The sequence below is a fragment of the Cnephaeus nilssonii genome, assembly GCF_951640355.1.
Source record: "Cnephaeus nilssonii genome assembly, chromosome: 10".
NCBI lineage: Eukaryota > Metazoa > Chordata > Mammalia > Chiroptera > Vespertilionidae > Cnephaeus > Cnephaeus nilssonii.
This window is the reverse complement of record NC_137081.1, coordinates 50,952,609-51,024,697: the sequence shown is the minus strand read 5'-3', so window position 1 is coordinate 51,024,697 and position 72,089 is coordinate 50,952,609. Positions and strand designations below refer to the sequence as shown.

Below are 72,089 nucleotides of genomic sequence, written 5' to 3'. Positions count from 1 at the left end.
TGTTGTTATTATCTTGATTGATACTCATATTGTCCCATCTTTGAACAATGCAGGCAAACCTCTTTAAGTTGACTTCCAAGTTCTTTTGATGGTTCTACTTCTTTGTTTTCTATCATCAAATAGTACTCCATTCTTATCTTACACATTTTCGGTCCCACTTCTGCATTAAGCCATATCTCCCAGGAGCCTTGGTTCCGTTCAGTAGGAAGGGTTTTGGAGACCACAGTTTTGGTTTTGCTGTGCTCTGTAGATTATGCACTGGTCATTGCTTCTAGGCCTTTGCAGTGGACAGAGCTAGACAATAAGTTTTTAATTCTTTTATGATAAAATGTTTTTTGAATTGGGTATTTTCAATTCAATTTTAGGATTATAGGAATTTTACAAAATTTTATTGATGTTATATCTACATCCCATGTCCAAAATCCTAATTTTTAAGGACATCATTATAATTACTTATTTTCCTTGAGCCACAATATGCATATAATATCCTTGAAATAACAATGCCTATACCAACACAAATATCATCAATACAGTTATATAAAAGTGCGTGGTTTTTTAAATGTTCTTTTTGTCCTTAAAGTATATCTTTCTTAGGATATACAGCCAAAATAATGTTTTAAAGTCATTTAGAACAGTTCTCTCTCCCTCCCTAGAGATTGAAAATGGGGTTGAAAGTTCAATCTTCTAATTATGCCTTGGCTTCCTTTTTCCTTTTTCTTTCTTTTCTTTTCTTTTTTTCTTTTTCTTTTCTTTTCTTTTTTTTTTTTTTTTTTGTGTGTGTGTGTGTGTTTGCCTTGGCCTTTCTGGTGACTAACTCCGAACTTGAAACTATCTAGGTGCCTCTAGCCACCAGTCATCTGATTAGCACCTCCCCCCCCCAAAAAAAATACTCTTAATCCAAGATTCCAAGGGTCTTAGCTCTTATGTCAGGAATTTCAGTCAAAATCAAATATATTAGAACAAGCAATGATCCTAGCATCCTTATCACTTAAAAAATTCCAAGGATTTTAGGAGCTGTGTCAGGAACTGGAGGCAGAAACCCACTATATATTTCTTATTATGTCATATAATAACATTATCCTCAAAGGAAAATGATTGGAAAACAATTAACCAAAATATTAATAGTGTGGTAATTTTCTTTTTCCTTTTATGCTTTGTTCTTCCATTTTTATTTACAACTAGAGGCCCGGTGCACAAAATTCGTGCATGGGGGGGGGGAATGTCCCTCAGCCCAGCCTGCACCATCTCTAATCTGGGACCCCTCTCACAATCCTGTACTGCTCGCTCCCAACTGCTCGCCTGCCTGCCTTCCTGTTTGCCCCTAACCGCTTCTGCCTGCCAGCCTGATCACACCCTAACCACTCCCCTGCCAGCCTGATTGATGTCTAACTGTTCCCTTGCCAGCCTGCTTGCCCCTAACTGCCCTCCCCTTCAGGCCTAGTCACCCCTAACTGCCCTCCCCTGCAGGCCTGGTCCCTCCCAACTGCCCTTCCCTACAGGCCTGGTCACCCCCAACTTCCCTCCTCTGCTGGCCTAGTCCCCCACCCCAACAGCCCTCCCCTGCAGTCTTGATTGCCCCCAACTGCCCTCCCTTGCAGGCCTGGTCCCTCCCAACTGCCCTCCCCTGCTGGCCATCTTGTGGTGGCCATCTTGTGTCCACATGGGGGCAGGATCTTTGACCACATGGGGGCAGCCATCTTGTGTGTTGGAGTTATGGTCAATTTGCATATTACTCTTTTATTAGATAGGATAGAGGCCTGGTGCACGGGTGGGGGCCAGCTGGTTTGCCCTGAAGGGTGTCCCAGATCAGGGTGGGGGTTCCTTTGGGGCGTTGGGCGGTCTGGGCGAGGGGCCTGTGGTGGTTTGCAGACCAGCCACACCCCCCAGTGACCCAAGCAGAGGCCCTGGTATCTGGGATTTATTTGTCTTCTACAATTGAAACTTTGTAGCCTGGAGCGGAGCCAAGCCTTCTGCTCACTCCGGAGCAGCAGCCATTTCTGTTGGGATTTATTTACCTTCTATAATTGAAACTTTGTAGCATTGAGTGGAGGTCTAGGCCAGCAAGGGCAGGTGGAAAGCTTGGCTTCCTCCATTGCCTGGGAAACCCAAGCCTCCCTCCTGCTCTCTGTGGCCGCAGCCATCTTGGTTGGGTTTATTTGCATATTTGCTCCTGATTGGCTTGTGGGCATGGCTTGTGGGTGTAGCGGAGGTACAGTCAATTTGCATATTACTCTTTTATTAGATAGGAGGTGTACTTTATAATTTTATAATTAAAATACTTTAAAATACATGAGTGAATTGTAGTTAATTCAAAACTAGAAGATAGTTTGTGTAAAATAGTTTATCTTGAGTTGACAGCTTTTATTAAAACTGTTGAAAAATATCAAATATATTTGGCTATATAAAATAAAAACTTCATTAGATAAAATGATCATTAACAAAATTAAAAGGTAAATACCAAATTTATTTATTTGTAAAGGCATGATATTTTTTTGTTAATTCATCAAGAAAAAAGCAAAAACCCTAATGACAGAAAATAAGTAAATGTAATACAGTACATAATCATTCAAATTATCAATAATTTGGATCTACTTACCATTGGAAAAACACTCACAGTAACCTAACATACAATGATTTCTTCATTTTACAGAGGAAGAAAATGAGATCAGAGAGATTAAATCACTTGCTTACATGAATAAGGACCAAGTTGAGATTCATCCTTCTTACTTTGGACTTAGGCCTTGTCACACTAATGATGGGAGAAACCCCAGTGGCCTTCACCTTGATCTGGCTTTTTCTGGCTCACCCTCATAGTTAAGAGTTGTTGAAGTTAGAACAAAGAATATTGGGCTTCTCTGAATACCAGACCCTCACAAAATTTAAAGTCTGTGACTCAGTTATTGCTTGGTTCTCAATAGAGCATACTTCTTTCATTAACCTTTTAATGTTAACAATGGAATTACATGTTCCTCTTTATTAAACTAAAATGCATTTTAAGCTTTAACCTAATTAAAGAGTATGTCTTATGATAGTGGATATTTTGTTAATCAACTACGTATTCAATCTAGAGGCAACATAAAGAATATTTTTGATGCCTTTCATGCATTTATCTATGTTCTCTTGATGCATTTAAAATAAATACTATGTTCAGGCTTTAAACATTTATTGTAGCGACACTCCTCTCCATCCTCCCCCCCCCCATTTGTTTGATAACAGATATGATAAAAAATTTAAAGTAAATTAATTCCCATGGTAAAAAAGTTCTGACTTACTCATTAGGGCTTTTTACATACAGACTAGAAATCAATAGGATGTCTTAAAGGTTCTTTTGCCCTGGCCAGTGTGGTTCAGTTGTTTGGGTGTTGTCCCAAGTACTGAAAGGTTGCTGGTTTGATTCCTGGTCAGGGCACATGCTATTATGCTCTTAGGGAATTTTCTCCAATCAAAGGGGACAATTAAAGAGTTATGGATCTATTTAGCACATTATTAAACAGTTTGCCTGTGTTTCCTGCAAATATATTTCCCTTAAGTAGAAAATCAGGAATGATGACAACAAGGAAGAGAATGAGAACTGGTCTTGCATGCTGGTCAGCAGTGGCAGCAATAAATTCCTGCATACACCCAATGGTAGTGTTAGTCTAAAAATAAAAGTATTCATTTGAGATAACAAAAGAAGAGCTATTTGGGAAGCACTGGTTAAGGCAGAAACCCAAATATGGTTCTGATTAGGAGTGTGAAGGCAAGTGTTTTTTATGAGAAGGGGATGGGGGAGGGGGAATGACACGAATAGAAGGAAGGCATTTCTGTTGGTGTTAAGTCAAGGGAGTAATTTCTATAGGTACAAATAAGCTAAGTTATTCCTCAACTGTACATGACAGAGCTAATCCTAAAGAATGTCTTTAATTTTCAGTCTGGTAGTCAGAATGTCTGCTTTCCTGTTAGCTTTGCAAACAGTTGTTTAGAATACAATGTTGACCTAGTCCAGAGGTTATTTTGTCCAGTTTAAACATTCCAAAGGTTTGAAGAGTAAGATGTGTAAGGCAGTTCCTCTGGAAATGTCTGTTCTGACTCCATTTTGAAGTGCCTCTGTTTATATTATTTTTCACCGTAGAATAAGTGCAGTTGTTAAAGGATCCTTCTAACTCTCTGTGAGCTCCCATCTTTTTGTGTGACCTAGTCCTAGAAATCTGATACTTTGTGGTGCTGCTCCATATCTGCCTATTGTCTCCCCTGTTTAATATTTATTTAGGAAAAATAAAAAGACACGCAAAAATATATAATGAAGGCATTCCATAAGAGCTCTGTATTTTATTTAATCAGAGCACCCACGGCAGTAGGGAAGCTCAGTATTAGGGCAGACCTTAAAGATCACCAAGTTGAATGCTTATACAGCACACGACTTGCTCCTACCACACTGTGGGGATTTGTCTGCCCAACCTTTAAGTTGTTCCAGGCACAGAAGGCTCACTGAGTTCCAGAGTAGCTTATGCCACCATTGGTCATCTCTAATTGTTAGAAAGCTCTTATTTATACTTGGATTGTTCCTCCTATTAATTGTCAGACCCATAGCCTTGCAGAAGAAAAGTTATGGTCTACTGGAGAAGGCTGGGGAGACCTTTTATGAAAGAAGACATTTGAGCAACATATTAAATCCTGCTGGGATTTAGGGAAGTGGAGAGAAGTGGGGAAGGTAGCATTCTTATCCTCTTATTGTGACCCAGCGTTATGGGATGTCTATATTTTAAATACTGAAGAGCAATAAACAATATCAGCTGCCGTGGTAGCATTCCATGGAGGATGTCTGAAAAAATGAGTAAATAGACTTTTCAGATTCCCCTCACTTATAAAGCAGATGATTATCCACCCACTACAGCCGGGCCTGATCTAATCTAATTCTGAAAGACCAGCTTGCGAAGATAATAGGCGTTACAAAGCTTTTGTTTTGAGAATAGAACAGGTGTTGGGGTAAGAACCTACAATGGCTGAAAATATGCAACAGGGACCTGTGAAAGCACAGATCTAAACCATGTGGGTTCACTATGTGGAGAAACCACAGTAGAAGCTGGTCAACCTTCTGTGACCCATTGGGGTAGAACAGCTCCCTGGTACTTTTATGCATGGCGGATGCCTTCTGGGCTTCTCTTTTAATGGAAAGCAGGCACCAGGGATGTAATTCAGAATGTAAATAAGAAGATACATATATGTAAGAAAATGAAAAAAAAATATGCATGTGTTGACAGCTTCCATCTGAATTCTTTTTAGGACCAGAAGGACAAAGTGGGGTAAAGTGGGAGAGGGTCCTCTAAAGGCATGGAGGTGCTGGCACGTCACTGAGGAAGTCAGAGGGAAAAAATTGCTCGCTAATCTGAAGAAGGAGATGGAAAATGAGAGAAGTAAAGGAAACCCTTAGGTGGTGAATTCTGAAGATTGGCTGAAGGCTGTGTTTTGGGATGTGATCCTTTCTTGTAACCACTCTAAATCTTCAAAAGATGCAACAGCAATAGTTACACAATGCATGATGTGAGCGGACTTTTATGGAAACTGATGACGGGATTGTGTTTTGTATCAGTCCATAAAGTTTTAAGATTCAAAGCAAAACAACACTAGTTTTTTATGGTCTAGAGAAACATGAGAAAGTAAGCCAGAAGAATTTGCCAAAATTATGGAATAGGGTCCTGACTGGAATGGGTTTACGATCAGGTTTAACCATATCACCTGGGGGGCAGGGATTCCTCAGCTGGCATTTAGGTTACACATACTGAATCACCTGTTCCAAAGAAATTTTTCACCTGAAGCCCTTATTTTTAATTTCTTATTTTCTTGTTTAAAATGTCTACATTGAAAGGTCAGATTGTCTTCTAGAATAGGGAGCACCTTCTGAGTGTTCCCTGGGCCCTATTTTTCTAAATACTTAAAGTTAATTATCTTGTCTATTCTTACAGCTTTTTAAACAAACGAAAATTTATTTTGAAATGCCTTGAGACATAGAGCACATAAAACCCAAGGTCATATTACTCAACTTCCATTTTGCTTATATCTTGCAGATGGAGAAATAATAGTTAAAAGGTGTCACTCAGAAAAAAACAGTTTTTAGCACTTCACCAAAATGCAAAATTGTATAAGAAAAGTCAGAAGTCACCCAAAGGCTGCCAGTTGGGGATAAAATAATTTTTTCCCTCAGAAGATGCTTCACTATTTTTTTTCTCTCAGAACCTAACGAATTAAAGAATGTTATTATCAGAGGTGACTATAAGAAGCCTGGGCTGGATTCATTGTTTTAATACTGGCCTGTTGTCCTCTGGCCAGGTAAAGCTTAAACATAATGAATACATAGCTGCCATTGTGCCTTGGAAATAAACATTTCCAAAGTCTTTCAAATTTTAAACTGCAAACTGATATGTTGCCTGAGGTGTTATCTTATATTGTTGTCTGCGTGTTCCTAAACCACCTCTTGTTTTTAGTGCTCGATCAAATTACTGAGCTGTCTGCTGAGATTAAGCAAAGTGATAATTACACCTAAACCATAAATACATTTCAGTTTAAAGTTTTGACACTTTGTTTTTTTACAAATAATATTAAATGAAGGGGTTAATGTAAGTTTTCTTGGTGAGGTATACATTTAAGTTAAGTACATCTTAGATAAATTCAAGTGATTTAATGTTTATCAGTCACCTTGAATGAGTAAAATGAGCATACAGTGGCAAAAACAAAACACAACTAAATATGACATAGTCTTAGGTTCAAGGAGCTTACAATTTAAAAAGATAAAGTAAATGTTTATTTAGCAGTCAAAACAAGTAAAGAGATGTGTACTGATTGGTATGTACTTGAAGATCTTTTTAAGAATTTCAAAATATTTCTCTGTAGGTTCTGTGCATAATAAAACAAAAGAAGGAACCCAACTTAGTTATATAAATCAGCTTGTTGGACAAATGCATCACATTAAATTGCTAATGACAATCATTATAGCTAGAATAATCCAATAAAATAATATGTATGCCTTTGATACAATTAACCATTTTATACCATCACTCTTTCTTCAAATACGTAAGTGCTTACTACATTCGAGGCACCATGCCATGGGCTATAAAGAATAAAAAGAGGCTTTAAAACACATTGTCTGGCCCAGCCAGCATGACTCAGTGGTTGAGCATTGACCTATGAACCAGGAAGTCATGGCTCAATTCGCGGTCAGGGCACATGCCTGGGTTGTGGGCTCAATCCCCAGTGTGGGGCATGCAGGAGGCCACCAATCAATGATTCTCTCTCATCACTGATTTCTCTCTCTCTCTCTCTCTCTCTCTCTCTCTCTCTCTCTCTCTCTCTCCCCCCCTCCCTCCCTTCCTCTCTGAAATGAATAAAAATATATTTTAAAAACACACATTGTCTGTCCTCAAGGAACTTTTAATTTGGTTGGGCAAAAAAGGGTACTTCATACAACATAACTATGAGAATGACAGAATTGCAAAGGAGAAAGAACTAAATTGCAGCTAAAGTTGTCAGGCATGGCACAGGGAGAAAGAAGATAAAAGTGTTGATAGAATTTTGAAGGGGCGAAGGGGGAATGGGCATTTCAGATGAGAAAATGGAAAGAATTCAGGGGCAAAAGCTAAAGGGGTACAGAGCAGTTTTGGTATAAAGTAATGCTTTAGCGATGTTAGTTAGAATAAGGGTTCTCCTCCTGCAGTCATGGGAGATAAGGCCAGAAGGACACACTGAGGTCATATTATGAAAGCTTTGAATATAGGCTATAGAGTTTGTACTTTATCCTGTAAGTGCAAGAGTTTCATGGAAAGCTTTGGAGCAAAAAAAAAAAAAAAGTGGTATTATCAAAGCATGCATTTAATAAGATAATTCTTGAAGTGATGCACAAAATCATCTTGAAGGGAGAAGAGCCTGAAGGCAGAATGCTCAGGTAAGAGATCATGGCATTAGTTTAGGTGTGAGGTGGTAAGGACCAGCATTAAGTGGAAGTGAGGAAGGCAGGACAGACTAAATCTGCATGTGCCCTTTAAAAAAATAATAAAATAAAGCATTTAACATGTTGCTATAAATATATAAAATAAAATTTCCAAAGCTAAATTTACTGGTAATCTTTATTGTTGAAAAGCAGAGGTTAGTGGAATGACTATGAAAGTATCCTATAAAAAAACCATGAATTTTTATCTGCATGATGAGTATAACCCAGTTTTACTTCTGTTCCCTGAATAATGTTCCAATTAAGACATTCCGTTGAGAGTTTAGTCTGGTGTATTTTCTTTCTTCTCATATTAAGAGCTGAGAAGCACAGGTAATCTTCCCTGAACGCATGTAGGTTCTGAGCCAAGCTTTCATTTTAACCACTGCAGCTGTGTTGACTTTACATTATAATTTCTACTAGAGGCCCAGTGCACAAAATTCGTGCTGTGTGTGTGGGGGGGGGGGGGGGGCGGGGAGGGGGGTTTCCCTTAGCCTGGCCTGCACCCTCTCCAATCCGGGACCATGTCTGACTGCCGGTTTAGGCCCTGGTTTGCGAGACATCCCTCTTGCAATCCGGGACCACTGGCTTCTAACCACTTGCCTGCCTACCAGCTTGATCACCGTCTAACCGCTCCCCTGCCAGCCTGATGGCCCCCATGCCCTCCCCTGCCAGCCTGATGGCCCCCAACTGCCCTCCCCAGCCAACCTCCTGGCCCCCAACTGCCCTCCCTGGCAGCCTCATGGCCCCCAACTGCCCTCCCCTGCTGGCCTGATTGCCCCTAACCCCCTCTGCCTCGGCCCCCACCACCGTGGCTTTGTCCGGAAGGAAGTCAGACAGTAGGAAGATGTCCGGTCTCCCAGCCTAATTAGCATATTATCCTTTTATTAGTATAGATTTTCTCCTTTGTTAACTCTCTTCTCCTCTTACTCTTCATAAACCTTACCATCTTGGTTCCTCCTTTCCCCTCAGTAAGCATCACCAAATGATTTTTCAAAGAGGCAAAGGATGAATACACTTAATAAGTGCCAATAGCTCTCCCTCCTGCCTCCTGCCTGTTTCTTCCCTGAGCTCCAATATGGCATTTCTTCATCTTGCTTGTATTTTGCCCAGCCTCTAAACAGATGGCCCCAGCTAGCATCTCTCTTATGTCCAACCCCCTACCTTCTTTAATTGCAGCACCGTCACCTATCTGGGAACTTTCTGAAATTTAAATTCTCGGGCCTCACCCCTAGGGTACTTCTCAACCCTAAACCCTAGAGGTGAGGCCAGGCAATGTGTGTTTTCACAAGCCCTCCAGGTGATTTGGGCACGTGAAAGTTTGAGAACCTGCTGCTTTAGCGGATGACTGTACTCTTGTCTTTCTCTCCTAGTCCAGGGATTCTCTAGCTCATGGTGTCTCTCATCCACTCAGTTTGCTCTGTTATCCAGGCAAATCCTTTATATACTTGTTAGAGTAATTATAAATTCTTAAAGGAGCCTGTTTGGTGTAGTTAATTATTACCCCACCACAGTCAGTGAAGCATATATGGTCACTGGCTGGTCCATGCTTGAGCCAATCTTGGCATATTGGCCAATACCAGGTCCTGTCAGGGGCCCACGCTACTAAAAAGGAGACTAGCACTGCAGCAGACAAACCAGAAGGAAGCTTGCTCTGACCAATAAATTAATCTTTACCTGAGTAGCTGTGTGCAGCAGAGGAGTAATCAGAATTTTCTTAGTTGGGTAAACTGGACTTCAGAGTCTTTTAAGAAAGACAAAAAGCAACAATTATTGCTTGACACCATTGGAAACAGTCAGAGGCAAGGCAGTCTACCTGTTCTGATATTTTAAAATGGTTCAAGTTAGGATTGAGATGAAAGATCCCATTATCAGTGACATGGACGGGGACCCAATTTATGTTATACAGATGCAATTCCATCTATAGCCTTAAAGGAAATGTATTGTGTGTTTGCATTAGTGTGTAAAGATACCATTTCCTTGCCTCTTTAAAAACTAAGCATTTTATAAGTTCAAATGTAGTGACAACTTCAAAAATTGGTTTAAAAATCTCAAGTTACTTTGTTAAGAACAAGAATCAGCAGAGAGGGCTTGAGTTTAATTGAAATCTCACTGAGGCAGAAAATAGAGTGGGGGTTTCTTAAAGTTCTGAATGGTGGCAAAATAATGAAACAGACAGATATTCTTACAAAATAGATAGGAGTTTTAAGATTTATTCTATCATACCTTAAAAGTATGATAACTGCATCCAAGGTAGTCTTGTTCTACAGTTGACTCAGAAAAAAAACAAAACAACAACAACAACAAAAACAGAACAAATATTTATTAGGCCTTAATGTAGCACTCAGTTCCTATCAAAAACTTTCGACTTACTAGAAGAGTCAAGGTTAATGTATCTGAAGGCATAACGAAAGTACCAGATAATAGGCAGTTAAGTGCTAAATTACGTTATCCTTGACGTGCTTCTCTTTGTACATTCTTGGAAATCTCATCTCTCATGATCTTATCTAATAACTATGTAGGTCAGTGTTTCTCGGTCTTGAGTAATGTAGAGATAGGCTGCTAAAAAATTTTTTTCTTACATTCCCTCAGTATGGAATGAAAGAATTTTTATTATTTTACCAAAACATGTAGCAATCTAAAAATAGCCACAAACTACTTAACCTTATGATTCTTGAGCAACTGTAAAATCTACAAATTAAATACAGGAAATCTTCACAGCCAATAGAATTTAAATTGTTTAATTGAAGCAAAATCACCATTCTCAGCCTGAGCATGGATCTGCCTGCTAAGGTGCAGCTTGCTTTGCTTTCAATGGGCCTTTCTTACTATGCGAGACACACGATGACTCAGCTCTCACCACTTCTTTATTCAAATGACTGTGAAACTCTCCTTTATGTACTTCCTGTGGAATTTTTTTTTTTGGCCTGTGAATTGTACAAACACACCATGTATGTATGTATTAACTCTGCTTGTGATGCTGTCTCAGTATTTGGCAATAATTAATATAATACTATGAATTGTCAACTTGATTGAAATATAAACAAAAAGGTGAGAAATAAAATCTTGGGCGATACTTGATATAAGGTAGCCACCCAGATGGTCCCAAATTATGTTTTAAAAGATTCTCATAGAATGGTGCCAGGTGGGTACTGGAAATATTGAGGGAACACTCAGTGGTTCTCAACCTTTCTAATGCCGCGACCCTTTAATACAGTTCCTCATGTTGTGGTGACCCCCAACCATAAAATTATTTTCGTTGCTACTTCATAATTGTAATTTTGCTACTGTTATGAATCGTAATGTAAATATCTGTGTTTTCCGATGGTCTTAGGCTCTACAGCAGCAGTTCTCAACCTGTGTCGCGACCCATAGGTTGAGAACCGTAGCAGTGTCGCTGTTGTAGAGTATATGCGTGTACACCTGGAACTAATACAAAATAATATTAAATGTAAATTATAATTGAAAAAAAAATAAAAGATAGTCATAGATATAAAGACATGAAAACCTCATTTCCTGCCTTGGACAGTGTGGCTCAGTTGGTTGGAGCATCGTCCTGTGCACCAAAGGGTCGTCGGTTGGATTCCCTGTCACAGCACATACCCAAGTTGTGGGTTTGATCCCCAGTCAGGGCACATATTGGAGGCAATGGATCGATGTTTCTTTCTCTCTCTCTCGCCCTTCCTCTCTCTCTAATATCAATAAATGCATATCCTCAGGTGAGGATTTAAATTAAAAAAAGAGACAGATGTAAGAAATCCTAATTAAAACTGAGGTCAGCTGTGGTGGACATAGCTGTGCCTCCCAGAGCCCCTACAAGGAAACATGTGGTGCCCCAGCTACCAGCAGACAGCCTCCAGCTTTCAGTTGCTTTAGGGTTTGGTTGGCTGCAAAAAGCTGCCTAGCCCAAGGGCACATCCTTCCCCTGGAGCCCACCTTCAAGGACTGATGCAGGCGGTGGTGCTAAAACCCGGACATTTCTTCTGAACAGGGACAACTCTGATGGGCCAGGTATGCTCCAGACTCCCTATGGACTTGGCTGAGGCTCTGTTGGTCTGCACTGCAGTTCCACTTTGCCCTCCCAATCCTGCTTTCCTCCTCGCTCCCATTAGCTGTGATCCCTAATAAATACCCTGCATGCCAAACCCCATCTCAGTGTCTGCTTCTGGAGAATCCAGGCAACCAAAGCTCCCATGAATGCCTCTGAGGAACTCCCCCACCCACCCCACCCCGCCTCCGGAAGGAGAATTCCTTTTCTGTAGCGCTGATTGTTCTTGCAAGCTTCTTGTCTGAAAGTTCAGCTTCCAGTTGTATATTCCTGCCAGCACTTCGAATTCAACCCAGGCCCAAAACTGATGCAAAATGTGATCTATTGGGCTCCTACCTCAGAACAACTTGTGGGGTTTTTCCCTCCTGTTACATAATTTATTTAATGGCACTACCATCGTATTCTCACAAGATCAAAAGTTGGGAGGTATATTGATTGATTCCTCACATACCTTGCTCCATAAATCCAGTCTATTATTCATACTCTTAACACAGCAAGGACCTTACTCATTTCTCCAGGGATTCATTTCCTTCTAAACAAGGGATGCTGCTGAAATTATAATGAGAGCTTCATTTTGCTTTCCGAGTATTTACTCTCTAACAGTTTCCCTTCTCTTCCCTTGGATTCCATAGACTTTAAAAGACAAAATTTGTGGGCTTTTTTGTTTGTTTGTTTGTTTGTTTTTCATAAAGGACACACATACAAAATTTATACCAACAATCATCCACTTATTTGAAAGAAGAATATGTTGTCTCACATCTACACTAATAAAAGAGGTAGATGCAAATTGACCATACCTTCGTGACGCCCACCAGCCAATCAGGAGTGAGTATGCAAATTAACCCAACAAAGATGGCGGGTTAATTTGCATACACAGATGCCGAGTGGCCGGGGTTGGGATGCTTGCATCATCACCATGGCAATGACGCAGGTGTTCTGCACCGCCCCAGCCGCTCTGAGCCTCTGGGCAGCATGGAAAGGTGGAAAGGTGGCTCCAACTGGAGCGAAGGCTGTGCCGGCAGCCAGGGGAAGGAAGGCCCATTCTTGCACAAATCTTCATGCATCGGGCCTCTAGTCTATATATATAAAAAGCCAGTGTCTGTGACAATCAGGATGACCAAATGACCAGTCACCATGAGGTGGCATTGACTACCTCTCGGTCCCTCGCCCCCCAGCCTGCAAGCGGGTGGGGCGGGACTGGGGACTGCTGAGCAGGCTGAACAGCTGACCTCTTGGTCCCGGCCCCCCAGCCTGCTGGACTGGGGACTGCTGAGCAGGCTGAACAGCTGACCTCTTGGTCCCGGCCCATGGCCTGCAGGCTCCAATGGATCAGCGATGGTGAACGGGGTAATTGGGGTGCGTGGTGGGAGGACCAAGCTGGCTGTCAGGCCGTTGGGATCACCAGCTCATTCTTGGCTGCTCGGGGGCTCAGGCCTGCAAGAAAGCAGGTGCTGGCAACTTCACCTCCATGCGTGAGCACCAGGCTGGCCACTGATGGAACGCACTGCCTGCTCGGGGCCGCTCAGGGCGGGTAGGTCGCAGGTGCGCCCCGCAGCTTCCATCAGTGCCTCAAGCCCCAGCAGCAGCAGCAGCGGTGGCAGCAGTGGCGGTGACAGCAGTGGCGCCCGCATGAGTGGCCCCAAGCGGGCAGTGCACTCCATCAGCGGTCAGCCTGGCACAGGCGCATGGAGATGAAGTCGCCAGTGCCTGCTTTCCCACAGGCCAGAGGCCCCGAGCACCCAGGGATGAGCTGGAGATATAATGGCCTGACAGTCCAGCGGCAGAGGCGGCATTCAGCCTGGGGACTGGCAAATGAGCAGAAGATGGAGGCTAGGCCTAGGGACCCTACCCGCACAATTTTGTGCACTGGGCCTCTAGTATTAAATACAATAATAATGCTTTGAGAGGATGACAGCAAATGTCAAAGGCTTCACTTTCCTTCTGAAATTAAGATTAGTGCAGCAGTCAGTAAAACAAAACATTTATTTTGTCCCAGTTTAAGATAAAATGGGTTTGATTTTTCTTTTTATATTTCATATTGAGCTAAAGAATAAGGAAAGCCAGGTCTTAATAAATGCCAAGGTAATAATTTTATAATACAGACACTAAAACATGTGTGAATGCTATTATGTGGTTAAGAAGTCTATGAAGATGTACATATTTTATAAAGCAGTCAACTCATTGAAAGATACTGATATTTAAATGTGAAAGTTGAGTTGTCAGTTGAAAAGGAGAAACTGAGATGTTTGTGAGAGAGAAATTGTCAGGAAAGCAGTAGAACATTTCCTGGCCGTGCGTGCAGTCCTGCGGATTCGTCACAGCCATGATGAACCCAACAACCATCACCGTAGCACCAATGGGGAGCATGACACAGGACATAATCTTATCGGCATGTGTCCTCGGTTCTTCAGACAGTTTCAGATAACAAGCTGATGGGATGATAAAGATTAGGGGAGCTGCACAAAGCACACCCTGCGTATTGAAAATGAGAAAGGAGATAATGTTATCGGATGGAACATTCCTTGGACAGTTTTTAAAAACATTTACAAAATGCATTTGTCATTGTACATGGCAAAAGTTAGATAGGTTTGGTTAACTCAAACAAAGGAAAGAAAAAAATTCCCAAATAAATTTAGAAATAGGGTTTTTCTTTTCTAGTGGCATATTTACAAATGAGAGTGAAATAAGAGTAAATATATATATATATATATATATATATAGTAGATTAAAATATAATTCAGTAAAATAAAATTATATTGAATAAGATAAAATAAAATTATTAAGACTAGAAAGATAATCAGAAAATAAAAATGATGGTAAAACTGACTTCTGGAAAACTCTTGAAATTTTCCATATTTTCATTATATCATAATACCTTCTACAAATTATTGTATATCTACTATGCCATTTAAATCTAAGAGATCTATTTGTCATTGTGTTTGAGAGGGAACTATTGCGATGCATGTAGGGCATAGCATCTTTCCTTTTTACTTGAGTTTGTATAAAAGTAGGAGCCTATTTGAGAAAGAATAACTATAACCCTAAGGGCACTCAACATGAAATCATATTACTAAATCATCTTTCAAGTAAAATGAAACACATTAATTACACTAGAAAACTGACAGTAGAACCTAAATTGTTACAGAAAACCGGAGAAGAACCAAGCAATACTTAGAGAGATGGAGTTACATTTATTACACGAGGTCCAGAGGAAAATGTCTCTCAAATTCTGGGCCCCAACATGAAGGAATTTTCCCTATTTATATGTTTTTACCGTCTTTGTCTCCCAAACATGGGGTGTTTCCGGCCCCCTTTGCAAGTTCTTAAAGAGCCCCTATGTGCTGGGGCCTTGAGACCTCAACCAAAGGCTTGGCCTGGTGCCAGCACTGATAATTTCATCCGGGGAAGGTTTAATGGCCTCTCTGAAGTGGGAGTAGTCTTATTTTCCTTATTATTTAAGCAAACAAGCATTTACAGAAGCCAAATAGCAGGGTTAAAATTTCAAACAGCAGTTTTTATATAAGATGGATGCTTCAAAATGACTGTGACTCATTCGCCTTCCCCAACACTAGCTTATGGATAAGTTTAACCTGAGGGGAAATGTCAGATTGAAAATTATGAGTAGTGTTTGTCTAGCATACAAATACCAAGAGTTTTTTACTTCAAAGGAAAAGAAACTTTCCCCTGGAGGAGGCCAAATTTACACTAGAGACAGATTAATAGATAGCAGGCAGACAGCTCTGGTTGAGGGGAGGGGTATTGGGATGGTGGAAGGATTAAGCAAAAAAGAAAATAAGTGAGAGAACTCATGGACATTGAGATGGGGGAGGGGAGAAGGAGGGGAAGGGAGGTGCAAGAATGCATAGAGGGGATAAATGGTGATGGGGAAAAAAATAAAAATATAATGTTGCCCAGCTGTGGCGGCTCACTGGTTGAGCATCAACTTATGAACCAGGAGGTTACTAGTTCCATTCCTGGTTAAGGCACATGCCCAGATTGCAGGCTTGATCCCCAGTAGTGGGCATGCAGGAGGCTAAGCAATGATTCTTTCTCAACATTGATGTTTCTATCTCTCTCTCCTTCTCCCTTCCTCTCTGAAATCAATAAAATATATTTAAAAAATAAAATAAAAATATAATGTTAAAATTTAAGTCATTTAATAGATTTACTAATTCTATTAAATGTTAATTACTATATATTAAACAAAATATGAAACATATTAATGAAATATAATTATATAACAAACAATATTCTCTTAAGCCATAAAACACAAGTTGTTTTTTTATAACTTATATTCAATAGCAAATGTGACATTGGTTTAGAATTAAAATCAAGCTTTCCATAAAATTTACGTTTTGCTATATTTGAAAAAGTTATGAAATTTGTAAATATACAGGAACATAGAAAGGTGAATATAATGAAACCTTATACACATATAACCTATAATCTAAAATATTTTTGACGACACAGTATTTGGATAATTTTAAGTTTGAATTTTTTTCTAAAAAATTTTGAGCCCTAGCCAGCCTGTGGACTGAAGGGTCCCATATTCAATTCAGGTCAAGGGCACATGCCGGGATTGCAGGCTCAATCCCCAGTAGCAGGCGTGCAGGAGGCAGCCAATCAATGGTTCTCTGTCATCATTGATGTTTCTAATTCTCTCTCCCTCTCCCTTCTTTTCTTAAATCAATAAAAATATATTTTAAAAAAGATTTGAAAGCTTTTTGACACAGCTGTAGTTATTTGGTAAAATCACAGAAAACTGATTTTGAAGGTGGATGATGTAAAACATTTTATACCCTAAAAATGTTTTTAAAGAAAATATTTTCTTCATATCACCATTAACTAAAATTACTGGGTTTTATAATAAGTACCATCCTCATACCAGAAATATTACAACTATGATTCCCAAAGTATATTTAATTTTTTTATTTTTTACAAAAACAGCAAATGTACAGAGGAATGGAAATTAAAGAAGATATGTTATAAAATCAGACTAGCCAGGCAGCATCTAAAAATCTGGGGATGAATAGGACTGACCACATTTCATGGAAAGTATTTCTACAGTCAGAGATATAAGAATGAGAAACTACTAAGAGGTACCAAATTGTATTCTAATTTAAAATATATGGACAATATAATTTTGCCATTCCAATGAATACCTACGAAGGTACATACTATACACGTGGTTAGTTTTCATATGGTTAGAATTGAATGAATGATGGATTCCTTGAGCTCTATAGTGACACTTGAAACTGACATTGTTTTTTAAATTATGGGAAATCCTAGATGACTCAGTGTCTGTGTTGATAATAACTATTTTTCAATATCTTGGAAATAATTTTAATTGTCAAAAAGACAATTAAAGCACACACACACACATATGTACGTATGTATATGGAGAAAGTCTTTTCTCTCTATAGGAACAAGCTATAATTCGTCTGGAATTGGGACTGTGAAAGTGCCATCAGGGTGAACACTGCCATCAGCTTCTGCTAAGAAGCTGTCGTCAGTTAGCATTCTGGGACTGTTCCAAACCTAACTTGCTGGGCAGTGCAAAGCATGGGTGTTCTGTTTATATTGTAACTAGAGGCCCGGAGCACGAAATTTGTGCACAGGAGGGGGGTTGTGTCCCTTAGCCCAGCCTGCACCCTCTCCAATCTGGGACCCCTCAAGAGATGTCCGACTGACCATTTAAGTTCAATCCCCCTGGGCTGCTGGCTCCCAACCACTCACCTGCCTGCCTGCCTGACTGCCCCTAACCGCTTCTGCCTGCCAGCTTGATTGATGCCTAACTGCTCCCCTGCTGGCCCAATTGCCCCTAACTGCCCTCCCCTGCCAGCCTGGTCACCCCTAACTGCCCTCCCCTGCTGGCCTGGTTGCCCCCAACTGCCCTCCCCTGCAGGCCTGGTCCCCCCCAACTACCCTCCCCTGCAGGCCTGGTTGCCCCCAACTGCCATCCCTTGCCAGCTTGGTCGCCCCCAACTTCCCTCCCCTGCTGGCCTGGTCCCCTCCAACTGCCCTCCCCTGCAGGCCTGGTCCCTCCCAACTGCCCTCCCCTGCTGGCTTGATCACCCACAACTGCCCTCCCCTGCTGGCCATCTTGTGGCGGCCATCTTTGACCACATAGGGGCAGCCATCTTGTGTGTTGGAGTGACCGTAAATTTGCATATTACCTCTTTATTATATAGGATTCTTAAGCATTGAAAAAGTAGCAGTTAGACTATATAGCTTATGTTTGCACTGGAAGAAGGCCAGTTGGGTATCTTGCCTCGGTAGCCATTACTTTATTAACATATGAAAGCCCAGTCTCGCTACAGGTTGTTGTGAGGACCCAAGATCAAATGTAAAATGATCGAGCAGTCCATCTGCTGTACTCCTCATAAAGAAGGGCAGTTTATTTAATCTATTTAATATGGCCATGATTCAGAATACACCACTGGGTTTGGAATAATTTTTTGAAATTGCTTTATAGGACATAAAAATACCATAACTGTTTCTTAAAGAGACAATAAAATATAGCCTTATTTATAAAGCCAGGACAGCATTTCATTTGATAATAACACTGTTGATGCCAGGGCATTTTGCAGTCTGCTATAGGGAGATAACAGAAGGTATTAAAGATTTTTACTGGCAATACAGATGGGAAAAGTATCTGAATTCTCCTACCTGAATAGGAACCTCTCAAATGATGACATGAAGCTGAAAACTAAATAAAAGAATGCTTTTAAATTTCGACTTTGGACTCATGAAATGTATTCCTATATCTTAAGAACAAACTCTGTCTTGGGAGGGCTTTGGTAGCTTGGACCATGGCCTGCTCACCCTCATGACTGGCTCTCTACACCTGGGCTCTCACTGGACAACTGGCTTACTTTTTCCCTCCCACTGTAAGCTGCACACAATGCTTGTTGGGCTGGTTACTCTGGCCACAGGCACCAGCTGCTTCATCTTTTCTCTTTGTGCTGCTGCAAGTGGGAACCCCTAGGGCCCAATTAACACAGGTGCCTCTTTTCTCCAATGGCAGCATCAGTGTGAGATGCTACCAAGAATGGGACTTACATTTATTTTACTTGCTTCTAAAATGAATCTGTTAAAATCAAGGATGAGTTTGCTTTGGAAAAACTTGTCATTGTTGTCTATTGCCATGAAAACTATGAAATTAAAGGGAAGCTAAGTTCTAAATGAGGTTTTGCTTTTATTAAACAAGAAATATAACCCTGAATAATTTATCCTATTTTTTTATTATACTAAGTAACAGCATTTGGATAATTGTACAAATTGAAGGTCTGATTCTATTATACATCTCATCTGTGAAGATCATTATTCTACTTAGTGATGATTCAGAAGCCACAATAGAAAATAATTCCTAAAGTATTACAATTATTAACTAAGATAAAACCTATTAGTTAAAAATTATTAGTTTAGATGCAAAGCTTTTAGTCCCATTTTATTTCATCTCATGGTATTCATTTTAAACCATTATTAAAATTTATCCTATATATTATGGATTACTCTTACTTGTAAACTCAATGCATAGATTTTTAACTTAAAAAATGAATAGAGAAATGAACATATTTATTTTACATAATTTAGAGCCCATACTTTGGAAACCTCAGACTAGCATAATGATTAAAAATGTGGGCTTTAGGGTCTGAAAACCTGTGTTCAAATGTTGTAAACACAGTGACCTATTTAATCACTTTGTGCCTTGGTTTCTTCATCTGTAAAATTAATGCAGATGAAGGAAAATAGTGCATGCAAAATGCATGACACAGAGTAAGTACGCAATACACATTAGCTCACAGTGTTGTTCTGAAGTGGAACACAGCATGCTTTCATTACTTTTAGTGCTGTATGGTCCAGCCTGCATTAGTTATTGACAGAAATGATGCCTGATGTGACTCTATTAAACATGACAAATGTCCACACAAAAGGAAGTTGAGTGGAGACCTAAATATGTTATTGTGTGTAACAAAAGACTTTTCATTGGAAAACATATGCTTAGGTGGTCTGAAAGAAAAGGAGATCTTATATTTTATTAACATACAAAGTGCTTTAAAACTAGTATAATGGTGTTGGGTTATTGGATAATAACAGAAAATTTAGTACTCTTCTTTAATTTTTTTCTTTAAAATATCTATATAACCAAGTTTTTAAAAATCTAAGAACCTACAAGCATGTTTTAAATTAAAAAAAATAATAAATAGTCCTCTACAGCCAGCTCAGGATCTTGACTTTATAACGGATATTCACCAAATATTTTTCTCTGATTACAATACCAGAATTCTGTCTTAACCACAAAAAATTTTCAACATAAGTACAATAGAGAATATTTAATGGGTTGAATGCTTACTATTTGTTATGTAAGTGTCAGGGAGATTAGCAATTAATAGAAAGTAATGGTCGAATTTACAAAAATAAATCATTCCTGAAGAATAAGTAATATGTGTGTGGCTTGGTGAACTTAAAGGCTATAAAAAATTGTTAGGCTATCAAGATGTGGTGAGTGGTCAGGCAGTTGATAAACATATTTTCTCTCATATCAAAATCCTATAATATTTTTAAAAAAGTGAACTCAAATGAGACAGGTCATGAAATAGGAAATAACAGAGCTGGTAATTATTATGTTGATCATCTCCTCAGCCTAGTTGAAGGATTACTATTACTGTCAACATCAACAATTTTTCAAAAATTTTATTTATTCATTAATTTTAGAAAGAGAGAAACATCAATTTATTGTTCTACTTATGTACACATTCACTGGTTGATTCTTGTATGTGCCCTGACCAGGGATTGAACCCACAATGCCAGTATATCAGAGAAGGATGTTCTAAACAACTGAGCTACCTGGCTAGGGCACCAAAAATATTTTGTAACACTCAATTTCCTGGTGCTACACTAAACAATGTCCCTTATGTCCAAGAGCACTTGTAGAAATAGTTCTTAAACTGTGGTCCCCAAGGAGCAATTACCCATGTAGTAATTTGAGCACTGTGATCTTAGCACTGTACCGTATATGTGGAGGATGGAGAAGGCAGCTAAATTCATTCTTGTCTTCAAAGAGCTTATAATTTGATATGGAAGGACAGCTTATGGATGTCTAAACAGTACATGATACAAGGTAATATATAAATTAGTACATTAAGGTAGCAGTTATCCATCTACATAAATCAAGGTTGGAAAATAAAATGATTTGGGGTGTAAATGGTGCTGGGAAATTTGGTCAGATATATGCCAAAAAAATGAAACTAGATCACCAACTTACACCATACACAAAAACAAACTCAAAATGGCTAAAGGACTTGAATGTAAGATGGGAAACCATAAAAATCCTACAAGACTCCATAGGCAGCAAAATAGCAGACATATGTCGTAGTAATATCTTTACCAACACAGTTCCTAGGACAATGGAGACTAAGGAGAAAATAAACAAACGGGACTACATCAAAATAAAAGCTTCTGCACAGCAAAAGAAACCATCAACAAAACAACAAGAAAGCCCACTGCATGGGAGAACATATTTGCCAATGCTATTTCAGATAAGGGTTTAATCTCCAAAATTTACAGAGAACTCATACAATTTAACAAAAGGAAGACAATCGATCCAATAAAAAAATGGGCAAAGGACCTAAGTAGACACTTTTCGAAAGAGGATATAAGGTCAAGAGACATATGAAAACATGCTCAAAGTCACTAATCATATGAGAGATGCAAATCAAAACTACGAGATACCATCTCACACCTGTCAGAATGGCTATCATCAACAAACCAACAAACAACAAGTGCTGGAGAGGATGTGGAGAACAAGGAACCCTTGTGCACTGCTGATGGGAATGCAGACTGCTGCAGCCACTGTGGAGAACAGTATGGAGTTTCCTCAAAAAGTTAAAAATGGAACTCCCATTTGACCCAGTAATCCCACTTCTAGGACTATATTCCAAGAAATCAGAAACACCAATCAGAAAGGATATATGCACCCTTATGTTCATAGCAGCACAATTTATAATAGCTAAGATTTGGAAACAACCTAAGTATCCATCAGCAGACGAGTGGATTAAAAAACTATGGTACATCTACACAATGGAATACTATGCTGCTATAAAAAGAAGGCACTTTTACCATTTGCAGCAGCATGGATGGAACTGGAGAGCATTATGCTAAGAGAAATAAGCCAATTGGAGAAAAATAAATATCACATGATCTCACTCATATGTGGGATATAATGATCAACATAATTTGATGGACAAAAATAGATCCATAGACAAATGGCAGGGGAGGTGGGGAGTTAGAGAGCAACCAAAGGACTTGTATGCATGCATATTAGCATAACCAATGGACATAGACACTGGGGCAGTGGGGGCTTGCCTGGGGTGGGAATGGTTGCAGGGGGTCAATTGGGAGGAAAGGAGACATGTAAAACTTAAGACAATTTAAAAAAATAAATAAAAACTAAATTAAAAAATGATTTGGGGTGAACCTACTAGGCTTTGGCCTATGCAAAATGAGGAAGTAGGCACAGGTTATTTTGAATTTTGTCCATTTCTCCCATGAGCTTTCTTTCCATTGCTGGTCGAATAGATGGTTCCCCAGTCCTCTGTGGTTTGGGAAGATATTTACTCCCTACTTTCCACATACTCTGCTACAAGAAAATCTGTATAGTGTGTTCCTGACTGAATCTCCCACTGCCTTTGTCTGGAACTTCAAATCCAAGTGGCATCTGGAAGGAACAGTGTCTTGGACACTGACAATAATACCTTCACCTATCTCTCAACCCTCAATGGAGTAAGTAAATAATGACTTGGGATCCCATCTGTAAAAGTCAGCCCTCCATAATTCATGATTAATAAATGTTAAGTGCTGTGATTCTGAGGCATTATTCATGTCTCACCCAATGACATCATTATCCTAGTTCCACAAGGTAGAACCAAGGAGTCATTCTACTTCTCTGTCCCCCTAATTGAATCTGTCACCAAATCCTGTCAATTTTTTTCTCAAAAACGTCCTTGGGAGTTCATCTACTTCCCTCTGTCTTCTTTATTGCCTATATAGCAGCTGAACTTTCATGTTTATCTGTGAGCTCCATGAAAGCATGAATATTTTCTGATTTCCTCCCATTGTTAGATCATTATTATGTGGCACACGTTGAACAGGTATATATTGATGATTATTCAATATATACCTGTTCAATGAATAAATGAGAAGCTGTGATAGACCTTAAATCTGTGTACAGATTTGTACAGAAATGAAAGGAAAATAATAATTATAAGAAAGAATAAACATAAGCTAAAGGATAAAATAACTAATATGACTTGTAGGCCAAAAATAAGATGGACTAGAAATGAGGGTAGGTTTTTGAGTAAATGGTAAATAACTTTCCATGGAAGGCATAGGGTCAGATTATAGAGGCAACAGAGTTTATGGGAAAGTGGAGATTTTTTAAGCAGGATGGTGATAAATTGGAAGGAAAAGTTAAATATGTATTAGTTGAAGCAAAAAAGCCAGTATTAATTCACATGTGATATGATGAGGACCCAGATTAGGAAGGTAGCAGTAGGTTTTACAAGAGAAAGTTTTAGAGAGAAAAAAAAATTTAAAGAAAAAGAACTTGGGTCATTGTCAGTGAATGTGGGGCATGGATATCACTCTCTCCTCGTATTTTAATTAATTTTTCTAGACTTATTTTTACTTGGCAATGAAATTCCAGATGCATTAATTTATAGTTATTTTAACAATATCTACATATTATAGGAAATAAAATATGAAAAAGTGCTCTAAACCTGGATGTTTAAACATCAACCACTTTGACATTTTGGATTGGACAATTCTTTGACATGGGGCCTGTCCTGCGCATTGTGGGATGTTTAGCAGCATCCCTGGCCTCTAGCCCTTAGATGCCAGTAGCATCTGCCTACCCAGTTGTGACATCAAATATGTCTCTAGCCCTAGCCAGTTTGGCTCAGTGGATAGAGCATTGCCTGTGGACTGAAGGGTCCCAGGTTCGATTCTGGTCAAGGGCACATGCCCGGCTCCATCCCCAGTAGGGGATGGGCAGGAGGCAGCCTACAATGATTCTCATTATTGATGTTTCTCTTTCTCCCTCTCCCTTCCTCTCTGAAATCAATAAAAAATATATTATAAAAATACATCTAGACAACGCTAAATGTCCCATGGAGAAGAAAGGGAAAAATTTCCTCTGTTGGAGAGCCACTATTCTAAAAGTAGAGTCCCATAAAGTGCATAATATCATCATTATTATAGGAAGAGATTAATGGGGTTGGGGGAAGGAGGATCTATGTAAAGATTTTAGATTTTTTAAAATATCATCATTATAAATAGTTACTATTTATAATGATGATATTTTAAGATTTTTTAAAATATCATCATTATAAATAGTTACTATTAAAAAACAAGCACATTTTAAATTTACTTCAGAAAGTGAATTCTTAAGGAAAAATTTGAGGAAAACACATCTTATGTTAAATGTAAACATCATTTTTAAAGGGATGTTTAGAATGGAAGGAGTAAACCTTTAAATGTACTTACATTGAGTTCTAAAACTATTCCAAGGCAATCAATCAGCAATGACACGAGCGTGGCTATGGTGATGATAACCACTGTTACTATTACGTGGGACACTGATGAAAGATTCCCACCAAAAAACACATTGGCAATTACCTGCCAAATAAACAGATTATTTAGAAAGGGATTCTCAGACACATGCAGGATTTATTAAGAGAGTATTTCATATTATGGCACTTAGGACTATATAAAATACTGCCAATCAAAATTTAAGCCATATGAATGTTGTACATTTTTTCAAGTACTTACACATAGACATACACACATCAATAACAAGGATTCTTTGTTGAACTATTAGACAGGCAGTACATAGCATACTAATGTGTGAATAAATATATTTCTCAAGTGTAAGAGAGACTTTTGAAAGTTGCCTATCATTCTTCCTTGAGTCCAACAAGGTTACCTCTAAGACAATCCATAGATGCTACTGAGATTATTTGAATGACCTCTAAGAAAGAAGTTACCATAATTTTCTTTAATAATAATGGATGTGTAATATCCTTTACTGACAGGAAATTAGTTTTATGTATTCTAATCCTATTTGATACAAGTTAAATCTATTTTATCTTGCATTTCCTCAACATAAATGGAGAAAAGCTGATCACCATTTTCCAATGATACTTAGATTAGGAAATCAATCAACAATTAACTATTTAATATGTCCTATCCTGTGATATGTTGGCAAAGAGAAAATGTCTAGATGATTCCTATTCTAATTGGAGAGATCCAATCAATCTCATGAAACAAATAGTAATTGATTTGTGTCAGGATAAAAAAAGATCAAATAGAACTTAGAACTAGAAGTAGCTTTATTTACCTAGATCTGTCTTCCTTATAGTAATTGGCTTTATAACATTTCTGAAATGTGCTTGTTCTACCTTGTCTTGAGGTAGGGCTTGAAACATGGATAGGATTTAGAGCAGAATTATAAACTGATGCAACAGTGTGAAAAAGAACAACGAGGTAAGAACAGGAATGAAACCTACGAAGGACAAAGAGGAGATAGTCTGAACAGGGTGGTGTCTGCACCACAAAAAACATGAGGCAAGAATTGGAAATGGTAGGAGATTGCCAGAGGGTGGGGAACCTTCACAAAGCCAACTCTCTAAGCTGTGATAAGTAAACGTCCTAAATAAGTAACATTCCCCATAGAGGCATACCACTGTAACCTTGGCAATACTTTAATGGGGATACTAATAACTTTTACTCATTTATGGTTTTACAATTGGCAATGTCTTTACAAATATTAACTTGTTTAAGATTCATTTTTATAGAGGCCTCTATGATAGAACTGTAATTGTGGAAAGTCACTAGTGAGGCAGGATAGTGAGACACGCTTTTGGACACCCTTGTATGCGGCTGGCTACTTTACCTATAACTAAAAATGGCTGTGATTATGTTTTTACCAAAACATTGTATATTTGTGTGTGTGTGTATGCGTGTAAAAAAAGAAAAAAGAAAAAGAGAAAGGAAGTGAATGGGTGAGGTATATGTAAGATTCCTCTGCCTAGCAGTTGTTCTGATGGCAGAGATCTTGATTTAGTTCTGTCTTCCTGTCATGGCAGCTAGAAAGGAAACACAAGTTCCAAGTATTGAAGACATAGCTGTGCAGGTGGAATGACTCAGACTGTCCACAGACAGTTCACCAGAAACCATATGAGGATGACCATCTGTTATTGCTCATCTAGAGATCAGAACTGAACCTAAAGTACTGGGCAGAAGCTAAAATAAAACCATTTCCTGCCTCCAACATTAGTTGGCAAAATTCTAAAGGCTCTTAGATTTTTAAAAATCAACATAAAGTTCAGCCTAGGACTTCATTATATTCAAGGTGGAGAACTGACCAGTGAGTTGCACTTTTGCAGGTGAGGACAAGTGCTAACTGTGAAGGACCTACATAGTGCTGACCATTTCCTTATTCCATGTCCCTGTGCTGTTCCTCATCCCCAGCATTGGCAGAAGGTAAGCACCGCTCTGCCTCTAGAAGCCTGCCCGTTAGTTAGTGTGTTTAAGCTCTGTAGGAGTGTCACTTCACACATTGGAGCCCTTCACATGGTGCACTGTGTAAACAGCGTCTAGGAATAGATCCTAAGACTAATCCCCTTTCAGTGTGATCCCTGAAAGAACCACTGTGAAGCAGGATCATGTTTTTGTGCTAACTGGTACAGTGGATTTTTAGCTAATTTGCATAAAGAACTCCGAACAAGCCATGTTCTCTAAATTTTATACAAAGAGGATTAGTTCTCTTTCACCTAATCTTCCTCCACAAATCCAGGTGGACTAGATAACATAACTTGGAGTTGATTTAAAAGTGAAATATATATAATACTATTTATAATCTTTTATGTGGTATATAAATACAAATAAATTTATATAAACATATAAAATATATCCATAAAATGAATGGTGTAAATGGAATTTTGGGTTTCCAGGGAAATGATATTTTTTATTTTAAAATATAAGAAAACTGATCAGAATCTGTCCTATGGTGCCTTTCATACATGTTGACTTATAAAACATCTTAGCAAAAAGATAATTTTGTAAAACATGTTTTAAACTTTAGTACTTAATTTCTTTGTAAGAATGTTGTTTTTTGTTTGTTTGTTTTTAAAAACTTAGTTTGGCTCTATTAAAGACTGGCATTCATTTTGGAATGCAGTTGTGTAAATATTTACACTTATGCTAATATAAACTAAACCAAATCTAATTTTAAAAAAATAGATCTTGTAAACACTGAATATACGAAAATTTGGGGAATTTGCAGATTCAGATTACTTACAAATCTTTCTAAATTAAATGTAGTAGCGAGAGCCCCTAGATAAAGTGTTGGAAAGGAATTGTGCTTACCTCTCTCGTCACAAAGCATTCAATTGGGTACGTCAAAATGACAGTGACTCCATAACAAAACCTTCCAAAGGTTACCAGGTCATCATTTCTGCAATAATTTTCAAATAAGTCTCCTAGAGAATGATATAAAATAGACTTACTTAATAAATATTATACATTGATATAAATATCTAATAAAGAACATAGTGGATATTTATTATATCAATGAAGCTACATAAACTTCATTTTATTTAATCCATAGGATAAATTGCCAAATCTAAATATGTTTTTGAATTCAATAATTATGTAATTATTGTCTGATATGAAAACTAGTATATGTTCCACCTGAAGATGAATTAATCACTAGTAGTTTTCCTCTTATTCTCATTTTTTTCTTTGGTAGATTTGCTTAAATTTGTATCAACTTCTGAAAAGTATTTTTATCCATTGTCTTCGTACACCAGAATCAACTCCCTAAATTCTTGTGCATTGGTTTTATAAACTTGCTTCTGGTCTTTGTTTCTGGTAAGTGACTTCATTATTTTGTCAAAGGGTCTTTTAAAATAAACAAATTTCCTTTTGAAATGCTATTCATAGATCAAGGACAATCCTGAAAGGAAGAGTGGACCATTGCGTCTGGGGAGCTGAATTTCCTGTGTATCACACCACAGGGTCTAATCACAAACTCAGGCCACAGCAAGGAATTCCAAACATACAGTATCTTTCATGGTATCCAATGAACTCCAGTGTAAATGCACTGATTCAAAACTGAAAATATGGAAGAGTAGTATATTTCATTAGTCCCAAACTCAATGAGGGACCATATATACCTTGAACCAGTTCTTGCTTAGAGACTGTATTTTCTCAGATACCTCTGTGATCGGAGGAGGGCAGAGAAGACAGGTCAGCAAAAAAAGTTTCCTAATACTGTAACAAAAAAAAACTTCGGTCTGTGTATTTCCTAAATATAACACACGTCTTAAAATTTTGGTCAGTTTCCATTAGACTGAATAGGAAATTAGTTCAAAGTCACACATTACTACATTGTTGAAAAAGAAAACAATACTTTTGTACTTTCTTCATTTAAAAAGCAAAATGACCTGCCTCTTCCTAAGACTTATTTTAAGTGACTCTTCTCTCCTCCCACCATCCACTAGAACAAATGTATATTACTTCCTGGTGTTTCTTTGGGGCCGAAGGGGATTAACCACAGAGCAGTAGTGGCAGAGACCTGTTTCAAGGTTGATAGAAAAGGTTCCAGCACTTTAAGAAAACAGGACAGACGCTCCCCTTCACTAACCTCCACTAAAAAATGAGCCGACACCGGCTCAAAAGTCACTGGAAATGTCAAGAACAATCTAGAGTTCTGACTGCCTCCTCACACGCTGAAATTAATCTACTGAAAAGGGAAAGGAAAGAAACACACAGTTTGCACAAACAAGACCAGATCTGCCTTAGGTGAAATGGCCTGAAAAAACAATGTCAGCTTATTCTAGCTTGAGACTAAGTGTATTTTAGGGAATTATAGCTAGGGAAACCACACACACACGCGCACACACACACACACACACACACACACACACACACACACCCTACCAAACCTGTCAGCTTTGTTATATAAAGATTTAATTATATCTGAGCAATTACCACTGTTAAATACACCAATGAGATGTGACCAATAAAAAGGGTTTGTGTGTTACAGAGAAGGCATTAAAAAACCAAGGTTTTGTATAGATTGGAGCCTACAGACCATTCATCTTGGCAAAAATAGTGATACGTGGCAATATTTTGAGAAGATTCTTAACAAGACTTTCAAGGGACTTTATTACTGCACTTTTATGGTGCACACATGTATTATATTTTTATTGCATTGGGCTTATGTTAATCACTCTCTTTTGAAACCATCTTTATTTCTCAAGTAACATCTGTCTTGAAACATGTCACCTGTAACCTCTGTTTGAACACTCACCTAAGAGGAGCAGGCATCTAAGAGACAGCGTTTAATGGGTCACACTTGACCAAAATGTGGTAAGCAGCAAGAAAAATGAAAATAAAATTGTACTGGAAGTCTGGAGACTTGTTTTCCACTTTGTCACCAGCCAGCTTGAGCAAGTCACTTCTGTTTGTGTTTTAAACAGGGGGTAAAGCTGGTTCTTCCACTTACCTTCCTAGAGTTGTTTAAAGGTCAAATGAGATAATAGACCTGCGAAAGCTGTGAGAGGCATGAATCATAGCATTTAGCAGGCTGTCACACTAAATATTATACTACATAGATGAGGGAATGTGAGGGTCAAAGGAAGAGAAGAGGTGACCACTCAGTTGTTGGGCCTGGGTGAAAAGAAGACCAGAGAAGAAAGTTTGGTGCGGTGCAGTGAGGTGAGGTTGGGGGAGGGAAGAGGCTGGTTTTGAGAATAGCGATGTTTTGTGTTTAAGGCAAGAATGGAACAACTAAGTAGAAATGGCCTGCAGGCAAGAGGCTGAAGATGGCTATAAAAATTCTGGACTAGTTAAGATAATGAAAGTCTGCAGAGAATTTGTTAAGAGGAAAAAAGGCAACTTGCCTGAACCAATTAATGGGAGGTGGGGGTATAGAGGGGGAGGGATGAGAAAGCAAAGATGAATTACTTGGAGAGAAAAAAATTATGGACAGAGCAAATGATGGCATGGTAGTGCTCCTTTCTCTTCAGGAGGAAAGGATGTTCGGTACTATTAAGTGATTCAGAGAAGTCCATGAGAATCAGAACCAAGAAGAAGATTCTTAGCTTTGATTAGCTTTGAAGAGTGGGAGGATATTGCTGTTTTCAAAAATAAAGTTGCAGTGGAGTAGCAGAGAAGGAAACTAGAATTCAGGTACTCTGAAGGGAAAGCATGAAGGAGGGAGAATGGACTATAGAATTTTAGCAGTTTTGCCAGGCCATTGTGGCTCAGAGGTTGAGCGTCAGGTTTCAGGCTCAACCCCCAGTAGGGTGCGTGCAGAAGGTAACGGTGTGATAATTCTCTGTCATCATTGATGTTACTATTTCTCCCTCTATCTTGATCTCAGAGAGGGAGAGAGAGGGAGAGAGAGATAGAAACATCAGTGATGAGAGATAATCATTGATTGGCTTCCTCCTGTATGCCCCCTACTGGGGATTGAGCTAGGGCTATATTTTTTAAAATATATTTTTATAGCCCTAGCTGGTTTGGCTCAGTGGATAGAGCTTGGGCCTGTGGACTGAAGGGTCCCAGGTTCAATTCTGGTCAAGGGCACATGCTCATGCCCAGGTTTCAAGCTCGATCCCCAGTAGGGGGCGTACAGGAGGAAGCCAATCAATGATGATCTCTCATCACCAAAGGACTTGTGTGCATGCATATAAGCATAACCAATGGACACAGAGACCAGGGGGCTGAGGGCATGAGCGGGGAGGGTGGGGGGCAATGAAGGGATAAGGACACATACGTAATACCTTAATCAATAAAGAAAATAAAATTTAAAAATATTTTTTTTTAAAAAAAAGAAGTTTAGCAGTTTTAAAATGAGAAAATTAGAAAACAGGAGCAGCAGAGAGATAAGGAGGTAGAGGAAAAAATAGACAGAAGAAAGATTTGTCTGAAGTAGAACATTGGGTATAAGTGTACCCCAAATGAAAAGTGATAACAGCACTCTGTGAATACTAAATTATGGTAAGACCAAACTTCTCATTTTACCTTGGGTGAAGCCAGTAAATGTCAAGTATCCACATGTAGCAAAGAGAATACTGATAAACACAGAAACCAAGGTGGACACATGGATGATGCGGGACCACTTAGCTACTGTGCGTTCCTCCAAAGAACCATACACTAAGAAGCAGTTATGGTGGCAAATAAATGCTGCAAACAAACAACAAAAATGATTATTGAAACAAGCACCAGTGTCCTCTTTTTACTTCTGAAAATTCAGAGATGCATGCTACTTTGGAATGATGATGAACTGAAGTTCAAATATACTAATTTATGAGATATATCAAAAAATAATCTTTCTAGCAGCTTGGGGAATGAGAAATTTCATTCACATTAGGCCTGTGTAGTCTCTTCATGTCACTCTTGATATAAACCAGGCCTATTCAATTTTCTCTCCCATTTTCCGTTTTCTAGTGGCCTTTCCAATCTTAAGGGGAATATAAACAACACTATATTTCCAGTCCACGGCTTCTTTTCCAATCTGTGATGTAACAGAGGCACTTTAGACATCCGGCCAATTCCTAATACTTTGTGTGCAAGGTTTTAAAGAAATCCATAACATTTGCTAGATTTTCAAGTGAAGAAAAAAATGGCTTTCATGAATGTTCTGCATGAGAAAGAGACTTGTCCAAATGGAAGCAAATTTTAGTGATGAGTGAGAAAAGTTTGGGCCTAATTTTATGTTGGCACAAACTAGATCATATGCTGCTAATAGGATGTCTAAGACACAGGACATCTGTTCTCCAGACACAGATCTGAAACACAGCACTTCTTCACTGTACAGGAGACTCCATATTGAGAAAGAGCCTTTGAAACCATATACTCACCAAACGACATGACACCAACAGCCTGAATGGCATTGGGTTTTGCAAATACCCAGGCATCTTCTGTTTTTGGTCTAAAAGATAGTTAATTTAATGAATAATTAAACAGATACAAGCATAAGCATATCTGAGAACAAGGAATGCTGTCACAATATAAATGAAAATCTTTATGTCAGAAATAATAAGGTGTCTCCATTAATTGTAAATAAATTCCTTAGGAATATCAATGCTTTCTGTTAACCCCAGTCCTCTAAAAATGCATGTCAAATACTTGGAAAGGCTATATTACATATTTTAAATATCCACCAATTACTTAATTTTGTGACTATTTGGTCACTAATTTAACAACAAACATTTGTTATGTAGTCATTTGATATATTAATTGAGAAAGATACAAAAATTAATAATGCAGTGTTATTCTTCAATTAATCAATACTGCCCTTTATTTCCCTCCAACTAATTCTTCCAGATTCATCTTACACAACAGAAATTCATAGCTGGCACTACTTTATTGAGGAAGGTGGACATGAACTAATGTCAATCAATGATGTACTTAGCCATCGTCAGGAAACTATCTTTTTAAAAAATATATATATTTTATTGATTTTTTACAGAGAGGAAGGGAGAGGGATAGAGAGTTAGAAACATCAATGAGAGAGAAACATTGATCAGCTGCCTCCTGCATACTCCCTACTGGGTATGTGCCCGCAACCAAGGTACATGCCCTTGACCAGTATCGAACCTGGGACCCTTGAGTCCGCAGGCTGACGCTCTATCCACTGAGTCAAACCGGTTAGAGCGGGAAACTATCTTATGTTATCTCAATCTTCACAATATCTTAAGTATTATTATCACCATTTAATAGATTAGGAGAGGAAAGTCCTGGGTGATCACATAACTGGTCAATCTTCCTCAGATAGTAAGTGAAGAAGTTGAGATTTCTCCTTGGTCTGTCCATCTCAATATCTCTTCCACACTGAACTCCCAGTCACCTTGTTTCCACCTGTGGGCATAGTTCTCAAAAAGGTTGGAAACATATACACTTTAAATAACTCAAAGGAGCCTCTTTCTCAGTGGAATTAAAATATTTGCTAGCCTCTCTATTGGCAGGGATTGGTTTCCCAGTAATGGTGAAGAGCATAGGCTCCAGGTAGGACAGCCTGCTTTGGTTTTCTGGCCCCTTCCACTTATTAGCTGTGTGATCTTAGGGAAGTTACTTAACCTCTCTGTGTTTCAGTGTTGATATGTACAAAAGTAGGATAATGATAGTACCTTGCTCATTGAGTCCATATACTAAACTCCTGACAGAGAGCCTAGAATATATTAAGTGTTCAGATTATGCACTGTATTGTCGTTATTATCCACTGTCATGAACTAAAAGGTAGCAAAAGTCTAAAAAAGTATGGCTAGCTTCCCTGAAAAGAAAAGGCTTTAGCAAGACCCAAAGAATGCATGAAATTAGAAGAGGGGGATGGGGAAGAAAAGTCCTAAAAAGCACAAAGCCATCTATTTTATGTTTGTTATTGATTCTAGAGCAAAGTAGACACAAAAACATCCCATTGGTTTTGTCGAAGTTAGTGAGATTTATGCATTATGCCATTTCTTTCCACTTTTGAAATGAGCAGATGCAGACACAAAGGAACTAGCTAGCCTCCGAGGGAGGCCTCCAGCTGGTACAAGGCTTGCTCCACTTTCCTTAGTTTTTTGAGTGGGAGTTGCTGCCACCTGCTGCCTCCACTACTACCTGTCAAATTCCAATGTTAATGTGGAAAAATACATATTTTGTTCATGGTCTTTAAATATTTTTTTAAAGGCAGTACTAAGAGTTGCAGAAACTTGACTATGTTTAACTTTCTAATATATTTTAAATGATGTACTTTTCCTGTTAAAGGATTTGCAGACAAATAAAACTCATTTTTTTCTGTTCAGTACAGATTGCAGTGGTGTCTTACTTTTTAACTATTATATTAGTAATAAAAAGATAGGAGTTTGATATTCATTTTTCTTCTTTATTTAAGTTTTTAAAAATGTTCTTGGCCCATATGATTCCTTCAGTATATTCCTAGCAACGAGGGAGTATGGAACAGTAACTAGACATCATTTTGGATTTTCTGTGTTCAGTGTAATGATGCTGATTTTATAAGATGTAAAGTACCAAAAAAAGATGTTATAGCTTGGGGGAAAAAATGTGTTCAAATCTAGATTAAGTGAAAAGAAAAGATATTGAATATGGCTTTGCAATTGTTTATGAAATAGCCTGTGATTGAATTCTAGACAACCATTTCAAGAGGAAAAAGTGTCTTTTTATATTTTATGAGATTGCTGAAACCTTGATACCCAACGTGGATGAGAAAATGAACATATAGATTGTTCTGACTTTAGGCTTAGATGCTGAAATAGAAAATGAAATATCAAATGCAATCAAGAAAATATATAAGAAAAAAATCATGACAAAAAAGAGTTTTTCTAATAAATGCAAGGGTAGTTCAATAACTGAAGAATCTATTAATGTAATTCATCACATTAACAGATTAATGGAATTAAAAGCTAACACCATTGAAAAATATTTTGAATAGCCTACAATCCAGTATTTTTTTTGATTAGCAAAATATTAATAAAATAGAACTTCCTTAACCTAATAGAAACATGACATATTTAGAAGTGGGAAATTATCAATATTACAGTTAAAGATGGAAACCGGATAAGGATATTCACCATCATGTCTTCCATAATACATGTGTTAATTCTAGGAAAAAAACAAGTATGTAAGAAGAGAAATGCTGTATAATTCCACCTATATTTCATTCCAGAAAAGGCAAAACTATGAAGACAGTAAAAAGATCAGTGGTTGCCAGGAGTTGGGGTTTAGGGAATGGTACGAATAGGCAGAGTGAGAGGAATTGTAGGGCAGTGAAATACTCTGCATGATAATATAATGATGGATGCATGTCATTATACATTTGCCCAAACCCACAGAATGTACAATACCAAAAGTGAACTCTATTTAAATTATGGACCTTGGTTGATTCTGGTATACTAATCTACATTCATCAATTGTAACCAATGTACCACTCTAGCAGGGGATGCTAAAAATGGGGGACCTATACGGAAAAATCTTTATGCTTGCCTTTCAATTTTGCTGTGAACTAAAAAAAAAACAAAGTCTTAAAAAAATCTGAACTGGACATCTAGCTAAACATGGTTAAAAACAAAGCCAAAAGCAAGTGTTAATTCAAGAAAAAACAGGTGTGCAAGAAGAGAGCTATAACTATTTAATTTTGAACATTGTGTTATATATTTGCATATTATGATATGGAAGGAGAGAAATGATAATTTGAGAGAGCTAAATCCTCATTTACTATATGACAAGACAACAGTGAGAAACCAGAAATAGCAATTACAAGCATATTATGTAGAAGTAAAAAACGTAAATGCCAAACGATACATCTGAAATAGGAAAAGATTTGGTAGTAGATCTCTCTGTTTCATTAAAAGCCATCTGTAATATTTGATTTTGTAGAAATATATGAATGTATTCTTTTGAGAAAAAAATAAAACCAAATGAAAGTAATATTGGGGAAAATCAGGATCCTTTAAAATGCCCCACAAGGCTTCAATTAGATCATGGCAACGTAATGGAGGCTTACTGTAAGGTTAAATGCTTCAAGTGTTTTAATATACTTTAATACTAACAAAAATAGAGGCTGGCTCATAGCATTTTGCAGCCTTGGTATGGCAAATACTTTCAAAAGAATAATTGCTTGCTTCCCTTATTCTAAAAAATCCAGTCATATACATAGTTACATTTTTTTTAAAAAAAGCCTTTTTGTGTGGGAGTGGGGAGGTTTGGGGGAGTTCTTCATTCTGCAAAATTATCTCAGCTTGTATTCTTGGATTCAGGCATTTCATCCTATTTTGAAAGACAAATTCCACTTTGACAACAGTTGGGTGGTAGTAATAAGGCAAAGCAATAGGAAGCAAGCCCTAACAAATATGCCTTCAGTCTCCACAGACTTATGAAAACAAGCTTCAGGGGGATTGCTTCTGATCCCCAGAACGTAAGACTTCAGATCCGAAAGATCAAACATCACACCGCTCTGTGGTACCTGCCCAGATTCTTTTCCGCTAAACACAGGCACCTTCCAAATCAGATGATCTCGGGCAGGGTCTGCATTTTTGTTAAGAGAGCCTTACATATTAACCTCTTCAACCAGACACATCGGAGAGGTAAGTGCTCCAGCTGGCAGGCAAACAAAGGCTCCACGTTTCCTGTCAGGCCACCAGCTATTAATGACGGAGGCAGATCTGCCCACTTCCCCAGCCCGGCCCTGGCTGACAGCTCTCTGCCACTTCCTGGCTCCCAGCTCACGTTTCTTCTGATTCTGTTCTCTGCATAATTGTGATTTATATGAACATTAAAGCTATTCAGGAAAATTCTTCTTGGGAATCACTCTAAACATCAAAACTGATCTTTTTTTTTTTTTTTAAACACACATTTTACATAAAGCTAATCTTGAGTTAAAATGTACATAAGACATTATGCTGATTTTTTGGGCCAAAATATCTTCTTTTTTATATGAATCATATAAAAAGCTTGCACAGCTTGGCACCACAAATATCACAAATACTTCTTTTTTCTCATTTGGGACACTAACCATTTTTGATTTTTATTGTCACTTTCTTTCTTTCTTTCTTTCTTTCTTTCTTTCTTTCTTTCTTTCTTTCTTTCTTTCCTTTCTTCCTTCCTCCACTATTGGCTCTAATTTCTCTGTTAACCCTGAAAATTTGGTGTTAACTGTTTTTGTCAGTTTGGATTGAAAAAAGCAGAGAGTGGATCAGAGAGGGCATAATTTCACTTTTCATTTATATAATTTTTAAATTAAATTTATTTTTTAAATTTATTTGAGAGAGAGAGAGGTGAGCATTGATTCAATTCATTGTTCCACTTATTTATTCATCAGTTGCTCTTTGCATGTGGGCTGACTGGGGATGGAGCACTCAACTTGGGCGCCTCAGGACAACACTCTAAGCAATTGAGCTACCCGGCCAGGGCCTCACTTCTTCATATAGTAAAAATTTGTTAGAATTATGAGTGTTGTTTTGATTCTCAACTGTGTTTTTCACAGAACAGAATTACATGAAAATATTTTACATTAAAATAAATGTAACGCAGTTAATTATTTTCTATTAGGGTTCTACTTGGCTTTACCTCTCTTCACCTTATACACTGTCTCTGCACAATCTTGTGCATAGCAAACTCTCCCTAAACTCCAGACTTGCATTTCCAAAATGCTGGGTGACTTCTTCTTCTTCCTCTCTCTGAACACCAGGTGTTACTCAAAATAAAGATATTAAAATATTAAAAACTCATTATTTTTCCCCAGACTGCTTCCTCTCCTATCCTGGTTAATAACTTAGAAAAACCTGGGCCCCTTCCTCTACATTTTAATACACCCTATTAAGTAGTCTACTGAAGTGGGTTTGTCTACCCCACCTCACCCCCAATAAGTTTTAAGAGTCCTGCAAAAAAGGATTGTGCTTTATTGATCTTCCCAGTCCCAGTACCTGAAAAGTGACTAAAGCAAGTAAGCATTTAGTAAATGCTAATTGACTGAACAGACTCTTCCATTTCCTCATTTTGGTGGTGAGCTCTGGACCATCTACCAGTCTGGTTATCCAAACAGAAAACCTTGGCATCACCCGCCTCTTTACTTCCTCTTCCCTTGTATCATGTCTTTCTACCCCCAATTTGTGCTCACCTCTGCTGCAACATAAAAGCAAGATAGAGTTTTTGAGGACATTCTTAAGGGAGACGCCTTTATTTTTATTTGAAAGTCCCCTAATCCATGGCAAAGTGTCCGTCCTCTCCATGTCCCTGTCCTAATGTGATAATCTTGAACTGATTCTATCATTATATGCATCATTCCTCTAGGCCTCACACACTTCTGCCAACAATAGCTTCCAACCTCCTCCCACTCTCCTTTTTCATCCAATTAATGCCAGCACATTTTAAGCAGCAGAGCACATATTGCATTATCTTGAAATTCTATTAAATTAGTCTACGGAGGTTACCTTCTATGTGCTTGTCCACCCCACCTGCCTGCCTGCCTGCCCAGCTTGTGTTAAGGACTCTTCCTCTGTTTCCATGGCACTTTCTATAATTCTATTAAGTATTTTATTCAGATTATCTCTCCAGTGTCTATTCTCCCCATCTACACACTATAGGTGTCTAAGGTGAGGGATTTTTTTCTTCATCTTCACAGTCCCAATTCCTAGAAGAGTAATTGCCATCAGCTGGACATTTAATAAATGCTTGTTGGCTAAAAAAAAACAAAACAGGCTACTCTATTTTTGTTCTTTGATTATAAATCTATACCAGAGACCAGTATGTGTTCTAACTGGCAATAAAAAACAGGTTGCCAGCCTCACTAAGGCAGCCATTTATAAAAATATTAATGATGGACCCTGGCCAGTGTTGTGAGGTGTTTAGAGCATCAGCCCATGCACCAAAAGGTCTCAGGTTCGATTCCCAGTCAAGGGCACATTCTATTTGTTGCTTCATGTAGGCAAACTGGTAAAACTTACCAGTAGCTCTAACAGTGCTGCAGAACTTGGAGTTAAATGATATTTTACAAATGAGTTAAAAATCTTTCTAGTATGGAAATAACCTTAGGAACATTTTCTTTGACAAGGGAATATTTTTGTATGAAATTTTTATTGTCCCAAGATAATTTTTATTTTTTCATTACTTCAAAAATTTGGTCGGTCAGTCCTCAAGTTGAATCAACTAAAATCAGAAAAAAAAACAAAACACATAGATTCATCCACTTATTCAACTAATCAACAGTTCTTTGCTGAATTCTAATTCTTTGTTAGCCACTGTACTCAGTAATGGGGATTCGGTGTGAAATAAAACAAATGTGATCTCTGTTCTCATGGAGTTCACAATACAGTGAGAAATACATAAAATACACAACAAAACATATAAAAGATGAATAAAGATAATTTTACAAATAGCATTATTATTTTATTCCTATGTGTAAGTCCCTTCTCATGTCCTATGGTAAAATTCCAAATTTAACCAACCGAAGTATTCAAGTTCTGAACCTACTCCTGTCTACCACACTCTCAGATAATCACATTTCAGAAAGAAATAGAGGGTACTGCACATGAACATGCAAATTCCCTTTACTGGTCTTCAGAATAAAACCGTATTTACTCTCCATACTCTTACTGTTTCAACAGGAAGAAGTATCCCAACTCCACTCCAAGGATTACTCTATATTGTAAACTAGGGGCCCGGTGCACGAAATTCATGCACTGGGGTTGAGGGGTCCCTCAGCCCAACCTGCCCCCTCTCACATACTGGGTGCCCTCAGGGGATGTCCTACTGATGTCCCGTGGGGAGTGGGCCTAAGCCACAGTCTGGCCTCCCTTTGTGGGAGGCAACCGGGCTGATCAGGGGAAGGCACCAGCCCCATCACCCTGCTGCTGCAGCCACTGCCAGTCACCACAGCCACCAAGGTGTTTTCATCAATACGGACTCCAGTCCCTTCACCAAGAAAAAATGACAACTTTCTTTAGGCATGTTCAAGATGTGTCTTTCATAGGCTAAGCATTTCTTTTTGTTTTTTTTAATCCTCACCTGAGGATATGTCCCCATTGATTTTTAGAGAGTGTGGAAGAAAGAGGGAGAGACAGAGAGAAACATCAATGTGAGAGGGACACTTTGATTGGTTGCCTCCTGTATGAGCCCTGACCATGGGCGCCAGGCTGGGGGGCATGCAGGGACCCCTGGGCCGCACACAGCGGTGGCCGCCGGGGTCTCCACACACCCCAGAGGCCAGCAGCCAGGCCCCCATCGTGGGCGCCAGGCTGGGGGCGTGGACCCAAACTGCCTCTTGGTGCTGGAGCATTCCCAAGTGGCTGGGGGCACTATGGTGACAGGGGATGTTTCCGCCCCGCCCCCAGCCCCTTGGCGCCTGCACCTATAGGCTTGAAGTAGCCAGGGGGCGTTTTGGGACCCCTGCCGCCCAGGACCTAAGCGAGGGCCTACAGGCTTGGAGCGGCCTGGGTCCCGAGGATGTTTACGGGACCCAGGCCGCGTTCTGGGGCCCCTGCCTCTCAGGACCTAAGCGCTGGCCTATAGGCTCTGAGCGGCCTGGGTCCGGAGGATGTTTATGGGACCCAGGCTGCTCAGTGCCCGCATATGCAAATTAACCACATCTTGTTCGCTCTGATTGGCTGTGGGTGTAGCGAAGGTGCGATCAATTTGCATGTTTGTCTATTATTAGGTAAGATTCCAACTTTTCAAGATCTCCTGGCTTGATCTACAAGTTCAATATCTTCTATGGTCAAAAAGATATTTTATTAGGGTTCTTACTCCCTCAAACCACTGTTTTGTCATGTCATTTGCATTTATTTATGCTCTTCACACACAAATAAGAAGGAGGAGGGAAAGGATTTGCAAAATTTACTTTCCTATCATTTTGCTTTCATCTTAATTCTCTCTCATCTGGCTTCTACTCATATTATTTGGTTGAATCTCTGGAAGGTTACGAGTAACTTCCTGTCACCTGAAGTAGAAGCCTGTGGTTTGCATCAGGCAGTGTCTGCTTCTGGCATCATTGCCTTGCTTTCCTTTAGGGGCGTCCTTCCCCCACTCCGAGTCCATGTGATTTAGTTTGGTTGACCTTATCCTTAGCATGGAGGGTGATCAAGTAATCTAAACATGAGCAACTCAAAGAGGCCATGATGATAGGGTTTGGGATTGTCACAGGTCCTCAGTAGAGCCAATCAGAACTGACATTGGAAGTAAAGTTGAAGATAATTTATAAAACAAAGCTCTTTCTTTTTATATAGACTTAAACTTGAATGGATGTAGGCTGAGACTGCTGCTGCCATCTTGTCATGATAAAGGGAAAGCCTGTCAGAAACTAGAGACATTACAGGAAGTGAAGCCAAGAGATTTAAAAAAGGAGAGAAATTATGTCTGATTTCATTGACTGAGCTCCTAAATTCAAACAAACCTCATAACAGAACTACCCTTGAGCTTTACAGTAATCTGAGCAATAAATTTCCTTTGCTTCATTCAGTTTGGGTCCTGTGGTTGTTGTCATTGGCAACAAAAAGAGCAATAATGTATACATTATCAAAACATCCCATTTAACAAAACTAATTATTCCATTTTTTCAAATATGCATTATTTCTCTATCTTAACACATTTTTTTCTGATCCTTTCTTTAATTCCTTTTAGTTCCCTCTTATGTCTAGGATTATATTGTAGAATTTCAGGATTAGAATGGATAAGGGGTAGAGGAACTAATATGTGTTGAGGTCCTTGGGGAAGGCATATTTTATGTGCATAAATACCTGGGGAAAGTGTAGCTGCATTTTTGCAATTATATTTGGAACACCAACAACACACACACTGTTGTTTAAAATGCTATAAAAGAGATGCCACATGAAGAGAAAATAGCTGTAAATATGGACTGCATACTATCATTTCTATTTTGAATATAAAGAATTGAATATTAACAAAGCACAGAATGAAGGCTTTCATAGCAATTATGTCTCTGATCCTAGTTTGGAAAAGAATGGGAGGACTGTGTTATTACATTTTCATACTAGCACGCTTTCTAGAAAGCAATTAAATTGCTGCCTCAGTTTTTCGAAAACAAAAGGTTAGAAAATACAATAAACTGACCATTATTTCCATAAAGAACTGAAAGTCATTGGACTGTGAGCTATTTGAAATCATATCAAAAAGCAGAATTTATGGCCCTCTGAGTTATGAAAAAGGAAATTGAACTGTGTTTCATTTTTAAAACACAACCACTAAAAAGGTGTTTCCATAGTAACAAGGTCAATACCAGTAGCCATTACAGACCGTCCTCCTTTCTGATAGTGGGTTTAAAGATCTCTTTCAAATACCAATTTAAAAACCCTATGAAAAAAGTATAGTTTTTCTGATCATTCATCCGAACCAAGAATGAGGAAAAACACACATTGGAGTACTGAATTTCTCATGTTTTATGGATTACGAGCATTTGTGGCTATCATATTTTCAGAAAGAAGCCTGCCTGGCCAGCTACTATGCCAGTCCCTGAAGATGGGATTTGATTAGCCTGATTGTAAATCTGGACAAATAGAAGTTGTTTGCAGTAGTATTCAAACAGAAATAAAAGGCGGCACAGTATTGAGAAACACACTTCTTTAACATCTAAATATTGAAAGAGTTAAGTAAATAACCACTGTTATTAGAAAAATTTCAAAGGCTCAGATAAAATAAGACATCACCACTAGAGCAAGCTTAGAAAGATGCAGGCCTCATTTTGATTACAGTAGAAATAAATAGCTCTGTGGCCATAAAGTCAATTCATTAAGGCCAACCAGGAAGTGGCTTCTCCTTTCTCTTCCTTTGTATTGAGATATGCTGCCTTTATGATGATCATTTGTAAGATATTTTATTTCTCTTTGTATTCAAAATAGTATCTCACATAACATTTTGTATATAAAAGATACTAAAAAAAGTAAGTGGAAAATGAATCATGAAAAATAATGACAAAAGAGTAACTAAAATAACATAAAATCTCCAGTCTATTTTTAGAAATGATGCATCAGTTTGCCCTAGCTGGTTTGGCTTAGTGGATGAAGCATCGGCCTATGGACCAGGGGGTCCCGGGTTCGATTCCAGTCAAGGGCACATGCCCAGGGTTGCGGGCTCGATCCCCAGTGGGGGGTGTGCAGGAGGCGGCCGATCAATGATTCTCTCTCATCATTGATGTTTCTATCTCTCTCTTCCTCTCTGAAATCAATAAAAATATATTTTTAAAAAAAAGTGTACTCATAATATTAATCTCTTTACCAAGGGGCTCTTGATCCTTGCTCACAGATTCATTAACTGTTAAATAATGAATCCAATCGCCTGGTCCCTACGCAGATCTCTCAGAATCTCTGCAGGTAGGGACCTGACATCAGTATTTTGAAAAGCTGCTCAGCTCAGGTAATTCTAAGGAGAAGCCAGAGTTGAAAAATCATTGCTTTAAATGGTTTTCCTGAAGGTCAATTAATGAATAATTTATTTTCCTTCAACTTTTAAGGACTTGTTTTTCCCCCTCAATATTGTATCATAGTGCTATACCAAATCTATAAGACTTTTTATTATAACCTACTGGTTTATTCTCTAGAATCACTTTTCATAATAAAAACTTCAATGAAAATAGTTGTCTTATACAATTGAAAAATTAAGCCAAAATTATTAATTGAATTCTGTGTTCAATATATTTCTTAGCTCTTTGTTGCTGTGCAATCAACTTTTGAAAATCAGAACTGAATACAGACCAACATAATAGATGCTAAGTAAATATCAGTAGAATTTAATATATGCTTTTGGGTTTTTATGCTTTCCTTTCCTGGGCCTATATTGCCTTTTACACCCTTATCTATCTGGAAAAGTTCAGATTCATCCTTCAAAACATACAGATCATGTTTCTCTTCCTCCAGGAAGCCTTCCCTGATTCAGACAGACTATTAAACACTCTCTTATGTAGCACTGCCACTACCCCTCATTTATGCTTCTATTTAGCACTCCTTCTACTATACTGTCATTTCTTTTCTTTTTTAAACATATGTCCCTTCTCTATAACTGATTGTGAACAACTTGCAGCAGGTGCTGACTTATGCCTCTCTGCTCTTTTTCTCTCAGGGCACACCAAAATAGCCAGAAACAATAAGCACTCTGAGTTTACTATATGAAAGAATAGTGGCCACATTGAAGTGAACCAGGTGCATTTCAAAAACTCTATTGTAATGGACTAAACTGTCTCCCCAACAATGTTCAAGGGCTAACCTCCAGTGAGATGGAATCTGGAGATAGGGACTTTGGAAGATAATTAGGTTTAGATGAGGTCATGGGGGCTGGGCACTCTTGATGGGATCAGTGCTCTTATAAGAGGAGACACAAGAGAGCTTGCTTTCTGACACATGAAGACACAGCAAGAAGACCAGGAAGAGATTTCTCACCAGAATCTGACCACACTGGCAGCCTCCAGACTGTGAGAAAGTAAATGTCTGTTGTTTAAGCTACCCACCTATAGTATTTTGTTCCAGCAACCCAAGTTGACTAATACAATTATGAGCTGGGATTAAGTTGTTTGAAGAGAACATTAATCTAAGCATCAGAGATAATTACACATTTCCTTTTTATTTAAGTATTTAAAAAAATGTTTGTTTTTACAAAGGAAAGGCCATATCCAATGCAGTTAGACTAGATATTTCATATTTTCTTCCCAATAAATTTGAGGCTTCATTTTTGGTATTTACCTGATACAGCATCGAGTAACAAATGAAGTGATTTTTGCATAAGAACAGTTAATCAATAGGAAAAAAGTAAGCTACCTTGGGGACCACATTATTAATTGTAGCTATTCACCAGGCTTCCTTTTTTCCCCCTCTCTCACAGGTAACATTCTTTGAAGATCCAGCCTGTCATTATGTCTTAAGTTAATTTCATTTTGTCTTATTTGGGATAGTGAAAATATTTAAGGTCTCATGGAAACTCCATAATGTATTATGTATTTATTCAACAAATACTTATTGTGCATTTATGGGAATCTAATTTTGCATTTAAAGCCAATTTAGTTAGTTTTATTCCAGCATTCTCTTGGGACTATGGAGATGAACTACTCAGCCCTTATCTGGTGAGTCTATTCTATAACCAAATAATAAAAACTGTGCAGTTTAGATCAGCAGTACTCACACTTTGAATTTCACGGATGAGTAAATAAAATTTGGGAAACTGATACCAAGTTCCCAACATTTATTTGGCCAACTATTAACATTAAAAACAAATACCACTATCATCTTTCACTATTAGTTCACAAATGACAAAGCATCCTACATAATAAAAAGGTAATATGCAAATTGCATCACTCAGCTACGCCCACGATTGGGCCGGCTGGAGGCATGGGGGGCGGGACTCAGGGTGGCCGATTGGCTGGCAGGAGGAGCAGGGGGCGGGTACTTGCGAGTCCCCACCCCCCGCTCCTCTCACCAGCCTAAACGCCGGTGCTGCGGGAGGACCCATGGGGCCCGGCAGAAGGCGCCGGTGGCGGAACTCAGGGTGGCCGATTGCGTGGCTGCCGGCATCAGTTTTCCGCCAGCATCAGTTTTCCTCTGGCCACCTGACGAGGAGCACCTCCAGCCAGCGCCATCGGCCACTCTGAGTCCTGCCCCAGCTTTCGGGAGGCACTCCGATCAGCGGGTGGTCAGAGGAAATGGCTCCAGGTGGCCAATCGCGCTGGCTGGAGGCGCTCCGATCCGCGAGTGGCCAGAGGAAAACTGGTGCTGGCGGAAAACTGGTGCTGGCAGCCAGGTGAAGGAAAGTCTATTGCACGAAACTTCGTGCAACGGGCTTCTAGTGTTACTATAAAATAATTAAAGAATATAATCTTAGTAGAGAGTAAAGGGTGGCTTTCAATGTGACTACATTTTGTTTAATGGCCAAAAGCATCCAAAATATTCTTTATTCCTCTCATTTCAACCTAGATTGATGAAATTTATTAAGAACAAATCTATCTCTAAGGTATATATAGAAATTTCTATCATCTACCACTTTTCCTCCTGAGTGCTCTACCTAGACCCTATTTCTCACCATTCTCATCAGCTATGCAGAGTCCAAGGTAAACATGCATGCCTAGCTACATGTAATTATTTTCTCTCATTTTTGCAAATAATGAAGAAAGAAAAATGATGCTTCTGGTACCACTATTACTTTACATTTCAGAATTTACGCCAAACAAATATCTATTTGAAAGTCATAAATCAAAGACCAATCAATATAGCAACAAAACTTACATGTGTGGACCCAATGAAATTACCCTGGCCATTGCAATTCCAAGAATCACAGTTGTTAAAACTGTGGAAATAAGAGAGATCTGCAAAAGAAAATGTAACGATACCATTAGTTGCTTCGTAGAGCAGTGTGCTGCTGCATTAATAATTAAAAATGCAATAGCCGACTATTTAGTCAGGGTCACTGACCTCGTTTCCCCTAGATTGTCAAATAAAAAAATGACAACAGCCAACACAACAATAGCCATCCAGTGTGAATGAATCAATAAGCCTATTTCTTTTGTCATATCAACAAAAAAAGATAATATTTATTTGGTGTGCCACAGGATTTTAATAATTAGTTTATGTGTTGCCATGAGATTAAAAAGGTTGAAAATCGCTGGTATAGGAATTATTTTATTGAAAATATTAGGTGTTTCTCTCTTTACTTGAGTAAATATATGCCCAGTTTCAAATACAATAATTTAGTAGTTTATTCTTATAGGTTGGGTTGATAATTTCAAGTATATAACTTTTTATCATATCATAGTCTGTTTTTTTTCCACTTAAATAGGAGAGCAAGTATCATACATGACTGTTGTAATCTTGCAAGATGGCTTTACATGATTTTAGTGGCTTCCTGTGTAGAATGCAAAACTGATGATTTTCTTCTATGAAAGTGAAAATATCTTTATTTTTCTTCAGGCCCTATGTTAGTGTTGACTTATGCTTTTTTTTCTATCTATAGTTGCTCCTTCTGCTTGTCTTTATCTTACCCTCACCCTTCCAACCCAACAATCCCCTCTCACATTTTTGGGGTGCCTTTAATGTTTCCTTTTTGTTCTCTAGCTTTAGTTGTTTGCCTTTGTGATCTTGCCATTTGGTCTGTATTTCTAAGTCTTCTTTGCTTCTTCCTTTCTCTTTGGTCACTATTTCAACTGGTTAAAACATAAACCGATCTGTGTATGCATGTGTTCTACACACTCATTACATTAGATTTATGTTTAATCTCTTACTTTTTAATGCATAAACACATTTTAGACTTTTTTCTTCTGATAAGATAAATAAAATACAAACTTTATTTTATTTCATTTAATGGTTGTTAACCTTGTTTTCTGTGTTGTTAGTTTTTAACTAGAAGGAAAGTTCTATTATGAGCCCTCTGATCTACTGAGGAACAGAAATGTTAAGTAACATTCCCAAGGTCACACAGCAAGAAAGTGGCAAAGGAGAAACGCAAATGCAAGTATCCTGACTCCAGATCATGGCTTCTAACTACCCTGTTTTACTCATTAGGAACTTTGTTTAGATATTTCTATATGACACTTTGAAGGGGCATTTAGGGGAAAATGTTCAGGTAATAATATGATAAGAGTATTAGCAGCCTTCTGTTCATGAATTCCTTGTCTTCTGCTCTGTGAAGGCAACATTTATGTTTACATTGAACATGTGAATGGAAAATAGTGCAGCCATTTCAGGTATTTCACCATAAAAAGCCCCCTTTGAAATACTCTTGTTTATCTCCAGATGACTGTTAGGGAAGGCAGGCAGAATAGTCAGAATACTCTGGAATATCATTTCCATTCTCAACTCTACCTGAAAAGAGGGCTGTCTTAACTGTAGACACACATCAAACATCACAGTAAAAAGTAAAAGTCAAACAGCTGTTGGATTTTTCAAAACAGAATACAAAAATATATGTATAATTATTTAAAAAAAATGTTTCATTGGAATGCTTGGCATCATGTAGATACAGCATCAATAATAGTTTGGGTAAAATGCAAACATCCTTGTTAGTAAGGAAATAAAATATAACCAGATAAAGGCTACTCTATGTTGATGGGCATATGCAGAAAATTGAATAATTATGTGATTGGTCTCATTAGAAAGAAATCAGCATTTGTCTTTAGCAATACAAATCATAAATATTGACTAAATTCTCAACAATTAATCAATCAACACATTGACATGCAATGGATGAAAAATAGGCACAACAGATATTGTAATTTATAAACAAAATTTTAAGCGAATAAAGTGATTTAAATTTAGTTTACTTTTTTTTTTTTTTTACAGAGAGGAAGGGAGAGGGATAGAGAGTTAGAAACATCGATGAGAGAAAAACATCGATCAGCTGCTTCCTGCACACCTCCTACTGGGGATGTGCCCACAACCAAGGTACATGCCCCTGAACGGAATGGAACCTGGGACCCTTCAGTCCACAGGACGCTCTATCCACTGAGCAAAACCAGCTAGGGCTAAATTTAGTTTACGTTTAAATTAACTTACTGTCTATAAAAACAATAAAACGTTTTTTGGAAATTAAAATTGGTTTAAGTATAGTTCTTTATATTTTCTAAATGTAAAGGGGTACTGCCTGACATCAGTTAGAGTATCTACCTCACAAAGGATAAAGGGCCTGATCAGCGTGGCTCAGGGGCTGAATATCAACCTATGAACCAGGAGGTCACGGTTTGATTACCAGTCAGGGCACATGCCTCATTGCTGGCTTGATCCCCATTGGGGGGCGTGTAGGAGACAGCCAATCAATGGTTCTCTCTCATCATTGATGTTCCTATCCCTCTCTCCCTTTCCCTTTCTCTCTGAAATCAATAAAAATATATTCAAGAAAAGAAAAAGAAAGGGCATATTTAGTTCACACTCATCAACTATTTAGCCTCCCATTCCCAAAAGTAAGCTAAAGATCCAACCATAGTTTACTCTAGCACAATTATAATTAAACTAAAAGAAACTGAAGATAAATACTGTAAATAAGAACTTAGCCATACAGACAGCAGTTGGACAAAATTAATGCAAATTAGGAAGTACATTTCTGTGCCAACTTAAAATGTAAAAATTACCTTTCCAAGCTTTGCTATGTCTCGGTACAAGGACAAAGGCAGAGTAAAGACAATCGTGGAAAGCACAATAATGAAGTGGCGACCAATAAACAAGTTTTCAGGATCAACTAAAACACAAATTTTATAAAGTGTTTATAGGTATGAGCAACATACCAGTGACACAGTAAATACTGAATTATCAAATGACTTTAATATTAAATAATATCTAAAAGACAAAGTTTTGAGAGTAAATATGCTCCATAAAACCATGTAAAACTAGAAATAATACATGAAAATATCAGTACAAAATAACTTAAGGATAAACCTACAGTTCAAATAATGTTAAAATATTTTACATTTAAATATTTTAATAGCCTCCTGGTCAGTTTCCTTGTTTCTCCCTTTTTTGTCTCCTTAGAGTACACTGTAGTCTTAACCTGGAAACCATAGGGATCCTTTCCAAAAGCAAAAAACATTATGTCATTCCTGTCCAAAACCCTCTAATGGCCAAACTGTTCATTCAGAAAGTAAGCTACACAGGGACAAGGCATGTTCTGAGGCTTTTTGGTTTTTAATCCTCAAAGATATGTATTTATTGATTGTTTAGTGAGAGAGACAGACAGAGACCGACAGAGACATTGAAGTGAGAAACATTGATCAGTTGCCTCCCGTATGCACCTGGACCAGGGATTGAACCCAAAATCTAGGTACGTGCCCTGACTGGGGATTGAACCCGGGACAATGCTCCAACCAACTGACCCACCCAGCCAGAGCTATTCTGAGGTTTTAAAAAATATTTTTCTGTATTTCAAAGAAACTTGAACAGTAAAACTTTAACAAAGTTTCAGAAATAAATATTAAGATAAAAATATTCACTATATATTTTTTTCCTTTTGTTGAGAAAGAAGTATTTTCCTTGAAGGAAAATAAAGAGAAGCAACTTGAATAGAGAAGTAAGTCATAGGGAAGCTGCTGAAACTTATTATACAATGTCTTAGGAGAGAGAGAAAGAGAGAGAGAGAGAGAGAGAGAGAGAGAGAGAGAGAGAGGATGTGTGTGTGTGTGTGTGTGTGTGTGTGTCTATCGTCAAATACCCCAAAAATTGTAAACATAAATTAAAACATACTTACAAGGATTTATATATATTTTAAAGCTGTGCTAATCACAGTACTGTATTTGCTTCAGGAGCTCTATATCTATTCCAATGAAAACACCATTGTTTTAATTTTTTAGCTCATATTGAATTCCTTCAGAGATCATGTAGTTATATTTTTTAAATATCCTTAGTTGTACCAAGTCTTTGTGTGTTTAATTCTGTGAAGTTTAAAGTCTGTAAAAGCCAAATAAGTGATTGTGATTTAAAAAAAAAAACAAAAAAGAAGCTATTAGTCTGAAAAGTGGGGCTAATTTTCTTATATGGCTAATTAACTAAAAGAAAGTTCCAAGATAGGAATTTCAAAATGGCATAAATTTTGCACACACATACGAATGGAATAATTAATCATGAGTATTTAACTCAGCCATAGCTAACAATCGTAATAAAGTTGTGAATTAAAACAATAAAAGTTTAAGTACCCAAAACCCTGAATGTAAATATTTGCATGTTTCTGGTGAACATAATTTGAATTAAATTATCTGTATATCTGTTTCTAGTTACTCCTTCAAACCGCTCCCCCTATGATATATTTAGTAGAAAATATACTTTCTTTATTGAGAAAATTCTAAGGCCTAGAAAAACACTAAAATAGACTGCTATGAACAGCCTGGAGGAACTTAGTAGCAGGATCTCTATTCATGTAAAGGACATTTTTCACTAATGATCCAATGATGAGATCTATACCTATCTTTTAACAAAAATTTACCCAAATATGCATTCTAAATGTTTTAACAATAATAGGGAGTACTGAACATTGAAATATTTCAAAAATTTCAAAATCAAAGACATACTACTTCTTACACCAACGTTTCTTATTACTTTGACTTGTATCATGATCCAAGAATTTAGTTATCTGGAAAAGGTACAAGCAATTGCCCACTTGTCAATCTAAGACATTGGTGATCTATTTCAGGAGAAAATAACACTAGGGATTTTATCTACTTCTAAAAAAACTTTGGCATCATATTAACCTTTATAAAATAATTATACATTACAAAATAACATTTAATGATGTAAAGAAACTGTGATAAGAATAAAAGTGTGTTCTTTGCTATGTAAACTATGTTTTAAAAGTAATTTTTAATGTTTTATAAAATTATTAACCAGGAATGGGTTTCAAAGGGAACTTTAGCCTTATCTATGACGTTTTATTTATTTATTTTTAAAATATATTTTTATTGATTTCAGAGAGGAACAGAGAGGAGAGAGAGATAGAAACATCAATGATGAGAGGGAATCATTGATTGGCTGCCTCCTGCATGCCCCCTACTGGGGATTGGGCCTGCAACCCAGACTTGTGCCCTTGACCAGAATAGAACCCAGAACCCTTCAGTTCGCAGGCCCACACTCTATCCACTGAGCCAAACCAGCTAGGGCTAGGTTTTGTTTTGTATGTCTTTTAGAATGAATGTTTCAAGAACTAAGAGGATAGGCATTATTGTTATTGTACTACAATAACAACTATAGAGTTAGGTCACAATAAAATGGGGATTATGTGGCTTGGATGAGAAGCTCTTCAAAGCACAAAGACTCTGAATTATGCGAATAGCCATAATAGAATGAAAGGTTGAACAGGGAGGGGGCTGTGTCACATGGCAAAAAGGTCCACTTGAGAATACTCATAGCTGCTTTTTCATAATCACCCCAAATTGGAAACAACCCAAATGTCCCTCAACCATGAGACAGATAAACTGTTATTCATTCATACTCCATTATACTCCCAAGCATTTTTTTTTTAAGAGCAAACTACTATATCCCAAAAGTCATGGCTGAAATTCAAATGCACTATGCTAAGTGAAGGAAGCTAGACTCAAAAGACTATATACTATATGATGCCATTGGTTTGGCCTTCTGGGAAAAACAAAACTAGACAGAGAAATCAGATTCCAGTGGTTGCCAGGGGCTGGAGATGAGGGAGGGTTTGACTAGAAAGAGAAATAAGGAAAATTTGGATATTATGGAATTATTCTGTATTTTCATTGTGGCTGTTGCTATATGACTACATGCATTTGTCAAAACTTACAAGACTATCCAATAAAAAGGGTTAATTTTACTATATTAAGTTACATATTAATAGAAGTCATGGGGGAAAAGATCGTTTGCTTATCTAAGAAATGATGTAGTAAAAATAGTACATGAGAAAATATTACTAACAGATGATGATATGTAGCATAAGATATTTCAAATATACATATTCTAAATATAGTAATAATATTTATTATCATAATATTTACTATTAATTATAATACATATTACTGTTAATTCTTACTGTTATGCTAGGTATAGTTTAATAGTGATAATATTATTGAGTACAGCAATAATAGTAATAATATTTTTAACAGCTAAATAAGAATTAAACTGCATGTAAAAGTAGATTAATACTTTAGGATCAGAATAGATCATAAATATTGCCAGATATTTGAGGTCATCCAGCTCTTGAACTTGCAAATACTTTACTTATAAATTATTATGAACCACATTAACTATATGTAATAAATATATTACTTACCTCCTGGGATTCTTTGGAAAACTTTGCTCAAAGTGTCTCCAGTTATTATGTTGTAACTTATCATGGCTAAATACATAATTAAAATAATACAGTCACCAACAATTTTCATATTGAATATTTTGAAAATAATCAGTTACTACTTCACAAGTATTGGTATACTCTTACTACTTTCAAATATAAATTTTGACTACCAATATGTACAACTTTAAAAATAACTAGACAATAGATTTATGAAAGATTATCAATTTGTATTAAAAATATTTTCACTTACGTATATTTAAATAATGGTGATGTTTGGTAGTCATTTAAAATGTGACTTGTCATTAAAATTCAGTTTCGAAATTGTTTTTCAGGAACACATGTATTTCTCAAAGTAAGTACCAATAACAGTAAGTTCTAAAGGCTCCAAAATATCTCCTCATTTAAAAAGTAAGATTTTTTAGAAATATGTTCTTAGCCTTTGGTGGAGACATAAGAAACTAATGGTTTAAACAACAGCTTCTGTATTACTATTACAATTTGGCTATTGTTGAATGTTAACATTTTACTTATTTAAGAAGTGCTAGGTGACATTTTCACCATTATGGTACATGGCTTCCACAAATCCTTAGGTTTTCAAAAATTGTATTTCAGCCTTAGAAGAAATCTATTGTTTCTCTCATTCACTTTTAATCCCAGATCATTCTATTTTTCACCGAACTAGGGAAGCACAAGCATTAACCTAATGAAAATCACTCTCATTTCATGTCATTGAAATACTCAGAAAACCTACCAAAAGGACCAGGAAATAAATAGAAATGGCTAAAGAAGTAAATACTTAATTTGGAATATATCTCAACAACTGGTACTCTTTAATGACGAAGCAATGACTATTAAAACTATTTTATTCAGAAATGGAAGTATGTTTATGGAAATAAGTATAATATGCATCTTCACATTCATCTTACCTATAAAAGGATACAAAAACTGTAGGACAGAGAGGAGGAGATATCCTGGAAAGCCAAAGGTTTTATTGACCAAAGACTGGTAAGTGTCTGTTCCAGAGAGAGCCCCTCCTTTTATCAACAAAACAAGGGAAAAGTCTGTGGCAAAAATAACAAACAAATGTCAGATTACATTTAATACAAAGGTTTTTCATGTTTTTGACTTAAATAAAAAGGGATTTAAAAAAAATTTTAATTTAATGTTACAGTAAATTAGCATAGCAAAACTTACTTTCTTTTCATTATATATTACTTTTCATGAAATGGTATTGTTTTCAGTTATATATATTTTTCAATCAAGATACCAGTATACTTAACATATCCATGTAATGAACTGGACAGAAGAAGGTGTGCAGACTAGAGTCAAGCATCAGTTTTTCATTTTACTTCCTAATTAACCAATGCAAAGACTATTAGGATGTGGCTCAACCATCTATGCAATGGAATGTAGGTAATCAAATATTTCATAGGCATTCAACGTCTGAAGACTGAGAATGAAAAATGTTGTGAGCATACATAAAAAATAGATTTATGAGACTCAGATCATTTGTTTTATAATAAAGTACAACTAGTAACTCTATTTTATAGTTATTATGGTTGAGAGCACTCTAAAAATTTTTGAAATTTACAATTGAAAGATTTAAGTTTCAATTTTAGAGTTGAAATGGAAGGTATAAATATATAAATACTAGCATTCCCATTGCAGGAAGAATCCTGCAATAGGGTTTCCTGCTGCACTCTACCCCTCCCCGCCTGCTCTCTTCTCTTCTCTCCCACCCTGCCTTCTCCGCCAGCCTGCCTGCTTTTCTCCCTTCTCCCCCAGCCCTGCCTGGGTTCCTCCCTTATCCCCTGCCCCACCTTCTCCGCCAGCCCGCCTGCTTTTCTTCCTTCTCCGCCAGCCCGCCTGCTCTCCTTCCTTCTCCCCTGCCCCGCTTCCCCTCCTCCCTTCTCCTCCCCCTGGCTTGCTTGCTTCTCCAAAGCTTTGCTCCCTTCTGCAGCTCTTCGCTTCTTTCTACGCTGTCTTGATATGCAAATTAACCACCATCTTGGTTGGGGTAATTTGCATACGTGTCCTGATTGGTTGGTGAGTGTGGCTTGGCTGGTGGGCGTGGCTTGGGCATAGTGAAGGTGTGGTCAATTTGCATATTTGTCTACTATTAGGTAGGATTATATAATTAAAAGTTAATTTTTTCTCATTTAACTCAATGAACCTAGTGAATGCCATTTAACCTAGTGAACAACAATGCAATGTATTGGGTACACAGCTATGCACAGGGAGTGATTATTGCTCTTTTCTCTTACTCATATTTACACCCACAGGTGATTTCTTTTTGTCCTTTAAGTAACTTGGAAATGCATTAAAAGACAAAGATGAAAATGCCAATAATTATAGTATGATTTCCACCCTGAGTCCCTCCCACATCACTGAAACTTCTTTCGAGTTCTTCAATAAACTCCAAATTGATAAATCCAGTTGACACACCCTAAATCTTAATCTCATTTGTTCTTTCAGTAACATTTTTTTTCTGTTTACCATTTCCCTCTTTTTCAATCATTCTTCTTTGGCCTTTGTGACTTCACTTTCTCTTGAGTTTCCTCCTACCTTTTTGGCCATTTACTAGTATACTCCATTTTCCACCAGTTTTCTTTTATTCAGAATTCTTAGACTTTTTTCTCACTCTTCAAGCTGTCCTACTGTGATCTCATTCATGTCCATGGTTTCAATTTCCCATAGATGTTAGTAACCCCCAAATTTGTATCTCTAGCCTAGAATCCAAAACTCCAGATTTCTGCATCTAGCTGCTTAATAAATACTTTACATTGGCGATCTCATAGACATCTCAGTTTTAAAATATCCAAATTCTAATTTATATATTTGTTTTCAAACCTGCTTCTTCATCCATATTTCTCCAATCCCTGAATAGTATCAATAGAAATTTTAGAATCACCTAGACTTCTCATTATCCATCATCTTTTGTATTCCTTTGGTCACCAAGTCCATTACTGCATCATAAATTATTCAATTGTATATCCTCATTTCTAATATTTAGCCTGCTTTATTTTAGCCTGGTATATGATAAAGGGCTTAGACCTTTATCATATACCATCTGGATTACTGCAATAACCTTCAAATAGTTTTCTCATCCACCAATCTCTCACCAATCTCTCTCCCTACCAAAACATTTTTTACATCTGCTAAGATGTTCTTAATATTCCCCCCTCAAATGGGTCTTAACCATATCATAAATCTGATCATGTCTTTTGCTCAAAATACTCCAGAGGATCCTTTAATAAATCTGAATAAAAATCAACTTCTTTTTATGATGCATAAAAAAATTATGTATTAGCTGTGTGACCTTGGGTGAAGGATTTGACTTTTCTGAATTATTACTATATTACAACCACAAAAATGCTAGCAAATACTTACACAATATTTCCTTAGGCTGTTTTCTAAATGCTTTACTTATATTAACTTATTTAATATTTACAATAATCCTAGGTAGTTGCCATTATTAGCCCCATTTAATAAATGAGAAAAATGAGGCACAGAAGGTTAAGTAAATTGCCAAACTTCACAGAGTTAGCAATGGAGCAGTCAGGATTCAGGGCCTAATAGTTTGGCCCCAGCATCCATGTACATAATCAAAACCTCAACTCTGTTACATGTAACTGTAGACCTTGAGCAAGTCATTTTAATCCATTGAAGTTTCAATTTCCTCCTCCATAGAAGCAGAACATGAATACCTACTTCTTGGAGTCAGAAGGATTAAGTATAGTGGTGCTTCGTGCTCAGCATCTGGCCAGTCCTCAGGAAATGGTAATGATGAGGAGCCACTCATGAGAACCTTCATAAACACCTCTGCAAACTCTCTACCAGCATCTTTCTCTATTTATAAACATCAGCCCTAAACTTCAACTAGACTAAATATTTACAGTCCCTTTTGTATTTCCACATTTCCATCTACTTAGAGTAACTGTCCATTTTCTTTGCTCACTCATATATTTTCAAAAACACTTAGTGGAGATATCTCCTGCTCCCCAAAACATGCCTGCTATGTTGAATCCCAATGTCCCTATTATCATGTACATATTTTTATTATGGTACCAGAGGCCTGGTGCACGAAATTCATGCACGAGGAGGGGGGGTGTCCCTCAGCCCAGCCTGTACCGTCTCCAATCTGGGAACCCTCGAGGGATGCCTGACTGCAGTTGGACAATCCAGGACTGCTGGCTCCCAACCTCTCGCCTGCCTGCCTGCCTGATTGTTCCTAACCGCTTCTGCCTGCCAGCCTGATCACCCCCTAACCATTCCCCTGCCAGCCTGATCAATGCCTAACTGCTCCCCTGCCGGCCCAATCGCCCCTAACTGCCCTCCCCTGCTGGCCTGGTCACCCCTAACTGTCCTCCCCTGCAGGCCTGGTCACCCCCAACTGCCCTCCCCTGATGGCCCAGTCACCCCTAACTGCCCTCCCTTGCCAGCTTGGTCACCCCTAACTGCCCTCCCCTGCAGGCCTGGTTACCCCCAACTGCCCTCCCCTGATGGCCCAGTCACCCCTAACTGCCCTCCCTTGCCAGCCTGGTCACCCCTAACTGCCCTCCCCTGCTGGCCTGGTCACCCCTAACTGCCCTCCCCTGCTGGCCTGGTCACCCCTAACTGTCCTCCCCTGCAGGCCTGGTCACCCCCAACTGCTCTCCCCTGATGGCCTGGTCACCCCCAACTGCCCTACCCTGCCTGCCTGGTCCCCCACTAACTGTCCTCCACTACAGGCCTGGTCACCCCCAACTGCCCTCCTCTGCCAGCCCAGTCGCCTGTAACTGCCGTCTCCTGCAGGCCTGATTACCACCAACTGCCCTCCCTTGCAGGCCTGGTCCCTCCCTACTGCCCTCCCCTGCTGGCCTGATCGCCCACGGCTGCCCTCCCCTGCTGGCCATCTTGTGGTGGCCATCTTGTGTCCACATGGGGGTGGCCATCTTGTGTGTTGGAGTGATGGTCAATTTGCATATTACCCTTTTATTAGATAGAATTTTTAATGAAGTATTGTAACTGTATTTTTGTCTGCCTGAGACACTACATATTGAGCTTCATACAGGCAGGGATAATGCTCTTCATTGCTAAATGGCAGCAGTGTCAGTAAATATTGAAATCAATCAATGATCAATATATAACAGGGTTCAAATTTAATTTGACAATGACCTAATAAATATATTTTAAAATATTCTGCAAGCACAAAGGGCATAGCAATTAATTCTAATTCCTTTGTTTAAAACTAGGAAAAGCTTCACAGAAGAGCTGAGTAGTGCCTATTCTCTATGTGAGGAATGATACATGCAGAATAGCTAAAACATAAGGTCCACACGTGACAGTGTTGGTGACCGTGTAACAGAGAGGTTAGACTAGTTGGAGATGAGACTGAAAATTCATACTGTGACTACGCTATGAAGGAATTTGAATGCAATACTACTTTGTTCCTGTTGTCATTATGGAATCTTGGAATGCTTTGATTGGGGGAGTAACAGTTATCGGGTCAAGGTTTTATAAAGTTAACTTGAAGCAACATGGAGGACTGATCAGAAAGTGGACAGATGCTAAAGGCAGTAAAACAGCAACTTATTGGCCAAAGAAGATAATCAATGAAAACCTGAGTAACAGAGAGGAAGTAACCAATTTCACAGGTGTTGTAAATTTTGGTGAAGAACTGTGTGCTTGGAATGAGAATGTTGAGTTTCATAAAAGTTCAAAAGGTATTGCTTAAAGTTAACAATTTGGTAAGAATTTAGTCAATAATAAATATAAATGATTTCATCTGCTTGTAAAATACAAGCTATAAATATATTATCTTAAACCTTTTAGGAATCTCAAATATCAATCACTATAACATTTTGATCTCACTTTAAATATATTATATGCAGATTTTAGTTAATCTATAATGAGTCTATGTTATTCAACATGAAATTTTTCTTTTAAATAATTCTGTATGTTTGAACAACAAAAGTTATTTTACTCTAATCAACAAATAAAATTTTAGGGCAATTTAAAATAAAACTTGTAAATAGTTGTAATTCTTTTTTTGTTTCTCAACGTTTCACAAACATGAAAACAGAACTTTGAAAAACTCCCTGTTGAATTGGTCATATTTCATTAAAGGCCTTAAAAAGACCAAAAAAAAAATATTAGAGACAAATTATTGTGTAATTACAGTGTCAATTTAAAGAAAAAATTAAAGAAAAGTGTAATATTATACCCTACTTATAAATTTTGCTCTTAAAAGTCTAATTAAAAAACAAAATCATAATCTCTAAAAATTTTTGCTTTTGTGTGGTTATCCTTTATTTATCAAAATAATATAAGGATTTTTATCACATAGCTAAATTAATGAGTCAACTAATATATGATTTTGCAAAGGACTGCTCACAATGACTGCTGTAGGTTTATATATAGCATCAGTTGAGAAAGTTATTCACAGCATGCTTTGTTTGTATATAATATGATTTAGCTTTAGTAAACTGTTCATTCTCCTTAAGTATTTAGTCCTTAGTTGCTCTATATATTTTAATTTATGTAATGTGTGTAAATATTTACAGTGCACTTAAATAAACCATGGTTATTATGCCTGGGTGAAAATTAATTATTTGTCAGTGCTGATTGACTGGGAAGCAGGAAATTAGAAACGATAAGGGTAAATCCTTAAATGGGATTTTTTTTGTGTGTGTGTGTGATAAATGCTTGTATGAATAGAATGCAATTTTTAAACACCAGCAACTCTGAATGTTATGGATTCCATTACTAAGTTACAAATTAAGCTACAAATTAAGAACTAGAGGAGCCAAAGCAGCTCAGGTTTTAGGTGGTGAGGAGAAGGCAGGAGGAAGGAGCCCACTGCCTTCGCAGCCCAGACCGTGGTGTCTACTTCCTGCTTTATTCTCTCTTTCTCAGCCTGAGAAAATTAGCAGTTACAAACTGGGCCTGGAAGCCTGAGCGTTTATGGGAGATAACATCTTGGTAGGGTCTCCAGAACACAGCTGAGATAGAGATTCTTGGGCAATTGAGGGAGTGCTCCCAGGAGAAGGTGAGTGAGAGGATAGGGCAGGGGAAAACGTCAGCAAGGATGAGGTCCCAGGTGGAGACTAGCTATGCTCTGGAGCTAGCTCCAAGGGCACCACACATAGGTTCCTTCCTGGAGGCAAGTTCCTATATCACCCGTCAGTCATTGGCTGGAGGCTGTGGGGACATGGCAGCTGGGGGTCGTAACCTCATAAAGGAAGGTGGTGCCACTGAGGCTCAGGTCAACGCTCTGGAGAAGGGAACACTGAGGTGTTTTTCACTATCTGGTAAAAAGGCATCAGGGTGGCTGCACATAGCGGCCACCGTAGCAGCAACCACAGCAGATGGTTTCTGTGATTGCTACCTCTTTCACAGTGATCCTAAGGTAGAGGAAAGACTGTATGTGTCATGACGTGAGTTGATGGTATGGCAAGGCAGAGAGGAGGACAGCAGGAAGAGGAGGTGATTATGAGTGTATAGTCTGCACTTACAGGGGGCGTGGCAAAACATGGGTGTGAATGAACATGGTACATGAAAAGGGGGAGGCAGAAGAGAAGTAGTAAAAAGCACCCTGTTGCTGCACTTAGAAACAGGGGCTGCTGGGGAGCCTGAGCAGGCGTGGGAGAGGTGGGAATGCCAGGGCTTTCAGTTCCACCTGCACAGACGTAGCTGGAAAAGGCCGCTCATTCTTGTGCACCTGCCCATGGTCACTGTGGGAAAGGAAGTCCTGATGAGTACACGTTCAGCACATAGCTGACTTAGCTTTAATCAGCCTTTGAAATGACTTTCCCACCTACCACTTGCTGCATAAAGTGAAAGGCACATGAAAAGGATTTAGGCTTGGTAATATATAATGCTTTTCTAATCTGTTCAGAGGATTAGCAAGAAAAGTAAATCCCCTCAGACATGATGTCTAAATTCTTTAGGATTCTTTGATCCAGTAAAGTCAATTACAGGGTGTGTGTGTGTGTGTGTGTGTGTGTGTGTGTGTGTAAAATAGTCCTTGTGCACTTTAAGTTGCAGGAACTAGCAATTATATAGTCTTTTACCTGTAATATATGAAACCCAGAATAAAAGCAATATTCCCAGAGGAAAGCCAGCTTGCTTCATTGAATATGGCAATCCTGAAAAAAAAACACAAAATGCCCCACCCATCATATTAATAAAACATATAGAAATACAGAAGTGTTCCCCAATTCCTGTATATAATAGGCTAAGTAAACTGACATAGTTATATGACATAATTATAAACAATGCATATGACTACTAAATTCAAACATTAATATATTAATACTTATTTCAGAATAAAATGTTTTAAATTAAGGACATGTCAAGAGAGCAAGTTTGTAAGGTGATGAAATAAGAATAAGAAAGAAGCCAATGAAAAATAGATGTCAGTTCACACAAATAATGTTCACCTCAGAGTGAAGGGATCATATGACCTAGAATATGGAGAGTAAATACCCAAAGCTTTCTTTATGTGCTACTTGGGCAAACAGAGAGGATAAAAAGAGCACAGAAGGGTGATGGGATATGAGTAGTCAAAAATGGGCAGCCATGTAAGAAAAAGGAGAGAAAAATGAGAAGGCCAAAATATTTTCATGAAGCTGAAGGGGGCAATGTGAAATATTTTGTTATGAATTGTTTGGAAAATGAACAAATAAAGTATTTAAAGTAAAATATATTCAAAATATTTCCACCCAGAAATTTTATTTTCTGAAATATTTTTCTTGTAAAAAGTCTGCTGAACAGATTAAGAGGTGTTTTACATGTTGCTGACATGGATCAGCATAAAATGTTCACATCAGGAATTAAGTCTGGAATTCTGCCAAGTAGAGCTGCCCACTCATCTGTGGTACATAGAGGCAAATTTTCAAACAAGTCTTTAACCCTGTGTGTTACTATTCTGCTTCAGCTTCCTCCACTTGATGTGCCATTTGAAAAGAAAATTATCTGTATATTGAGACAATATATAGATAAAATTAAAACATTAAGTTATGAAGGGTAACTATTCAATGATGACTATGATTAAAATGTCAAAACTTTACAGGAAAAAAAGAATATTCTCAATGAGTAGTGCAGGGTTCAATTTTGTCCCTACTTTTTCTTAAATTGGATATTTTCAAATAACAAAAAGAATAGCGAGTATGAAAAAAATAAATACCTTTATTAATATAATGTCATGAACTTAATTTTGTCATAACTTTCCCCTTGCTTCAAATTGAGAAAATATGAGCTGGTCATTTCTTTCAATTACGATTTGGCTCCTTTGTTTAAAAAATCATATGCATTTTTATTTAACCAATTTCTATTTATTTAGTAAGTGATATTTAACATTGATATAAATTCATAAGTTTGTGCTTTAAATTTAACACTCTATAGATGGGTAAGGGAACATTGTCTGGATTTAATTTTTCATAAGATTGTTATGTTTTCACATTAAATTTTTGTAGCTCCAATATTTCTAAATATTGAGGTCTTACACCTCAAGAAGGTCATAGAAAGGTGATTCAAGTAATGATGGACACTTCAGGAAGAGGGAAAAGGTAAATTAGGTAACATTATCAATAACCAGGCAGCCTAAGAAAAATGTTTCAGCATCTCTCATATGATGCTCCTCCTAACCTAACCCATGTGGAGGATGCTCTCAAACTTAGAAAGAGTGTGGGTCACCACCCAACCTTCAGGGAAAAGGGGACTTATGTAATGCCCATTGTTACACTGGAAAAAATGGAAGACTTTTATGAAAGAAAATTACCAACTTATCATTTAAGATCTTTACTTTAAAGAATTCAATAAACACCAGCAGCATAAGAAGAGTCTTAAATTTGGCCTTTTCACTTAAAATTAAAAAGACAACAACAAAGCAACACTTACCTATTATACCAGATCCTATAATGGAGTTGACAACATTAAAAACAGCAGCAGACTGACGGCAAGTTTTCCCTTTGTGCTTATGTTCAGAAATGAGGGTTTCTTTGTCAGCTAGATCGCTCTGTTTAAACATATAAAATGGCCAATAATATATAAAATTAAACAAATATTGACTAGTTCAAAAGACAGAAACGTGTCAGACAAATATGCAATGTAGGAGACTAACAATATCAGTAATGATGATAAGTAACATCAATCATGATGAGAAAATAATGATGAAGATAATAAAAAAAGAGTATTAACAATGGCTAGTAGTAGCTCAACAGAGCTTTGTAAATAAACTCCATCCTAAAATGTCCTGATTACAGCTTCACCAAGTTCAAGGACTGCTACATGGGACCTCAGAGTAAAGGATCTGTTAGGGAGGCCAATGATGTGATTTTGTGAAATTAAAGGGGTTACATTAAAAGTGCCTGCGAAGAAAAAAAAGAAAGAAAGAAAGAAAGAAAGAAAGAAAGAAAGAAAGAAAGAAAGAAAGAAGGAAGGAAGGAAGGAAGGAAGGAAGGAAGGAAGGAAGGAAGGAAGGAAGGAAGGAAGGAAGGAAGGAAGGAAGGAAGAAAGAAAGAAAGAAAGAAAGAAAGAAAGAAAGAAAGAAAGAAAGAAAGAAAGAAAGAAAGAAAGAAAGAAAGAAAGAAAGAAAGAAAGAAAGAAAACAAACAAGTCAAATCAAGGCAAAACTTTTTCTCCTGGAGAACTGTGGGTGGTGCTAACGCAGGACCCAATGCGGTAAGCTGACCTCTGCTGCAGGTGAATGAACCTTGCGGGGACTTGGCTTCAGAACCTGCCCCAGCCTCCAGCGTTACCTGTGGCGGGATGATGGGCTGCTGCCCCTGGTAGCCCATGGCAGCAGCCGGGTCCTTAGCAGGTGGAAGGTTAGTGGTCCTGGGTACCCCACTCCAGCCACACCTGCCTCCTCCCAGACCTCTCGCATCCGGGGTCCCGCGCAGCGGGAAACCTCCGCCAGGCCCGCGGTCCCTCGGTCCTCTGGCCCCACCCCCGCCCCTCCCGCCGCCGCAGGCTGCAGCCCGCAGCTCACTCGGCGGGCTCAGCCCTGAGGTGATTTCCCTGAGGGACTTGCGCAGTTAAATGCACCTTCCTCCTCCTGCACAGAAGCCACCAGATGTTTCTGATCTGGACTGCCCACTTTCCTCCCTCTCCCACCCCAGCTCCAGCTGCAAAGTGTAGTTTGTTCTGCCCACGGTGCCTGTCCAGATTGTACAGTTACGATGGCCTCATTTTAGTCCATCCCCAAGTTAGCTGCTCCTTGGCTGGACTGATGCCCAGGTAAGCACGCAGCAGCACCCGCACCCCCAGTATCTTTTCTATTACCTCCTCCTCCCTATATCACTTCTATGGCAAATATGACGGATGAAAAGGCAGGCTTTTAAATTTAAGTGGAAAACAAACAACTTTCCTAGAGCGTTAGCGAACTCGATTACTGACCATGCTTTGGTCAAATATTTCCTGTGACTTTTCAGGAAAGGAGACTTGAAGAGGGGAAAGGAAGATGGATTGGTGACATTCAAGGAGTGAACTTTAAAGGGGGTGGTTTGTAGGGTGATGGGAAAAGGAAGACACCTGAGCTAGAAAAAAAATCTTAACTGTCCATTTATTCACCCTTTTAAGTTACAGATGAGGAAAAGGCCCAGCAAATATTCAATCACACAGAGGATGCATAGAGAGCGGTTTCAGGAACAATAAGAGTGGTAATGTCACATAAGTACTTATCAAACAATTAAGGAGATTCTTGTTCATAGACATTTATTTAAAATTATGAACCATTTAAAAACATGGAATAAACTAAGAGAATTCTAAAGCATCCTGTACTCTCCACCATCAAATTAACAATCATTAATATCTTATATATTTTTTTCAAATTGCAAAAATAAACATTTACTGTCACAATAGAAACCCCACTTATTCTGCTTCATCCCTAGAGTCATCCAATTCAGGAAACTGGTGTGTATCTTTTCTATCCATTCTTTATATTTTAATTCATTCATTTGTTGCCATAAGTGATACATAACATTGAGTTTGTTCAGCTTTTTACTTGTTTTTGGTTGGAGTGGAGCATTCCAGCTTCTGGTCCCAGCTTTTTGTATACTGGACCAGAAATTGGAAGTTCATTATACATATTTCAACAATTTATCTTAAATATTTTTTTATAATTTCAAAAGTATTATTTGTTTAATATAATTTCAAAAGTACTGTAGTGTTAATGACAAAACATGAAGAAGAAAGAATTGGATACACAGAATCACTGGCAATTCACCCATGCAGAGGTAAACATAGTTAATGTTTTAGAACCCTATAGTTTACTCAGATATTACAGTGTTTGAGGTAGAGAATTAATGCATATTACATGCACATAAAGCAGTTTTATTAAGTCTGTCTTCACCCCAGGTAAAGGCCATGGGAGCCAGACTTTCAGGAATGTAGAGAGCCTTAATCTGAACTTTTTATCAGATGTCATAATTATGTAGATAGCATATTATGCTCATGTAGAATTATCACTTTTCTTCATTATTTGGTTACAGTCCAGGCTATGTGACTTCTAAGGGCATCTAGCTCTCTTAGAGGTAATCAGAGAAAGATCTCTCTTGGCAGAAGTCTGAATTTATAAAGTTCTTCCTGATGGCTAATCTGACTCCTTTCTGACGTTGTTAAGATTCAAGTTTGCGTGAGAATAGAGATAAAAACTTTCAATCAACTTATCTCCTTTTGCTCCTTCCTACTAGCTGGAATGCAGAGACATGATGGCTGAAGCTGGTGCTTTATCCTGGACCATCACCTGTTGGGCACTTCAGTTTGAAGACGACCTAGTAACAAGATAGAAGGGTCCTGGGTCCTGGTGGATACGCTAGATCTGGATTGTCCAGGTAATATGAGAAGGAAATAATCTTTCATCTAGTTTAAACTACGCTGTTTGGGGTTTTCTGTCATTTACAGACAAATATAACCCTTAATAACACCTCCTATGGGTGTTAAGACTGTGATTCTAATAGTCAAAAGGATTCATGCAATCCAGATATTTTTAAATAACAGCACCTAAAGAAGGTCTTTAACGGAGCTCCTTGTGGGAACAATAAAAATGTTCATTGTACTTAATTAAACTCTATATTAAAAACATACACTGTTTACTATTAAATGCATATATAATCAACTGTAAGTCAAATGATTTTGATATTCTTAGTTTTTCCTCATTAATGAACTGGTGAAAACCTTGGCTAATATGGCCAGGGGGATGTTGATATCTCTGTTGATATGGTGTGGGTTCCCTTCTCTGGGTGCCATGTTGGTCTTAATCTTAGATCGTTTGGTGTCTGGTCAGCACTGTTTGTGCATGTCTTGCTTCAGGGTCTGCATTGCTTATCACAGAGAATTATTACTAGATTTGGATCACTAACCCGAGGACTGACCCAGAAAAACTGGAGCTATGACTCTGCCTTGAGAGCCTCTCAGCCCCTTATGCACTACTGCCTGTATTTCCTGCACATGTGACAGAGAGCGCATTTAAAGCCTCTACGCAAAGGAGTGTCTCTACTGGGGATCGAACTCCAATTTGACCTACATCTGTACAGCTCACAGTATTTACTTTGTAATCTCAGAGCCGTGCCCCAAGCTCCAGCAGCTGGAGGTGAGCAGCTATTGTGCATTAGCCACTCCACACCCACTACAACATGAAGAGCATCTTGTAAGACAGTAGGTGAGCAAGCTGTGATTTGTCCTCAGATGGTACCAGTTTTTTTTCACTCCATAAATATGCCCAAGCACCTGTAAAGTGACAATGTTGAAGAAATGAAATTGGGCGCTACCTGCCCTTTCATACCTTTTATGTAACCTTCATTTATCCTATGAAGGTTACGCTAGGATAAATAAGAGCTGATTTGCCTATTTTGATCTTTTTTCTTTTGTTTTAATAAAGTTCCATTTGCAATATTTCCATCCTGTATCAGTTGAACTAGACTGGGAGAAATGAAATTCCGTGCCCTCAGTTGAGCTGGTAGGAAGATCAGAGTCTCTCCCAGATAGTGCTCTAGGGACTACATCATCTCAAGGACTTGCAGAACTGGAGCAGGGAGTGAGGTGGGACGCTGGCAGCAGAAGTGTGAGTGACACCTATGGGTGTGTATTCTCTCCTAGCTGGAATGCTGCCTTCTCCTGCATGATGTGTGACAGAAATACTCTTCATCACAAAGAATAGCAAGTGGCCTAGCCAGTTTGGCTCAGTGGATAGAGCATCAGTCTGCAGACTGAAGGGTCAAGGGCACGTACCTTGGTTGCAGGCTCTGTTAGGGGCGTGTGCAAGAGGCAACCAATTGATGTGCCTCTCTCACATTGATGGTTTTTCTCTCTGTCTCTTTCCCTCCCTTCAACTCTCTCTAAAAATCAAAGGAAAAATATCCGAGGGTGAGGATTAACAACAATAACAACAAAAAACAATGGCAAGTGGGCTTAAGATCAGGAAGTGGGATTAAAGGGACCAAAATAACTTTGTGACTAGAGCCTGGATTGCCAATAGTATAGAAATATGGGGCTGGCAAACTTCTTCTAAACCTCCTAATCTGACTGTGTCTCTTTCTTTCTGGTTTCAGGTACTTTTGTTTATTCCTAAAATATAACACCCAGTCATTTACTTAGTGCTCTATGTAATTGTGGACTGTCTGTGGGAATGGAATGGATCACATTTATATTGTTCTTGTTGGTGATGATTATTTTATTTCTTCACTGAACCTAGTATAGTTACTGCTGCTCATTAAAAATGTACCAAATAGAAGAAACAATCTCAAGAGAAATCAGTTAGTAAAAAGTCTCGTTAAGAGAGAATGAGTTTAATGTGGCCAGAAATCAGGGCCATCAGGAGAACATTTCAGTAATGAGATCATGATGCTCATTTGCCTCTAGGGCATCTGAGAAAGGCCTGGATCATCTCCATTTATTAATACAACCAGAATATTGAAAAAAAATAAGGAAAATATAGGAAAGAATGACACACAATTCTGACACAGTTTTAAATGTTTTCATTTAACAAATTAATCCTCTGCTGTTAAACTCCAAAATACAATGTAATATCACTGTTATTCATCTATATATGTAAAAGCCTAAGCGACCTAATGATCAAAGGACAGGTCGACTGGTCGCTATGATGTTTACTGACTACCAGGGGGCAGACGCTCAATGCAGGAGCTGCCCCCTAGTGGTAAGTGCGCTCCCACAGTAGGAGCACTGCTGAGCTGACCTATTGGTGCCAGATTCAGGGCTCACGGCTGGCGAGTGCAAGCCACTTCCGGATCGTGACTGACTCAGCGGCATGAGCCCGCAGCAGGCACAGCAGGGCCAGGATGAGGAGTGGCAGGCAGCTTTGGACTGCTGGTTTCAGCCCAGTCCCCACAGACCATGTCAAGGGACCCCACTGGTGCACGAATCTGTGCACTGGGCCTCTGGCATGATAATAATAGGATATATTAAAATATATTTATTTATAATGCATAACAGCGGGATGGTGTTTTAATGTTTAAAATTGATTATGGGGGACAAAGTTTAATATCTTTAATGCATCTCTGCAACTGTATATATAACTTCATGTAGTATTAAGGTCTAAATCTGAGATTCATCAAGCACTGAAGACTCAAGCCAAATGACCCTTTCAACCACCTGTGACAGGCACTGTCTGTCTTACAAATGTTTAGTAGACATATATTTTAAAAGTTGCACCAAATGCTAGCAATTAAAGGTATCAATTATCCACTCATGTTTTAAGAGGATTATCTGCTCATCCTCTATAAGGAAGGGGAAAATTTACTATGCTCCATTTCATAGTCCCACGCTAGTCACATATCTGGAAGCTCATAGATTCTGACTAGAAAAGTAGTGTATGATACACCAGGTATGCTCACCATTTTTTTCATTTTTTGAACATTATTACTATGGGTAAAGTTTTTGTGTATAGCACTCTATAGTTTCTGAAAATAAGATATATTAGCTCTGTAACTGAGAGCCAACCTTCATTAAAAGATGAATAACTTGATTAGGTAGTATAAGTAATGTACCAAATGAGTAAAATAGATACATTTGCTAGAACAATTCAAAGGATCAATTTATCTTAAAAGGCTGGGTGAATGGTCAGGGACATTTGATGGAAGACTGGAAACTGATGAAATTTAACCTAGCAAAGTTGAAATTTAATTTGTAAGCTTAACATCCTAACCTTGGATCTAAAAAACAATAGGTGCAAGGTGGGTACATATGGGTTATCTGAAACTCATTTCAAAATGAGTTAGTGCTTTTAATTAACAATAAGTTTTAAAAGATTCAAGAATGTCATTGCAAAAAAGTCTACTGCAGTCTTAGGCAATAGAACTTGAAACATATGACACAGAACAAGGAAAGTAGTAGTCCAGGCCATCTGTCTTGGTTACACCACACATGTGTAGACTATTATTTTCAGCTATGTGAGCCACAATTTGGAAAATTTACAGATAAATTGGGCCATTTTCAGAAGAGAGGAATCAGAATGATGAAAGGTCTCCTGAATCTTTAAATAGCTAAAGAATATAAGACTCAGGGGATTAAGGGTTTACTCAATATAAGAAATGGCTTCATATTCTAATTACCTAGAGATATTCTGGGATAAGTTGGGTGGTAAATTCCTAGTGGAGATATTTAAACATAGGCATGACCACTGGGCAGGGACGTTGTATTATAGAGTGTTCTTGGGGATGATGAAGGATAAGAAGTGGGCTGGGTGTACTTTGCTTGCAAGTAGGAAAAAGTTACTTGAGCTCCTTAGAAATGAGGAGGGGTAGCTATTAGAAGTATTTATATACTAGATCTAGGACTAGAAAACTTGGCAGGGCTCCTGATAGCTCTAGATGTTTGCTCTCTCTGTCTGTCATGGCCAGCTTATCTTTATCTTAATTTTGGCTCCTCATTCCTCCTAGCTATTCATTTCTCCTAGGCAAAATCTAGAGGAAGTGAGTTTGACCTGCTCAGCTAACTACAGTCACCTCTGTTGAGCACAGCCTTTTGAACCACACATCCTCTTGGGTGGCTGCCAGCCTAGGAATGAGCTCTCCTTGGGTTAGATTCCAATCCCTTATCCAGTCAATGGCCACGCTGTAGGCCAGCTACTATGGTTTACCTGCCAAGCACTGGGAATGGATTGGGGAAAACAGTTTGAAGTAAAGGTGGGCTGGGGCAGTGACCTGAACCATAATAGGTATAAATGAAACACTAAGTAATTTTAAGTTTCCCCTGGAATGGGTAATTCTTCATGATGCTAGGTAGGGTCTGAGTTGGACCTTGATCATTGAAAGTAAGATAAGGAGAGGTTATGGCAATTTCTAATATGGGAAATAAGGCAGACACATGTATTATTGGGGTAAATAAAATAAGAAAGAGGAAAAGGTATTTGAAAATTGATAAAGGTAGATTACAATTAATTTTATTATTATTTCTCAATATTTTTCAGTTTGTAATATTGCCTTGTATTACATACTTTCCTCCTGTTAACTGGAGAGGTATCATGGGTATATTAGACAAAAGAAAAGGTGCTTGATTTGCAAAGATGTAAATGTGGGGTGTTTTTTTTTTAATATAAATTACTATTAGTGTTTTATGAAGTTAAAAATAATATGTTGTAATAAGTGGTTTTATTCTTATTAGTGGCTGATTTCTGAATATAGAAAACCATGTGGGAAAATGAAATAAAAGCAAGAATGAAGCAAGGCATTTTTTTACTCCATTTTTTTTTTAAAAAGCCATTTGTTTTTCATTTCAGATCATTTTGCTTTAATTTTCCCTTTCTCAGCTGTGTTCCTTTCTCCCAGCTCTTCCAACCTATTTGCTCAGTATGAGACTCTATACCTAAGACATTTTCTAGAAAAATGCCAATGTAAACAAAGTGGCCTCTTGCCAAATAGAAAGTCAGTCTGATTATAAGAAGAAGTTTGAAAATAGTATGGGCAAGAATAATAAGAATGCATGTGCTAAATACTACTACCTTCTTCAGCATGATGTCCAAAAGGGCCTCCCTGAGGGCTGGAGAAGGCGCAGTGCAGGCAAGCAGCTGCATTCTCACGACCTTGCTTCCCAGGGGCTGACCCGAGGTGGTGGGAAGCAGAGGACAGCAAAGCCCTTATGTTGGCCTGGCCTTAAATGTCCCCACTACATGGCAGAAAAAAATGGTAACTAGAGAATGTAAAACATACTGCTAGTAAAATGTAAATTATCTAAAGAGAAGGAACCATGGGCTTAAAGATTAGTATGTAGGACAGTAGCAACAACGAAAGTAAGTAAACCATAAGAAGACTGTGTGCTTTAAGGTTTAATTTTAAAAACCAGAGTACTTTTTGGTGTGTAGTATGTCCTACTAAAAACCCTGTAAAATTTCCCCTTGGGGCAAAAATAAGAATAATCTAATAAGTTTAATGCATATCTTATCCCAAACATCGCCCCCTTCTTCCCCCCGCCACACACACACATCAAACTAAATGGTGGAGGGGGTAGTGAAAATAAATCATGTACACAGCCTTCCCCTTTAATTCAAATAGCCAGTTCCTATCAGGGAACTATAAGTCTTCAGTGATTCAGCTAGAGGGAAAGCAACCACATTTTAAAATACATTTTTATTGCCCTGATGGTGTGGCTCAGTAGTTAAGAGTTGACCTATGAACCAGGAGGTCACAGTTTGATTCCTAGTCAGGGCACATGCCAGGGTTGTGGGCTGTATCCCCAGTAGAGGGTGTGCAGGAGGCAGCTGGTCAATGATTCTCTCTCATCATTGATGTTTCTCTCTCTCCCTCTCCCTTCCTCTCTGAAATCAATGAAATATATCTTTAAAAAATCATTTTTATTTATCCTAATTAGAAGAAATATTTCCCTTTTAGAAATTCTTTTTGAAATAATTTTGTAAGTGTCATATGACTATAAATACTTGTGTGATATAAGTCTCTTTTGTTATCTATTCCCCAAATATTTATGGGAAAAGGTCAGATTCAAAGTAATGTTAAAAAATGAAATGGAAAACACAACAAAATCTGAAATTGCTATTATCCCATAATCCATTTGCAATGGTTTCTGTGTTAGCTCAAATGATCTCCAGTCACTTTTCTGATAAGCTACTAACTGACATCTTTTTGTGTGTGATGTGTCCGCCAATAAGATTCAAGGGAGGCAACAGAACTCCTTCAGTGATTTCAGTGATGATAAAAATATTTACAGTCAGAGAGACATGGTCTTTAGTAGTTAAATGATTCATAATTATTTATATTAGTTTCAGGTGTACAGCATAGTGGTTAGAAAAATCATAGACTTTGCAAAGTGATACCCCCAATAATTCCAGTGCCCACTTGGCACAACACATAGTTATTACAATATTATTGACTGTATTTTCTATGCTGTATTTTACATCCTCATGACCGTTTTGTAACTACCAATTTGTACTCCTTAATCCCTTCACCTTTTTCACCCATCTCCCCAACCACCCTTCCTTGTGGCAACCATCAGTTTGTTCTTGGTATCAGTGAGTCTGTTTTGTTTGTTCTTTTATTTTGAGAAACCACATTTTCTTATTCTTAATTTAATTCTCTTCATATTTAAATCAGGACAAATTTAAAATATTGATTTTTCTATACGATTTTATTGAATTTATGTTCTTATTCAATTACTGTTTTGCTGGTTATTTATTCTTGTTCATCATTGCAAACTTTAGCTCTATGATAAAAACATAATAATCACTCAAAATAGATTTCCTTCACAAAAATATATTTCAGACAACTTAAAAAATAAACCTTTAAGCCAGTATTCATTTAGGGAGACTTACTTATTAGGTATTATCTTTTTTCTATACGATTTTAT

At 38.0% G+C, this 72,089-nt stretch overlaps 1 protein-coding gene across 1 annotated transcript; it reads right to left on the bottom strand.

Moving 5' to 3' along the window:
* Positions 1-14,183: 14,183 nt before the first annotated feature.
* SLC38A11 (solute carrier family 38 member 11) lies at positions 14,184-63,166 on the bottom strand (the record flags this gene model as incomplete). Its single annotated transcript, XM_079782972.1, has 12 exons — positions 63,035-63,166; positions 62,175-62,292; positions 60,347-60,421; positions 53,219-53,353; positions 52,272-52,337; positions 48,628-48,734; positions 45,794-45,873; positions 31,940-32,010; positions 31,101-31,262; positions 27,435-27,547; positions 24,552-24,683; positions 14,184-14,477 (listed from the first exon to the last, which is right to left on the bottom strand). The coding sequence occupies exons 1-12, from the start codon at positions 63,071-63,073 to the stop codon at positions 14,184-14,186; spliced, it is 1,392 nt and encodes a 463-aa protein (XP_079639098.1). The 5' UTR covers positions 63,074-63,166.
* Between the last annotated feature and the right edge of the window lie 8,923 nt (positions 63,167-72,089).